This window comes from Lolium perenne, chromosome 6 (genome assembly GCF_019359855.2).
Source record: "Lolium perenne isolate Kyuss_39 chromosome 6, Kyuss_2.0, whole genome shotgun sequence".
NCBI lineage: Eukaryota > Viridiplantae > Streptophyta > Magnoliopsida > Poales > Poaceae > Lolium > Lolium perenne.
In genome coordinates, this window is record NC_067249.2 from 86151376 (window position 1) to 86223464 (window position 72089).

Here is a 72089-nt window from a genome sequence, read left to right on the forward strand (position 1 = left end):
AAACCTTCCAGAGCCGCCGCCATCGCGAAGCCAAGATCTGGGGGACAGGAGTCTCTGTTCCGGCAGGCTGCCGGAGCGGGGAAGTGCCCCCGGAAGGCTTCTCCATCGACACCGCTGCCATCTCCACCACCATCTTCATCACCGCTGCTGCTCCCATGAGGAGGGAGTAGTTCTCCATCGAGGCTCGGGGCTGTACTGGTAGCTATGTGGTTCATCTCTCTCCCATGTACCTCAATACAATGATCTCATGAGCTGCTTTACATGATTGAGATTCATATGAGTTTGTATCACAATTTATCTATGTGCTACTCTAGCAAAGTTATTAAAGTAGTTCTATTCCTCCTGCACGTGTGTAAAGGTGACAGTGTGTGCACCGTGTTAGTACTTGGTTTATGCTATGATCATGATCTCTTGTAGATTGCGAAGTTAACTATTGCTATGATAATATTGATGTGATCTATTCCTCCTACATATGCATGAAGGTGACAGTGTGCATGCTATGCTAGTACTTGGTTTAGTCTTTTGATCTATCTTACACTAAAGGTTACTAAAATATGAGCATTATTGTGGAGCTTGTTAACTCCGGCATTGAGGGTTCGTGTAATCCTACGCAATGTGTTCATCATCCAACAAAAGTGTAGAGTATGCATTTATCTATTCTGTTATGTGATCAAAGTTGAGAGTATCCACTAGTGAAAGTATGATCCCTAGGCCTTGTTCCTAAATACTGCTATCGCTGCTTGTTTACTGTTTTACTGCGTTACTACTGCTGCAATACTACCACCATCAACTACACGCCAGCAAGCTATTTTCTGGCACCGTTGCTACTGCTCATACTTATTCATACCACCTGTATTTCACTATCTCTTCGCCGAACTAGTGCACCTATTAGGTGTGTTGGGGACACAAGAGACTTCTTGCTTTGTGGTTGCAGGGTTGCATGAGAGGGATATCTTTGACCTCTTCCTCCCTGAGTTCGATAAACCTTGGGTGATCCACTTAAGGGAAAACTTGCTGCTGTTCTACAAACCTCTGCTCTTGGAGGCCCAACACTGTCTACAGGAAAGGAGGGGGAACGTAGACATCAGTATAAAAATTCAAAAAAAACAAAAAAGGTCTTCTTATGTTATATAGTAGGCATTCAATTAAGTTGATAAATAAGGTCTAGACATATTCAAACCAGAAAATCATGTATCTACCCCCTAACCCTAAACTTTGTCTTATGAAGTCAAGCATGAAGAGAAGTGGTTTTTGGTTTCAAGCATGGAAATTTCAAAAACCTCCCCAAACTTCATTTTAGAGTGACTAAGAAGGATACAAGCTTCCCTTTTCATTTTCATGTTTTAAACTTGTTTAAATTATCTTGGCCAAATCTAGGATTTGACAAGATTCAAATGGGCAAACATATGATAAGTGATGCAAATATCATTTCTAAGTGCGGGCAAACCAACCTTTAGCTTAACATATTACAAGGTTTCAGAAAATTGAGTGGGGGCGGCTGCCCCCCTTGGCTATAGTCTGGATCCGCCCATGCTATAGTTTGAGGCCATTTGGATGACGTCGAAAAAATTCTTTGATTAGAAATGGGGTTGTTCGAACCCCGTAGTTGAATTTTTTTGAACCTTGATCTGTAGTACTGGGCAAAACCCTAGTTTAACCTATTTAATTATAGATTCGTAGGTCGATTTTTCTACGTAAGTACCTTTTTATTATTACTCTACTATGCAGCACATATGTGTTTGCCCGTCGAGTGAAACTCGGAGGAAGAGGGATCACTCGGAAGGAGAGAAGGAGGAGGGAGAGCATTATGGTGTCTCCCCTTTTTCGGGTGATGATGTTGACTGTTGTGCAGGGTTTGTCAGTGAGCAGGAGGTGCGAGCGAGCGAGCGAGTCGAGCGAGGCCGAGAATGAGAGAGATTTGTTTTTTTATGAGAGGGACAACCGAAGGATCCTGAAGGACCCAGAGACTTCCAATACGCATCATGATGCGTCTTCTCTTGACAAAGAAAATGGCTGGGAGTTTGCGTACCTATTGCACGTGACTTGTGCTCACTGAAGTGTGGGACCTCACGCATGGGCACCACACGTAAGTGACAGACCTGTTGGTGTAAAAACTCGGTTGATTATTATAGTGCATTAGAACAAAGTTTCCAATGGATTCAAGGGTAGGAAATCCAAGTTAACTCATTTACATGACATTATTTTTTCCATGAAGCAAAGTTAACACATCTATCAATTGGTACATTTTGGAGTGACTAAGAAGGATCCATGCTTACCTTTTTCGTTTTCACGTGTTAAACTTGTTTAAATCTTGGTCCAACCTAGGATTTGACAGAGATTCAAATGGGCGGAAAATTCAAAAAAAAAACAGAAAATTGAAAAACCAAAGCACATACGTAGTTTTCTTATGTCATATAGTAAGCTTTCAAGTTGATAAACAAGGTCTATACATACTCAAACCATACAAATCATGTATCTACCCCTAACCCTAAACTATGTCTTATGAAGTCAAGCATGAAGAGAAGTGGTTTTGGGTTTCAAACATGGAAATTTCAAAAACCTCCCAAAAACTTCATTTAGAGTGACTAAGAAGGATAAATGCTTCCCTTTTCATTTTCATGTTTTAAACTTGTTTAAATCTTGGTCAAACCTAGGATCTGGCCAAGATTCAAATGGGCATCAAAAAAAAAATCAGAAAAATGAAAAACCAAAGCACATAGTCTTCTTATGTCATATAGTAAGCATTAAAGTTGATAAACAAGGTCTAGACGTATTCAAACCAGACAAATCATGGATCTACCCCTAACCCTAAACTCTGTCTTATGAAGTCAAGCATGAAGAGAAGTTGTTTTGGGTTTCAAACATGGAAATTTCAAAAACCCTCCCAAAGAGCTTCATTTTGGAGTGACTAAGAAGGATCCATAGGAAACTATGTACTAATACAGTATAATGATCACCCGAGTTATTAGAGCAACAAGTCTGTCACTTACGTGTGGTTCCCATGCGTGAGGTCCCACACTTCAGTGAGCACAAGTCACGTAGTCTTCTTATGTCATATAGTAAGCATTCAATTAAGTTGATAAACAAGGTCTAGACATATCAAACCAGAAAAATCATGTATCTACCCCCTATATATCCCTAAACCCTGACTTATGAAGTCAAGCATGAAGAGAAGAAGTGGTTTTTGGTTTCAAACATGGAAATTTCAAAAACCCTCCCAAGAGCTTCATTTTGGAGTGACTAATTAAGACGCATACATGCTTACTTTTTCATATTCATGTTTTAAACTTGTTCAAATCTTGGTCAACAAACCTAGGATTTGACGAAGATTCAAATGGGTATAAAAAAAAATTAAAACCAAGGTCTGCTCATGTCATATAGTAAGCATTCAATTAAATTGATAAACAAGGTCTAGACATATTCAAACTAGCAGGAAAATCATGTATCTACCCCCTAACCCTAAACTATGTCTTATGAAGTCAAGCATGCATGAAGAGAAGTGGTTTTTGGTTTTCAAGCATGGAAATTTCAAAAACCCTCCCAAGAGCTACATATTGGAGTGAGTAAGAAGGATAGATGCTTAATTTTTCATATTCATGTTTTAAACTTGATTAAATCATGGTAAACCTAGGATTTGACCAAGATTCAAATGGGCATAAAAATTCAAAAAAAGGAAAAAACCAATGCACATAGTCATCTTATGTCATCTAGTAAGCATTCAATTAAGTTGATAAACAATGTCTAGACATATTCAAACCAGAAAATTTATGTATCAAGCTACCCCTAACCCCAAACTCTGTCTTATGAAGTCTAGCATGAAGAGAAGTACGTGGTTTTTTGGTTTCAAACATGGAAATTTCAAAAACCCTCTCAAGATCGAGCTTCATTTTGGAGTGACTACGAAGGATACATGCTTAATTTTTCATATTCATGTTTTAAACTTGTTAAATCATGGTCAAACCTAGGATTTGACCAAGATTCAAATGGGCAAAATTTAAAAAAATGAAAAATCAAGGCACATAGTCTTCTTATGTCATATAGTAAGCATTCAATTAAGTTGATAAACAAGGTCTAGACATATTCAAACCAGAGAAATCATGTATCTACCCCCTAACCCTAAACTCTGTCTCATGAAGTCAAGCACATGAAGATATGTGGTTTTTGGTTTCAAACATGGAAATTTCAAAAACCCTCCCAAGATCTACATTTTGGAGTGACTAAGATTGATAGATGCTTAATTTTTCATATTCATGTTTTAAACTTGTTTAAATCATGGTCAAACCTAGGATTTGACCAAGATTCAAATGTGCATAAAAATTCAAAATAAATCAAAATACAGGAAAAAAAACCAAGGCACATAGTCTTCTTATGTCATATAGTAAGCATTCAATTAAGTTGATAAACAAGGTCTAGACATATTCAAACCAGAAAATCATGTATCTACCCCCTAACCCTAAACTCTGCCTTATGAAGTCAAGCATGAAGAGAAGTGGTTTTTGGTTTCAAACATGGAAATTTCAAAAACCCCTCTCAAGAGCTACATTTTGCAGTGACTAAGAAGGATAGATGCTTAATTTTTCATATTCATGTTTTAAACTTGTTTAAATCATGGTCAAACCTAGGATTTGACCAAGATTCAGATGGGCATAAAATTCAAAAAAAACAATAAAATGAAAAACCAATGCACATAGTCTTCTTATGTCATATAGTAAGCATTCAATTAAGTTGATAAACAAGGTCTAGACATATTCAAACCAGAAAAATCATGTATCTACCCCCTAACCCTAAACTCTGTCTTATGAAGTCAAGCATATGAAGAGAAGTGATTTTTGGTTTCAAACATGGAAATTTCAAAAACCCTCCCAAGAGCTTCATTTTGGTGCGACTAAAATGGTTAGAGGCTTAGTTTTTCATACTCATGTTTTTAACTTGTTTAAATCTTGGTTGAACCATAGGTTTGACCAAGATTCAAATTGGTATAAAAATTCAAAAAAATCAAAAAATGAAAAACCAAAGCACATAGTCTTCCTCTGTCATATAGTAAGCATTCAAGTTGATAAACAAGGTCTAGACATACTCAAACCAGAAAAATCATGTATCTACCCCATAACCCTAAACTCTGTCTTGTGAAGTCAAGCATGAAGAGAAGTGGTTTTTGGTTTCAAACATGGAAATTTCAAAAACCCTCTCAAGAGCTTCATTTAGGAGTGACTAAGAAGGATCCATAGGAAACTATGTACTAATACAGTATAATAATCACCCGAGTTATTAGAGCAACAAGTCTGTCACTTACGTGTGGTTCCCATGCGTGAGGTCCCACACTTCAGTGAGCACAAGTCACGTACGCTAGGTAGGCAAACTCCCAGCCATCTTCTTTGTCAAGAGAGAGGCATCAACTCTCTCTCTCTCTCTCTCCAGTTATCCACCTCCGTTGGCTGCCGGTTTTGGCAGGTCGTTTCTAGCTCAGCTCGTTGGCCATGGTGTGCAGGCTCTGTAGCCATGGCGATTTGGTCGCGCCAAGTGGTTCGTCCCCGGCTGCGACGAGGATCAATCCGGACGGTGGCTGTTAAGGACCCGATCGCATTTCTTGCTTTCAGCCTGGGGTCTACCATGTAAATCTTAGGGATTTAGACGTAATTTCCTCCATATTTTGTGTCCTGCTGTAAACTGCGCTCTGATGCGTATTGGAAATCTGGGTCCTTCAGGATCGTTCGGTTGTCCCTCTAAAAAAAACATCTCTCTCATTCTCGGCCTTTCTCGCTCGCTCGCACCCCCCTGCGCTGCGCACTGACAACCCTGCACAACAGTCAACATCACCAGAAAAAGGATAGACACCATAAATAAGTGGGGCCCCGTGACTGCTCTCCCTTCGTCTCCTCCCGTGTGATCCCTCTTCCTCCGACTCCCGACCTTGCGGAAAAGAAAAATGAAATGAAAGAGTTTCACTGGACGGGCAAACACATGTGCTGCCTAGTAATAATAATAATAACGTAAAAAAATCGACCTACGAATCTATTATTAAATAAGCTAAACTAGGGTTTTGCCCAGTACTACGGATCAATTTCTGAAAATCCAACTACGGGGTTCGATTTTGGCCTGCTAATATAAAATTATATAATCCGAACTAGTATTCCTCTAAAAAATCATTTTGGTATGCATCGTTTGGTACTTTTCATAGCTGGAGTGCTTGCTCCCTCTGTTAGCAAATAGTCTTCGTATGTCATATAGTAAGCATTCAAGTTGATAAACAAGGTTTAGACATATTCAACCAGAAAAATCATGTATCTACCCCCTATCCCTAAACTCTGACTTATGAAGTCAAGCATGAAGAGATGTGGTTTTTGGTTTCAAACATGGAAATTTCAAAAACCCTCCCAAGAGCTACATTTTGGAGTGACTAAGAAGGATAGATGCTTAATTTTTCATATTTATATTTTGAACTTGTTTAAATCATGGTCAAACCTAGGATTTGACCAAGATTCAAATGGGCATAAAAATTCAAAATAAATCAAAATAAATGAAAAACCAAGGCACATAGTCTTCTTATGTCATATAGTAAGCATTCGATTAAGTTGATAAATAAGGTCTAGACATATTCAAACGAGAAAAATCATGTATCAAGCTACCCATAACCCCAAACTCTGTCTTATGAAGTCAAGCATGAAGAGAAGTACGTGGTTTTTTGGTTTCAAACATGGAAATTTCAAAAACCCTCTCAAGAGCTTCATTTTGGAGTGACTACGAAGGATACATGCTTAATTTTCATATTCATGTTTTAAACTTGTTTAAATCATGGTCAAACGTAGGATTTGACCAAGATTCAAATGGGCATAATTTAAAAAAATGAAAAACCAAGGCACATAGTCTTCTTATGTCATATAGTAAGCATTCAATTAAGTTGATAAACAAGGTCTAGACATATTCAAACCAGAAAAATCATGTATCTAGCTACCCCTAACCCTAAACTCTGTCTTATGAAGTCAAGCATGCATGAAGAGAAGTGGTTTTTGGTTTCAAACATGGAAATTTCAAAAACCCTACCAAGATCTACATTTTGGAGTGACTAAGAAGGATATATGCTTAATTTTTCATATTCATGTTTTAAACTTGTTTAAATCATGGTCAAACCTAGGATTTGACCAAGATTAAAATGGGCATAAAAATTCAGAAAAAACAAAAAATGGAAAATCAAGGCACATAGTCTTCTTATGTCACATAGTAAGCATTCAATTAAGTTGATAAACAAGGTCTAGATATATTCAAACCAGAGAAATCATGTATCTACCCCCTAACCCTAAACTCTGTCTCATGAAGTCAAGCATGAAGATATGTGGTTTTTGGTTTCAAACATGGAAATTTCAAAAACCCTCCCAAGAGCTTCATTTTGGAGTGACTACGAAGGATATATGCTTAATTTTTCATATTCATGTTTTCAACTTGTTTAAATCATGGTCAAACCTAGGATTTGACCAAGATTCAAATGGGCATAAAATTAAAAAAAAACAATAAAATGAAAAACCAATGCACATAGTCTTCTTATGTCATATATATACTAAGCATTCAATTAAGTTGATAAACAAGGTCTAGACATATTCAAACGAGAAAAATCATGTATCAAGCTACCCATAACCCCAAACTCTGTCTTATGAAGTCAAGCATGAAGAGAAGTACGTGGTTTTTTGGTTTCAAACATGGAAATTTCAAAACCCCTCTCAAGAGCTTCATTTTGGAGTGACTACGAAGGATACATGCTTAATTTTCATATTCATGTTTTAAACTTGTTTAAATCATGGTCAAACGTAGGATTTGACCAAGATTCAAATGGGCATAATTTAAAAAAAATGAAAAATCAAGGCACATAGTCTTCTTATGTCATATAGTAAGCATTCAATTAAGTTGATAAACAAGCTCTAGACATATTCAAACCAGAAAGATCATGTATCTACCCCCTATATATCCCTAAACCATGACTTATGAAGTCAAGCATGAAGAGAAGTGGTTTTTGGTTTCAATCATGGAAATTTCAAAAACCCTCTCAAGAGCTTCATTTTGGAGTGACTAATTAAGAAGCATACATGCTTACCTTTTCATATTATTCATGTTTTAAACTTTTTCAAATCTTGGTCAACAAACCTAGGATTTGACGAAGATTCAAATGGGTATAAAAAAATTAAAACCAAGGTCTGCTCATGTCATATAGTGAGCATTCAATTAAATTGATAAACAAGGTCTAGACATATTCAAACTAGCAGGAAAATCATGTATCTACCCCCTAACCCTAAACTTTGTCTTATGAAGTCAAGCATGCATGAAGAGAAGTGGTTTTTGGTTTTCAAGCATGGAAATTTCAAAAACCCTCCCAAGAGCTACATATTGGAGTGACTAAGAAGGATAGATGCTTAATTGTTCATATTCATGTTTTAAACTTGATTAAATCATGGTCAAACCTAGGATTTGACCAAGATTCAAATGGGCATAAAAAATCAAAAAAACAATAAAATGAAAAACCAATGCACATAGTCATCTTATGTCATCTAGTAAGCATTCAATTAAGTTGATAAACAAAGTCTAGACATATTCAAACCAGAAAAATCATGTATCAACAAGCTACCCCTAACCCCAAACTCTGTCTTATGAAGACAAGCATGAAGTGAAGTACGTGGTTTTTTGGTTTCAAACATGAAAATTTGAAAAAACCTCTCAAGAGCTTCATTTTGGAGTGACTACGAAGGATACATGCTTAATTTTTCATATTCATGTTTTAAACTTGTTTAAATCATGGTCAAACCTAGGATTTGACCAAGATTCAAATGGGCATAATTAAAAAAAATGAAAAACCAAGGCACATAGTCTTCTTATGTCATATAGTAAGCATTCAATTAAGTTGATAAACAAGGTCTAAACATATTCAAACCAGATAAATCATGTATCTACCCCTAACCCTAAACTCTGTCTCATGAAGTCAAGCGCATGAAGATATGTAGTTTTTGGTTTCAAACATGGAAATTTCAAAAACCCTCCCAAAGAGCTTCATTTTGGAGTGACTAAGAAGGATATATGCTTAATTTTTCATATTCATGTTTTCAACTTGTTTAAATCAGGGTCAAACCTAGGATTTGACCAAGATTCAAATGGGCATAAAATTTAAAAAAACAATAAAATGAAAAACCAATGCATATAGTCTTCTTATGTCATATATATAGTAAGCATTCAATTAAGTTGATAAACAAGGTAGGGTCTAGACATATTCAAATGAGAAAAATCATGTATCAAGCTACCCCTAACCCCAAACTCTGTCTTATGAAGTTTAGCATGAAGAGAAGTACGCGGTTTTTTGGTTTCAAACATGGAAATTTCAAAAACCCTCTCAAGAGCTTCATTTTGGAGTGACTACGAAGGATACATGCTTAATTTGTTTAAATCATGGTCAAACCTAGGATTTGACCAAGATTCAAATGGGCAAAATTTAAAAAAATGAAAAATGAAGGCACATAGTCTTTTTATGTCATATAGTAAGCATTCAATTAAGTTGATAAACAAGGTCTAGACATATTCAAACCAGAGAAATCATGTATCTACCCCCTAACCCTAAACTCAGTCTCATGAAGTCAAGCGCATGAAGATATGTGGTTTTTGGTTTCAAACATGGAAATTTCAAAAACCCTCCCAAGAGCTTCATTTCGAAGTGATTAATTAAGAAGCATACATGCATGCTTACTTTTTCATATTCATGTTTTAAACTTATTCAAATCTTGGTGAAACCTAGGATTTGACCAAGATTCAAATGGGTATAAAAATTCAAAAAAACAAAAAAGGTCTTCTTATGTTATATAGTAGGCATTCAATTAAGTTGATAAATAAGGTCTAGACATATTCAAACCAGAAAAATCATGTATCTACCCCCTAACCCTAAACTTTGTCTTATGAAGTCAAGCATGAAGAGAAGTGGTTTTTGGTTTCAAGCATGGAAATTTCAAAAACCTCCCCAAACTTCATTTTAGAGTGACTAAGAAGGATACAAGCTTCCCTTTTCATTTTCATGTTTTAAACTTGTTTAAATTATCTTGGTCAAATCTAGGATTTGACAAGATTCAAATGGGCAAACATATGATAAGTGATGCAAATATCATTTCTAAATGCGGGCAAACCAGCCTTTAGCTTAACATATTACAAGGTTTCAGAAAATTGAGTGGGGGCGGCTGCCCCCTGATGCGTGTGGTTGGCACGTCCGTTGGGAACCCCAAGAGGAAGGTGTGATGCGCACAGCAGCAAGTTTCCCTCAGTAAGAAACCAAGGTTTAATCGGACCAGTAGGAGTCAAGAAGCACGTTGAAGGTTGATGGCGGCGAGATGTAGTGCGGCGCAACACCAGGGATTCCGGCGCCAACGTGGAACCTGCACAACACAACCAAAGTACTTTGCCCCAACGAAACAGTGAGGTTGTCAATCTCACCGGCTTGCTGTAACAAAGGATTAACCGTATTGTGTGGAAGATGATTGTTTGCAGAAAATAGTAGAACAAGTATTGCGATGAGGTTGTATTTCAGTAAAGAGAATTGGACCGGGGTCCACAGTTCACTAGAGGTGTCTCTCCCATAAGACGAACAGCATGTTGGGTGAACAAATTACAGTTGGGCAATTGACAAATAAAGAGAGCATGACCATGCACATACATATCATGATGAGTATAGTGAGATTTAATTGGGCATTACGACAAAGTACATAGACCGCCATCCAGCATGCATCTATGCCTAAAAAGTCCACCTTCAGGTTATCATCCGAACCCCCTCCAGTATTAAGTTGCTAACAACAGACAATTGCATTAAGTATTGCGCGTAATGTAACTAGTGACTACATCCTTGAACATAGCACTAATGTTTTATCCCTAGTGGCAACAGCACATCCATAACCTTAGAGGTTCTTGTCACCCCTCCAGATTCACGGAGACATGAACCCACTATCGAGCATAAATACTCCCTCTTGGAGTTACTAGCATCAACTTGGCCAGAGCATCTACTAATAACGGAAAGCATGCAAGATCATAAACAACACATAGATATAACTTTGATAATCAACATAACAAGTATTCTCTATTCATCGGATCCCAACAAACGCAACATATAGAATTACAGATAGATGATCTTGATCATGTTAGGCAGCTCACAAGATCCGACAATGATAGCACAATGGGGAGAAGACAACCATCTAGCTACTGCTATGGACCCATAGTCCAGGGGTAGACTACTCACACATCACACCGGAGGCGACCATGGCGGCGTAGAGTCCTCCGGGAGATGATTCCCCTCTCGGCAGGGTGCGGAGGCGATCTCTGGATCCCAGAGATGGGATCGGCGTTGGCGGCGTCTGCGGAAGGTTTTCCGTATCGTGGCTCTCGGTGCGGGGGTTTCGTCACGGAGGCTATTTGTAGGCGGAAGGGCAGGTCAAGAGGCGGCACGGGGCCCCACACCACGGGGCCGCGCGGCCAAGGGGGCCGCGCCGCCTAGGGTGTGGCCCCCTCGTGGCCCCTCTTCGTCTCTCCTTCGGACTTACGGAAGCTTCGTGGAAAAATAGGCCCCACAGGGCTTTGATATCGTCCATGTCCGAGAATATTTCCTTACTAGGATTTCTGAAACCAAAAACAGCGTAAAAACAAAGAATCGGCACTTCAAAGATCTTGTTAATAGGTTAGTTCGCGAAACTGCACGAATATGACATAAAGTGTGCATAAAACATGTAGATAACATCAATAAGGTGGCATGGAACCTAAGACATTATCGATCCGGCGGCGACGGCTCAGCATCCCCAAGCTTAGTTACGCTCGTCCCGAGCAGGTAAAACGATAACACGAGATAATTTACGGAGTGACATGCCATCATAATCTTGATCATACTATTTGTAAAGCATATGTAGTGAATGCAGCGATCAAAACAATGTATATGACATGAGTAAACAAGTGAACCATAAAGTAAAGACTTTTCATGAATAGCACTTCAAGACAAGCATTAATAAGTCTTGCATAAGAGTTAACTCATAAAGCAATAATTCAAAGTAAAGGTATTGAAGCAACACAAAAGAAGATTAAGTTTCAGCGGTTGCTTTCAACTTGTAACATGTATATCTCATGGATATTGTCAACATAGAGTAATATAATAAGTGCAATAAGCAAGTATGTAGGAATCAATGCACAGTTCACACAAGTGTTTGCTTCTTGAGGTGGAGAGAAATAGGTGAACTGACTCAACATTGAAAGTAAAAGAATGGTCCTCCATAGAGGAAAAGCATCGATTGCTATATTTGTGCTAGAGCTTTGATTTTGAAAACATGAAACAATTTTGTCAACGGTAGTAATAAAGCATATGCATCATGTAAATTATATCTTATAAGTTGCAAGCCTCATGCATAGTGTACTAATAGTGCCCGCACCTTGTCCTAATTAGCTTGGACTACCGGATCATCACAATGCATTGTTTTAACCAAGTGTCACAAAGGGGTACCTCTATGCCGCCTGTACAAAGGTCTAAGGAGAAAGCTCGCATTGGATTTCTCGCTATTGATTATTCTTCAACTTAGACATCCATACCGGGACAACATAGACAACAGATAATGGACTCCTCTTTTATGCATAAGCATATAACAACAATTAATAATTTTCTCATTTGAGATTTGAGGATTGTTGTCCAAAACTGAAACTTCCACCATGGATCATGGCTTTAGTTAGCGGCCCAATGTTCTTCTCTAACATATGCATGCTTAACCATAAGGTGGTAGATCTCTCTTACTTCAGACAAGACGGACATGCATAGCAACTCACATGAAATTCAACAATGAATAGTTGATGGCGTCCCCAGTGAACATGGTTATCGCACAACAAGCAACTTAATAAGAGATAAGGTGCATAATTACATATTCAATACCACAATAGTTTTTAAGCTATTTGTCCCATGAGCTATATATTGCAAAGGTGAATGATGGAATTTTAAAGGTAGCACTCAAGCAATTTACTTTGGAATGGCGGAAAATACCATGTAGTAGGTAGGTATGGTGGACACAAATGGCATAGTGGTTGGCTCAAGTATTTTGGATGCATGAGAAGTATTCCCTCTCGATACAAGGTTTAGGCTAGCAAGGCTTATTTGAAACAAACACAAGGATGAACCGGTGCAGCAAAACTCACATAAAAGACATATTGAAAACATTATAAGACTCTACACCATCTTCCTTGTTGTTCAAACTCAATACTAGAAATTATCTAGACCTTAGAGAAACCAAATATGCAAACCAAATTTTAGCATGCTCTATGTATTTCTTCATTAATGGGTGCAAAGCATATGATGCAAGAGCTTAATCATGAGCACAACAATTGCCAAGTATCACATTACCCAAGACATTTATAGCAATTACTACATGTATCATTTTCCAATTCCAACCATATAACAATTTAACGAAGGAAAAACTTCGCCATGAATACTATGAGTAGAAACCAAGGACATACTTGTCCATATGCTACAGCGGAGCGTGTCTCTCTCCCATAAAGTGAATGCTAGGATCCATTTTATTCAAACAAAACAAAAAACAAAAACAAACCGACGCTCCAAGAAAAAGCACATAAGATGTGATGGAATAAAAATATAGTTTCAGGGGAGGAACCTGATAATGTTGTCGATGAAGAAGGGGATGCCTTGGGCATCCCCAAGCTTAGACGCTTGAGTCTTCTTGATATATGCAGGGGTGAACCACTGGGGCATCCCCAAGCTTAGAGCTTTCACTCTCCTTGATCATGTTGCATCATACTCCTCTCTTGATCCTTGAAAACTTCCTCCACACCAAACTCGAAACAACTCATTAGAGGGTTAGTGCACAATATAAATTGACATATTCAGAGGTGACACAATCATTCTTAATACTTCTGGACATTGCATAATGCTACTGGACATTAGAGGATCAAAGAAATTCATCCAACATAGCAAAAGAGGCAATACGAAATAAAAGGCAGAATCTGTCAAAACAGAACAGTTCGTATTGACGAATTTTAAAATGGCACCAGACCTGCTCAAATGAAAATGCTCAAATTGAATGAAAGTTGCGTACATATCTGAGGATCATGCACGTAAATTGGCTTAATTTTCTGAGCTACCTACAGGGAGGTGGACCCAGATTCGTGACAGCAAAGAAATCTGGAACTGCGCAGTAATCCAAATCTAGTACTTACTTTTCTATCAACGGCTTTACTTGGCACAACAAAACACAAAACTAAGATAAGGAGAGGTTGCTACAGTAGTAAACAACTTCCAAGACACAAAATAAAAACAAAGTACTGTAGGTAAAAACATGGGTTGTCTCCCATAAGCGCTTTTCTTTAACGCCTTTCAGCTAGGCGCAGAAAGTGTGTATCAAGTATTATCGAAGGATGGTACTTCTACAGCGGGGTGTGGGCTTTTCTCAACCAGGCATAGTATATTAGATACATAAGTTTTAGCATCTCCCTTTTCATTAGTCTTAGGCGTGCTACTCTCATCAAACAAATTTTCAGGAACAAGCCAAGCATAGTTATTTTCTAGTGCATCATTCATAGCTAGGAGCTTACATGGTATTGGTGCTTTGATCTCCCCTCCATCATCAATATTATTAGTGTATCTTATTCTATCCATATCCATCTTTTCAAGGAGACTAACAAAATTAGTTGGAGAACCAAGCATATTAAATTTAGCAAACACCTTTCTAGCTTCTCTTGCTAGACCACCAAATTCTCTAAGAAGGGTTTCTAATACAAAATCTTTCTTTTCCCCTTCTTCCATATCACCTAGCGTGAGAAACATGTGTTGGATTATAGGATTGAGATTAACAAATTTAGTTTCCATCATGCGAACTAAAGCAGCAGCAGCAATTTCATAAGTAGGCGCAAGGTCTACCATGTGTCTATCCTCAAAATCGTCAATGGTACTAACATGGTTGAAGAATTCTTCTATATTATTTCTCCCAACTATAGACCCACGTCCTACCGGTATGTCTTTTGTGGTAAAATTAAAAGGAAACATGATGAAATAAGTAAAGTAAATGCAAGTAACTAATTTTTTTATGTTTTTGATATAGCAAACAAGATAGCAAATAAAGTAAAGCTAGCAACTAATTTTTTTTTGTATTTTGATTTAGTGCAGCAAACAAAGTAGTAAATAAAACTAAGCAAGACAAAAACAAAGTAAAGAGATTGAGAAGTGGAGACTCCCCTTGCAGCGTGTCTTGATCTCCCCGGCAACGGCGCCAGAAATTTGCTTGATGCGTGTGGTTGGCACGTCCGTTGGGAACCCCAAGAGGAAGGTGTGATGCGCACAGCGGCAAGTTTCCCTCAGTAAGAAACCAAGGTTTAATCGGACCAGTAGGAGTCAAGAAGCACGTTGAAGGTTGATGGCGGCGAGATGTAGTGCGGCGCAACACCAGGGATTCCGGCGCCAACGTGGAACCTGCACAACACAACCAAAGTACTTTGCCCCAACGAAACAGTGAGGTTGTCAATCTCACCGGCTTGCTGTAACAAAGGATTAACCGTATTGTGTGGAAGATGATTGTTTGCAGAAAACAGTAGAACAAGTATTGCAGTAGGTTGTATTTCAGTAAAGAGAATTGGACCGGGGTCCACAGTTCACTAGAGGTGTCTCTCCCATAAGACGAACAGCATGTTGGGTGAACAAATTACAGTTGGGCAATTGACAAATAAAGAGAGCATGACCATGCACATACATATCATGATGAGTATAGTGAGATTTAATTGGGCATTACGACAAAGTACATAGACCGCCATCCAGCATGCATCTATGCCTAAAAGTCCACCTTCGGGTTATCATCCGAACCCCTCCGGTATTAAGTTGCTAACAACGAGACAATTGCATTAAGTATTGCGCGTAATGTAACTAGTGACTACATCCTTGAACATAGCACTAATGTTTTATCCCTAGTGGCAACAGCACATCCATAACCTTAGAGGTTCTTGTCACCCCTCCAGATTCACGGAGACATGAACCCACTATCGAGCATAAATACTCCCTCTTGGAGTTACTAGCATCAACTTGGCCAGAGCATCTACTAATAACGGAAAGCATGCAAGATCATAAACAACACATAGATATAACTTTGATAATCAACATAACAAGTATTCTCTATTCATCGGATCCCAACAAACGCAACATATAGAATTACAGATAGATGATCTTGATCATGTTAGGCAGCTCACAAGATCCGACAATGATAGCACAATGGGGAGAAGACAACCATCTAGCTACTGCTATGGACCCATAGTCCAGGGGTAGACTACTCACACATCACACCGGAGGTGACCATGGCGGCGTAGAGTCCTCCGGGAGATGATTCCCCTCTCCGGCAGGGTGCCGGAGGCGATCTCCTGGATCCCCCGAGATGGGATCGGCGTTGGCGGCGTCTCTGGAAGGTTTTCCGTATCGTGGCTCTCGGTACTGGGGGTTTCGTCACGGAGGCTATTTGTAGGCGGAAGGGCAGGTCAAGAGGCGGCACGGGGGCCCCACACCACAGGGCCGCGCGGCCAAGGGGGGGCCGCGCCGCCCTAGGGTGTGGCCCCCTCGTGGCCCCTCTTCGTCTCTCCTTCGGACTTCTGGAAGCTTCGTGGAAAAATAGGCCCCTGGGCTTTGATATCGTCCAATTCCGAGAATATTTCCTTACTAGGATTTCTGAAACCAAAAACAGCAGAAAACAGCAACTGACACTTCGGCATCTTGTTAATAGGTTAGTTCCAGAAAATGCACGAATATGACATAAAGTGTGCATAAAACATGTAGATAACATCAATAATGTGGCATGGAACATAAGAAATTATCGATACGTCGGAGACGTATCACCCCCCTTGGCTATAGTCTGGATCCGCCCATGCTATAGTTTGAGGCCATTTGGATGACGTCGAAAAAATTCTTTGATTAGAAATGGGGTTGTTCGAACCCCGTAGTTGAATTTTTTTGAACCTTGATCTGTAGTACTGGGCAAAAACCTAGTTTAACCTATTTAATTATAGATTCGTAGGTCGATTTTTCTACGTAAGTACCTTTTTATTATTACTCTACTATGCAGCACATATGTGTTTGCCCGTCGAGTGAAACTCGGAGGAAGAGGGATCACTCGGAAGGAGAGAAGGAGGAGGGAGAGCATTATGGTGTCTCCCCTTTTTCGGGTGATGATGTTGGATCATTGTGCAGGGTTTGTCAGTGAGCAGGAGGTGCGAGCGAGCGAGCGAGTCGAGCGAGGCCGAGAATGAGAGAGATTTGTTTTTTTTGTGAGAGGGACAACCGAAGGATCCTGAAGGACCCAGAGACTTCCAATACGCATCCTGATGTGTCTTCTCTTGACAAAGAAAATGGCTGGGAGTTTGCGTACCTATTGCACGTGACTTGTGCTCACTGAAGTGTGGGACCTCACGCATGGGCACCACACGTAAGTGACAGACCTGTTGGTGTAAAAACTCGGTTGATTATTATAGTGCATTAGAACAAAGTTTCCTATGGATTCAAGGGTAGGAAATCCAAGTTAACTCATTTACATGACATTATTTTTTCCATGAAGCAAAGTTAACACATCTATCAATTGGTACATTTTGGAGTGACTAAGAAGGATCCATGCTTACCTTTTCATTTTCACGTGTTAAACTTGTTTAAATCTTGGTCCAACCTAGGATTTGACAGAGATTCAAATGGGCGGAAAATTCAAAAAAAATAGAAAAATGAAAAACCAAAGCACATACGTAGTTTTCTTATGTCATATAGTAAGCATTCAAGTTGATAAACAAGGTCTAAACATACTCAAACCATACAAATCATGTATCTACCCCTAACCCTAAACTATGTCTTATGATGTCAAGCATGAAGAGAAGTGGTTTTGGGTTTCAAACATGGAAATTTCAAAAACCTCCCAAAAACTTCATTTAGAGTGACTAAGAAGGATAAATGCTTCCCTTTTCATTTTCATGTTTTAAACTTGTTTAAATCTTGGTCAAACCTAGGATCTGGCCAAGATTCAAATGGGCATCAAAAATAAAAAAATCAGAAAAATGAAAAACCAAAGCACATAGTCTTCTTATGTCATATAGTAAGCATTAAAGTTGATAAACAAGGTCTAGACGTATTCAAACCAGACAAATCATGTATCTACCCCTAACCCTAAACTCGGTCTTATGAAGTCAAGCATGAAGAGAAGTTGTTTTGGGTTTCAAACATGGAAATTTCAAAAACCCTCCCAAGAGCTACATTTTGGAGTGACTAAGAAGGATAAATGCTTAATTTTTCATATTCATGATTTAAACTTGTTCAAATCTTGGTCAAACATAGGATTTGACCAAGATTCAAATGGGCATACAAATTAAAAAAATTGAAAAAATGAAAAACCAAGGTCTTCTTATGTCATATAGTAAGCATTCAATTAAGATGATATACAAGGTCTAGACATATTCAAACAAGAAAAATCATGTATCTACCCCCTAACCCTAAAATCTGTTTCATGAAGTCAAGCATGAAGATATGTGGTTTTTGGTTTCGAACATGGAAATTCAAAAACCCTCCCAAGAGCTTTATTATTTTGAAGTGACTAAGAAGCATACATGCTTACTTTTTCATATTCATGTTTTTAACTTATTCAAATCTTGGTCAAAACTAGGATTTGACCAAGATTCAAATGGGTATAAAAATTCAAAAAAAAGGTCTTCTTATGTTATATAGTAAGCATTCAATTAAGTTGATAAACAAGGTCTAGACATATTCAAACCAGGAAAATCATGTATCTACCCCCTAACCCTAAACTTTGTCTTATGAAGTCAAGCATGCATGAAGAGAAGTGGTTTTTGGTTTCAAGCATGGAAATTTCAAAAACCCTCCCAAGAGCTACATTTTGGAGTGACTAAGAAGGATATATGCTTAATTTTTCATATTCATGTTTTAAACTTGTTTAAATCATGGTAAAACCTAGGATTTGACCAAGATTCAAATGGGCATAAAAATTCAAAAAAAACAATAAAATGAAAAACCAATGCACATAGTCATCATATGTCATCTAGTAAGCATTCAATTAAGTTGATAAACAAGGTCTAGACATATTCAAACCCGAAAAATCATGTATCAACAAGCTACCCCTAACCCCAAACTCTATCTTATGAAGACAAGCATGACCTTTGTTAGAATAACCTTTAACGTGTTCTCTCACCTTTAGATTCAAATGGGCATAAACATTCAGAAAAAATCAAAAAAATGAAAAACCAAAGCACATAGTCTTCTTATGTCATATATTAAGAATTGAAGTTGATAAACAAGGTCTAGACATATTCAAACCAGAAAAGCTCCCAAAAGCTTCATTTTAGAGTGACCAAGAAGGATACAGGCTTACCTTTTCATTTTCATGTTTTAAACTTGTTTAAATCCTGGGCAAAACTAGGATTTGACCAAGATTCAAATGGGTATAAAAAAAATAAAAAACGCACATAGCATTTTTATATCATATTATAATGCATGAGCATTCAAGTTGATAAACATGGTCTAGACATATTCAATCTAGAAAAATCATGTATCTACCCCCTAACCCTAAACTTTGTCTTATGAAGTCAAGCATGCATGAAGAGAAGTGGTTTTTGGTTTCAAGCATGGAAATTTCAAAAACCCTCCCAAAAGCTACATTTTGGAGTGACTAAGAAGGATAGATGCTTAATTTTTCATATTCATGTTTTAAACTTGTTTAAATCATGGTCAAACGTAGGATTTGACCAAGATTCAAATGGGCATAATTTAAAAAAAATGAAAAATCAAGGCACATAGTCTTCTTATGTCATATAGTAAGCATTCAATTAAGTTGATAAACAAGCTCCCAAAAGCTTCATTTTAGAGTGACTAAAAAAGATCCATGCATGCTTGCCTTTTCATTTTCATGTTTTAAAGTTGTTTAAATCTTGGTCAAACCTAGCTAGTATTTGACCAAGATTCAAATGGGCATAAAATTCAAAAAAAAGAAAAATGAAAAACCAAAGCACATAGCTAGCCTTCTTATGTCATATATAGTAAGCATTCAAGTTGATCAACAAGGTCTAGACATATTCAAAATAGAAAAAAGCATGTATCTACCCCTAACCCTTAACTCTGTCTTATGAAGTCAAGCATGAAGAGAAGTGGTTTTGGGTTTCAAACATTGAGATTTGAAGAACCCCCCAAAAGCTTCATTTTAGAATGACTAAGAAGGATCCAGGCTTGCCTTTTCATTTCATGTGTTTAAACTAGCTTAAATCTTGGTCAAAACCTAGGACTTGACCAAGATTCAAATGGGCATAAACAACATTCAGAAAAAATAAAAAATAAAAAGCCAACGCACATATAGTCTTCTTATGTCATATAGTAAGCATTCAAGTTGATAAACAAGCATGTCTAGACATATTAAAACCCGACAAATCATGTATCTACCCCCTAAAACACCCTAAACTAGCTTTGTCTTATATATGAAGTCAAGCATGAAGAGAGAAATGGTTTTGGGTTTCAAACATGGAAATTTCAAGAACCCCCCAAAGCTTCATTTTAGAGTGACTAAGAAGGATCCAGGCTTACCTTTTCATTTTCATGTTTAAACTTGTTTAAATCTTGGTCAAACCTAGGATTTGACCAAGACTCAAATGGGCATAAAAATTCAAAAAAATCAAAAAAAAAATCAAAAACCAAAGCACATAGCCTTCTTATGTCATACTAGTATATAGTAAGCAACATTCAACTTGATGAACATGGCCAGTCTAGACATATAGTAAGTAATATGTATCTAAAAATTATTTTTGGGGATTTATAGGACGAAGTTATAACACACCTACATTTCAAATTGGAATTACTTTCAATAAATCAGCATAAAGTCATTTAAATGTGTTAAACTAGCTAGAAAGCACTAAAAACGTAAAGAGTTGGGAATTTTCACTAATATGTGGCTGATTTATCTTAAAAATGTAGAGGCGCCATTTTGAGTCGTATCTTATGTACCCCATTCACAAAATAAACCTATTTTGTCATCTAGAAAATGAAAAATGAGTTTTTATATACCGAAAAGTTGAAAAAGTCTAGTCAGCAACATTGTTGGGTGATGACGCGTAAAGCACACGCTCGTTGGGAACCCCAAGTGGAAGGTGTGATGCGTACAGCAGCAAGTTTCCCTCAGTAAGAAACCAAGGTTTATCGAACCAGTAGGAGTCAAGAAGCACGTTGAAGGTTGATGGCAGCGGGATGTAGTGCGGCGCAACACCAGGGATTCCGGCGCCAACGTGGAACCTGCACAACACAACCAAAGTACTTTGCCCCAACGAAACAGTGAGGTTGTCAATCTCACCGGCTTGCTGTAACAAAGGATTAACCGTATTGTGTGGAAGATGATTGTTTGCAGAAAACAGTAGAACAAGTATTGCAGTAGATTGTATTTCAGTAAAGAGAATTGGACCGGGGTCCACAGTTCACTAGAGGTGTCTCTCCCATAAGACAAACAGCATATTGGGTGAACAAATTACAGTTGGGCAATTGACAAATAAAGAGAGCATGACAATGCACATACATATCATGATGAGTATAGTGAGATTTAATTGGGCATTACGACAAAGTACATAGACCGCCATCCAGCATGCATCTATGCCTAAAAAGTCCACCTTCAGGTTATCATCCAAACCCCTTCCAGTATTAAGTTGCAAAGCAACAGATAATTGCATTAAGTATGGTGCGTAATGTAATCAACAACTACATCCTTAGACATAGCATCAATGTTTTATCCCTAGTGGCAACAAAGACAACACAACCTTAGAACTTTACATCCTTTGTCCCAGTGTCAATGCAGGCATGAACCCACTATCGAGCATAAGTACTCCCTCTTGGAGTTACAAGCATCTACTTGGCCAGAGCATCTACTAGTAACGGAGAGCATGCAAGATCATAAACAACACATAGATATAACTTTGATAATCAACATAACAAGTATTCTCTATTCATCGGATCCCAACAAACGCAACATATAGAATTACAGATAGATGATCTTGATCATGTTAGGCAGCTCACAAGATCCGACAATGATAGCACAATGGGGAGAAGACAACCATCTAGCTACTGCTATGGACCCATAGTCCAGGGGTAGACTACTCACACATCACACCGGATGCGACCATGGCGGCGTAGAGTCCTCCGGGAGATGATTCCCCTCTCCGGCAGGGTGCCGGAGGCGATCTCCTGGATCCCCCGAGATGGGATCGGCGTTGGCGGCGTCTCTGGAAGGTTTTCCGTATCGTGGCTCTCGGTGCGGGGGTTTCGTCACGGAGGCATTACGTCGGCGGAAGGGCAAGTCCGGAGGGGGCACAGGGGCCCCACACCATAGGCCGGCGCGGCCAGGGGGGGCCGCGCCGCCCTAGGGTTTGGGCACCCTGTGGCCCCACTTCGTTTCGTCTTCGGTCTTCTGGAAGCTTCGTGGAAAAATAGGCCCCTGGGCATTGATTTCGTCCAATTCCGAGAATATTTCCTTACTAGGATTTCTGAAACCAAAAACAGCAGAAAACAAAGAATCGGCACTTCGGCATCTTGTTAATAGGTTAGTTCCAGAAAATGCACGAATATGACATAAAGTGTGCATAAAACATGTAGATAACATCAATAATGTGGCATGGAACATAAGAAATTATCGATACGTCGGAGACGTATCAGCATCCCCAAGCTTAGTTCTGCTCGTCCCGAGCGAGGTAAAACGATAACACGAGATAATTTACGGAGTGACATGCCATCATAATCTTGATCATACTATTTGTAAAGCATATGTAGTGAATGCAGCGATCAAAACAATATATATGACATGAGTAAACAAGTGAATCATATAGCAAAGACTTTTCATGAATAGCACTTCAAGACAAGCATCAATAAGTCTTGCATAAGAGTTAACTCATAAAGCAATAATTCAAAGTAAAGGCATTGAAGCAACACAAAAGAAGATTAAGTTTCAGCGGTTGCTTTCAACTTGTAACATGTATATCTCATGGATATTGTCAACATAGAGTAATATAACAAGTGCAATAAGCAAATATGTAGGAATCAATGCACAGTTCACACAAGTGTTTGCTTCTTGAGGTGGAGAGAAATAGGTGAACTGACTCAACATTGAAAGTAAAAGAATGGTCCTCCATAGAGGAAAAGCATCGATTGCTATATTTGTGCTAGAGCTTTGATTTTGAAAACATGAAACAATTTTGTCAACGGTAGTAATAAAGCATATGTATCATGTAAATTATATCTTACAAGTTGCAAGCCTCATGCATAGTGTACTAATAGTGCCCGCACCTTGTCCTAATTAGCTTGGACTACCGGATCATCACAATGCACATGTTTTGACCAAGTGTCACAAAGGGGTACCTCTATGCCGCCTGTACAAAGGTCTAAGGAGAAAGCTCGCATTGGATTTCTCGCTATTGATTATTCTTCAACTTAGACATCCATACCGGGACAACATAGACAACAGATAATGGACTCCTCTTTTATGCATAAGCATGTAACAACAATTAATAATTTTCTCATTTGAGATTGAGGATATATGTCCAAAACTGAAACTTCCACCATGGATCATGGCTTTAGTTAGCGGCCCAATGTTCTTCTCTAACAATATGCATGCTTAACCATAAGGTGGTAGATCGCTCTTACTTCAGACAAGACGGACATGCATAGCAACTCACATGAAATTCAACAATGAATAGTTGATGGCGTCCCCAGTGAACATGGTTATCGCACAACAAGCAACTTAATAAGAGATAAAGTGCATAATTACATATTCAATACCACAATAGTTTTTAAGCTATTTGTCCCATGAGCTATATATTGTAAGGTGAATGATGGAATTTTAAAGGTAGCACTCAAGCAATTTACTTTGGAATGGCGGAAAATACCATGTAGTAGGTAGGTATGGTGGACACAAATGGCATAGTGGTTGGCTCAAGGATTTTGGATGCATGAGAAGTATTCCCTCTCGATACAAGGTTTAGGCTAGCAAGGCTTATTTGAAACAAACACAAGGATGAACGGTGTAGCAAAACTCACATAAAAGACATATTGTAAACATTATAAGACTCTACACCGTCTTCCTTGTTGTTCAAACTCAATACTAGAAATTATCTAGACCTTAGAGAAACCAAATATGCAAACCAAATTTTAGCATGCTCTATGTATTTCTTCATTAATGGGTGCAAAGCATATGATGCAAGAGCTTAATCATGAGCACAACAATTGCCCAGTATCACATTACCCAAGACATTTATAGCAATTACTACATGTATCATTTTCCAATTCCAACCATATAACAATTTAACGAAGAAGAAACTTCGCCATGAATACTATGAGTAGAAACCAAGGACATACTTGTCCATATGCTACAGCGGAGCGTGTCTCTCTCCCATAAAGTGAATGCTAGGATCCATTTTATTCAAACAAAACAAAAAACAAAAACAAACTGACGCTCCAAGAAAAAGCACATAAGATGTGATGGAATAAAAATATAGTTTCAGGGGAGGAACCTGATAATGTTGTCGATGAAGAAGGGGATGCCTTGGGCATCCCCAAGCTTAGACGCTTGAGTCTTCTTAATATATGCAGGGGTGAACCACCGGGGCATCCCCAAGCTTAGAGCTTTCACTCTCCTTGATCATGTTGCATCATACTCCTCTCTTGATCCTTGAAAACTTCCTCCACACCAAACTCGAAACAACTCATTAGAGGGTTAGTGCACAATAAAAATTAACATATTCAGAGGTGACACAATCATTCTTAACACTTCTGGACATTGCATAATGCTACTAGACATTAGTGGAGCAAAGAAATTCATCCAACATAGCAAAAGAGGCAATGCGAAATAAAAGGCAGAATCTGTCAAAACAGAACAGTTCGTATTGACGAATTTTAAAATGGCACCAGACTTGCTCAAATGAAAATGCTCAAATTGAATGAAAGTTGCGTACATATCTGAGGATCATGCACGTAAATTGGCTTAATTTTCTGAGTTACCTACAGGGAGGTGGACCCAGATTCGTGACAGCAAAGAAATCTGTTTCTGCGCAGTAATCCAAATCTAGTACTTACTTTTCTATCAACGGCTTAACTTGGCACAACAAAACACAAAACTAAGATAAGGAGAGGTTGCTACAGTAGTAAACAACTTCCAAGACACAAAATAAAAACAAAGTACTGTAGGTAAAAACATGGGTTGTCTCCCATAAGCGCTTTTCTTTAACGCCTTTCAGCTAGGCGCAGAAAGTGTGTATCAAGTATTATCAAGAGATGAAGTGTCAACATCATAATTTGTTCTCATAATAGAATCAAAAGGTACCTTCATTCTCTTTCTAGGGAAGTGTTCCATACCTTTCTTGAGAGGAAATTGATATTTTATATTACCTTCCTTCATATCAATAGTAGCACCAACAGTTCGAAGAAAAGGTCTTCCCAATATAATGGGACAAGATGCATTGCATTCAATATCCAAGACAACAAAATCAACGGGAACAAGGTTATTGTTAACGGTAATGCGAACATTATCAACTTTACCCAAAGGTTTCTTTGTAGAATGATCAGCAAGATTAACATCCAAATAACAATTTTTCAGCGGTGGCAAGTCAAGCATATTATAAATTTTCTTAGGCATAACAGAAATACTTGCACCAAGATCACATAAAGCATTACAATCAAAATCTTTAACCTTCATCTTAATGATAGGCTCCCAACCATCCTCTAGCTTTTTAGGAATAGAGGCTTCGCGCTCTAGTTTCTCTTCTCTAGCTTTTATGAGAGCATTTGTAATATGATGCGTGAAAGCCAAATTTATAGCACTAGCATTAGGACTTTTAGCAAGTTTTTGCAAGAACTTTATAACTTCAGAGATGTGGCAATCATCAAAATTCAAACCATTATAATCTAAAGAAATGGGATCATCATCCCCAATGTTGGAAAAAATTTCAGCAGCTTTATCACAGGTAGTTTCAGCAGTTTTAGCGATTTCGAGCAGTTTCTCGCTTTGCATTAGAAGTGGAAACATTGCTAACACCAATTCTTTTATTAGTATTAGTAGGAGGTGCAGCAACATGTGTAGCATTAGCATTACAAGTGGTGGTAATAGTCCAAACTTTAGCTACATTCTTCTCTTTAGCTAGTTTTTCATTTTCTTCTCTATCCCACCTAGCACGCAGTTCAGCCATTAATCTTATATTCTCATTAATTCTAACTTGGATGGCATTTGCTGTAGTAACAATCTTATTATGATGATTCTCATTAGGCATAACTTTTGATTTCAAAAGATCAACATCAGCAGCAAGACTATCGACTTTAGAAGCAAGTATATCAATTTTCCCAAGCTTTTCTTCAACAGATTTGTTAAAAGCAGTTTGTGTACTAATAAATTCTTTAAGCATGGCTTCAAGTCCAGGGGGTGTGTTCCTATTATTGTTGTAAGAATTCCCATAAGAATTACCATAGCCGTTGCCATTATTATAAGGATATGGCCTATAGTTGTTACTAGAATTGTTCCGGTAAGCATTGTTGTTGAAATTATTATTTTTAATGAAGTTCACATCAACATGTTCTTCTTGTGCAACCAATGAAGCTAATGGAACATTATTAGGATCAATATGAGTCCTATCATTCACAAGCATAGACATAATAGCATCAATCTTATCACTCAAGGAAGAGGTTTCTTCGACAGAATTTTTTTTTTTTTTTAGATAAAAGGCAACAGCGTGCCCGACTTTAAATTAATAAAGCCCTGAGGTTTAACAAGGTTTACAGTGCTGCGGCATACAGCTTAGCCAAAAGTAACAACAGACTAGGGGAATAACAACGGTGATAAGACGAAACACAGGAAAAGCAGGGGCAAGCTCCATGGACAAGATATGCTAAGTCTTCACTGGCTTGGTTGTCCTGGTCTCACGGCGGCGTATAGCTCCCTCAGCTTGTTCTCCACCCACCGGAGGCCCTCCCTGTCGCTTGACTTTGCCTTGACGCTCCATAGCTGTATAAAGAGAGCAGTTTTGAAAATCACGTTAGCGGGATGGTTAATCACTTTCTTTTCAATAGTGAGTTTATTACGAATGTTCCACAGGGCCCAAGATTGGGCGAGAAAGAGAAACCACAAAAGCCTACGGGCCCTTCCCGCAAGGCTGGAAAGAATAGCATGGAACTGTGGGAAATTTCCAGGGGTTCGATTCTGATCGAGGATCTCACGGATTGCACTCCAGGCGAATTTTGCAATAGAGCAAGCGAAGAAAATATGGCCCGCATCTTCCATTTGGCCACAGAGGGCGCAGTTACCCGAGGCGGGGCCGTGGCGCGTCGCGATTTGCTTGCTGGAGGGAAGTCTGTCGAGGATGAGCTGCCAAGCGAAAATCTTAATCTTCAGAGGGACTTTGGCTGACCAGACGTCCTTGTGGAAAGCAACCGAAGCCCCTTGCGATAGTTTGGCATACAAAGATTGAACGGAGAACTTGCCCGAAGGTTCTAAAAGCCAAGATACTTTGTCTTTGTCACTCGAAAGGGAGAAGGGTTCAATGAGCCTCCCCAGATCGCTCCATTGCCGCCGTCCATCCAGATTGAGAGAGCGGCGGAAGGTGATATTGCTGTCCCCGGCATCTAGGGCCGCAGCCACCGTGAGGTTTGGGTTAGAGCAGATGTTGAAGAGGTCTGGGAACAGCTCTTTGATGGGTTGGTTACCGCACCACCGGTCAGACCAAAACAAAGTGCGACGTCCATCCCCAATGACGTGTTTCGCACCCAGCTTGAAGAAGTGTTTAATTTTGTGAAGGCTTTTCCAAAATTGCGAGCCCCCGTGTCCGGTGCCCTCGAACAGGTTATCGGCGTCGCGGTATTTGGCCCTGATAATCGTCGCCCAAATAGAAGCCTCATCTTGATACAGCTTCCAAATCCACTTGGACAGCAGCGCAATGTTCATCTTTTTTGAGTTAAGCAAGCCTAATCCTCCCACGGATTTCGGCCGGCAAACCGAGGGCCAGTTGACCATATGGTATTTACGTTTGTTGCCCGCTCCTTCCCAGAAGAATTTGGAGCGGTGTGAGTCAAATCTAGCATGAATCCCATCATGTAGAAGGAAGAGGCCCATGGCAAAAATGGGAATACTATCAAGGCACGCGTTGGACAGGATCAGGCGTCCCCCGGAGGTGAGAAGTTTACTGAGCCACGGTTCAATCCTGCCGGCCAGCTTGCGGACCAAGAACAACCATTGTTCCAGACGGAGCTTCCTGTCCGAGATAGGGAGCCCAAGATACATGAAAGGGAAGGCGCCGCATTTACAGTTAAGCTTATTTGCGACTCTTTGCTGTTCCTCCAAAGGCTGGCCCATAACAATGACTTCACTCTTATGATAGTTGATTTTCAAGCCGGACATGTCTTCGAAGCACATTAGCAAGAATTTGAGGTTGGCTATGTTGTCTTCCGTGTTTTGGATAAGGATGAGCGTATCATCCGCATACTGGAGGTGTGAGACCCCGCCAGGGATCAGGTGGGGTACCACACCCTGAAGGTGGCCTGCTGCCCCCGCGGCAGAGAGGATACCCGACAGAGCCTCGCCGATGAAGTTAAACAGGAGAGGAGATAACGGGTCCCCTTGGCGCACCCCTCGTTTGTTCCTGAAGTACGGGCCAATCGCACCGTTGATTGAAATGGCCGTCTGCCCGCCGGAAACGAGCTGCAGCACTCTGTGGATATAGGCTTCTTCAAAGCCTTTGCACCGAAGCACTTCGGCCAGGAACTCCCAGTTAACCCGGTCGTAGGCCTTCTCGAAATCGATCTTAAGGAGAACCCCTCCTAATTTCTTAGAGCGCAACTCATGCACAATCTCAAGGAGTGCGAGAGAGCCTTCCAACAGGTTCCTTCCTTTGATGAAGGCCGTACGATTCAAGCGATGGTTTTTTGCGCAATGGGGTCTAGACGAAACGCAAACGCCTTAGACACGATTTTGAAGATCACGTTAATGAGGGCAATTGGGCGAAACTGGGCGACATTGTCCGCCCCTGGGACTTTGGGGATCAAAGTGAGGATGGCGAAGTTAAGGCGAGAGATGTCTATGCGTCCCAGCATAAAATCATTGAGAATGTGGAGAACCCCCCGTTTAACATTGGGCCAGAAACGTTTGAAAAACAGAACAGGGAAACCGTCGGGGCCCGGAGCCGTGTCAGATTTCATCTCCCGGACGATGAGATCAAGCTCCTCCTCAGAGAAAGTCAGCATCAGCTGGTTGTTGTCCTCGATCGAAACTTGGGCGTTTGGCGCCCAAGTCCTAGGAGATAGGGTACAGGATCGGCTCCCCTCCGATCCGAGCAGGGCACGGTAAAAGTCATAAATGGCAGCTTGAATCTTCCTGGGGTCATTCGTGATTTCGTTCCCAATATTAAGCGAGGAGATCGAGCATTTTCGTCTCCGGCCATTGGCCACCGCATGAAAGTAGGCCGTGTTGGCATCCCCCTGGAGGGCCCATTTGATCCTTCCTCTTTGGCGCCAATATTCTTCCTCCGCACTCACGATTTGGAGGAGTTGATCTTCAAGATAGTATCTAAGCGCCCAATCATCCTCATCCAGCCCACTGGAATCGGCTTGCACATCCAGCTGCATGATTTGGGCCATCAGGTTTTCTTTCTCCTTTTTGCTAGCCATGCCCACGTTGCGAGCCCAACCTCGAAGATGTTGGCGAAGGCTACCAGACATGAACTGCCACCAGTCAATGATATCCCGGCCTCCCACTTTGGCCGAGAGATTGTTCCAGACGTTGTGGAGCATGGGCATGAAGTCCTGGCGTTCGAACCATCCCGATTCGAAGAAGAAGCGATTACTTCGCTCCGGCCGCCCTTCGCCGGAGTCAAAGATGAGTGGAGTATGATCAGATCCCAGGCTTGTTTCCGCAGAGAGAGAGCACAGAGGGAAAAAACCTTCCAGAGATGGAGAGATGAAAACACGGTCGAGGACCGAACGAACTGGGTTGAGCTGGCGATTCGTCCAGGTAAACCGCGCCCCGGAGCGCGGAATTTCCCGAAGAGCCCAGGCCGCAATGTGCTCGTTAAAAAGATCAATGATTCTCCAGTTCAGACGATCGTTGTTCTTGTCGCAAGCTGCCCTGATAAGGTTAAAGTCTCCGCCCATGAGGAGGGGAGTGTTGGTTCTGGCCACCTTGGCCGAAACTTCCTCAAGGAAAGCCCCGGATCGCCCATGATCCGCAGGTCCGTAAATCCCAATGATCGTCACGATGCGCTTGTTCGCCCGATTGAGGATGGAGGTGCTAAGGTAGAATTGACCCATATCCACCACTCCAACCTCAAAGCTACTGTCGCGGACTCCCATGAGCATGCCCCCGGAATGCCCATTAGCCGGGAGCCAGCACCAGAAGAACTTGTCTCCCACTTCCAGGCTGCGGAGTTCCAAGTCTGTGAAGTCTTGCTTGATTGTTTCCTGGAGAATCACTATGTCAATCTTGTGCTCACGGAGGTAATCCTTCAGGAGAGTCCGTCGCCCCCTACGACCGAACCCCCGGATATTCCAGAATAGGCATCTCATTTGGAAACCCTCCCTAGAGCCCGTGCTTGGCGGGTTAGCGGTCTTGGTCCCACAGGGTATTGTTTCTTCAACACCTTCCTTTTCTTAGCTGGTTTGTCCTTAGGATCAGCGAAGGAGTTATCCTCCCCAATTTGTGCCACAGACCCTTCTTGTGGCACCTGGGGGTCCTGTTCTGTCGTGGCCGCCGCCTGGGCCTTTGCCGCCTCAATCTCTGCGTTGTGTCTTGCCGCTGCCAGATCAGCTTGAGCAAGCTCCCTAGCTTGTATCAAGGAGATAATTTTCTCGGGAGGGCCCAGAGAGGAGGAAGGGAAGATAACACAGCTATCGTGCGCCACCGAGAGCAATTTATCAATAGGAACGGATTGGAAAGCAGTAAAGTTGGATGCGTCGACGTTACCTGGCTTGGCAGAGGGAGAAGCGTTTTTGACAGCGGCGTGGCGGATGGCTCTGGCCAGCACCGGCTCGTCCGCCACCCCCGCGCTCCTTGCGCTCTTCCTTAGTGCTTCAGCGGTGGAAATCTTGGTACGGGGCGCACGGGCCACCGACGCCCCCAGCGCCGGAATGGGAGATTCTTCCAGAAGAGCTTGCGGGGTTGCTGAGACGTCCTTGATGGCAGGAGCCTGGTGCAGCGAAGTCTTTGTCACGTCCATCCCAGGGACGTCGTTTTCCTCCGCGAAGAGTTGAGACCCAGCGGCTTCCAGCATGAGCTTCCTAGATGGGCGGTCATTGTTGCTTTTGCTGCGTCTTTCGCTGGCCCGAAGAGCGGAGGCCGTGGATTCCCCCGAAGCCGGGCTGTGCCAACCTATCTCATGTTTCTCCTCGGCCCCCAAGGCCAGTGCCTTCCCCGGCGTGAGATAGGATTGTCCCTCCTCAGTTTCTTCAGACAGAGAGGTAGAAAGCTGTATTTGTTCCAGGTCTGAATGTCGAGGGGACGAGGCAGGCGGGGAAACGAGCACTTGCTTGATTATGTTGGCCACAGTGGGAAATATGTCACCATTCTCCGTGAGATTCGAACCATACTGAGTGAAAGCAGTTGCCGGGAGCGTGATCATCTTGGCCTGAGAGTCCTTGGAGCGACAGGCAGAGGGTGAGCAGGGGGAGGAGTACCCTTCTGTGGTCATTTGCGGAACAGATTTCCTCGCAAAGCCCTCCTTTCCCCCTGCCGGAGCGGAAGCAGGGGTGTTCTTGCCCTTGTCGGAGTGTTTCTTGCGTCTCTGGTCCCACCTGTCTTCGTCAGTCTCTTCCTGGTCTTCCTCTTTGTCATCTTCTCTGTTTCTGGCCGGTGGAGAGGGTGGGTCGTTGTTTGTTTCCGCCGCCAAGTCCTTGGAGATGGGGACGATACGGATCCGGAAGCCTTGCATATTCACAAACAGCGTGATGTGCTCTTGCAACTGAACAGGGACTTGGCATCCAAAAGCCATCTTGATGGGGCCATTGGGATGGTCAAGTGACTCCACGTCCACCGCGATGGGCCTGCCCACTTCGCGGGTGCTAAGGAGGAGGCGATCTGCGCGGCGAAGGGGGGGCGGAACTCCAATGAGGTGAACCCACACCTCTTCCAGCTTCTCCACCACCAGCGGGTCGTCCGTGGGAACAGTAACGATGGCCTTGGTCTTGCTCATGGGCAGGGTGATGCCGCCGCCTCGGATCGCCATCCGCAGACTTTCTTTGGACGGGAAGACAACGGAATAATCGGAGCCGTTCAGCTTGCGCACCTGCCAAGTCCAGTTCTCATCAACCAAATCTTTGAGTTCATCCTCCAGCTGTTCTTCATTGAGGCCCTCTTTCTCAAGGATGATAAGGGCGGCGTTGGTTGCGGGTTGGTACATCTCCTCATCGGGAACCTCACAGCAGACGAAACCACGGCGGTTTCCTCCGAATCCCGCCCAGTAGGGATCCAGGCTCTTGGAAAAGGAGGCGCACATAGCTGTTGGATGACCGTGCTTCTTGCACTTCACACAGAAAGCTTCCGCGGTACATTCTGCCTGGACATGTCCTTGATTTCCGCAGTTGTAGCAAGTAATGTGGGTTGCGTCCTGGCCGGCGTTGTTGGACCCTCCAGCAGCCAGACCGGGAGCCGCCTGGGCAGTGCCAGCCCCCTGAGGAAGTCTAGGCGCGCGATGCTGTCTCTTCTGTCCGACAGAATTTACCTTCTTACCTTGTGGAGCTCTTTCCGTGTGCCATTCAGAGTAATTGATCATCATATTATCAAGAAGCTTTGTTGCTTCACCAAGAGTGATGGACATAAAGGTACCTCCAGCAGCTGAATCCAATAAATTCCGCGAAGAAAAATTTAGTCCTGCATAGAAGGTTTGGATGATCATCCAAGTAGTCAGTCCATGGGTTGGGCAATTTTTAACCAAAGATTTCATTCTTTCCCAAGCTTGAGCAACATGTTCAGTATTTAATTGTTTAAAATTCATTATGCTACTCCTCAAAGATATAATTTTAGCAGGGGGATAATATCTACCAATAAAAGCATCCTTGCATTTAGTCCATGAATCAATACTATTCTTAGGCAGAGATAGCAACCAATCTTTAGCTCTTCCTCTTAATGAGAAAGGGAACAATTTTAATTTTATAATGTCACCATCTACATCCTTATACTTTTGCATTTCACACAATTCAACAAAATTATTGAGATGGGCAGCAGCATTATCAGAACTAACACCAGAAAATTGCTCTCGCATAACAAGATTCAGTAAAGCAGGTTTAATTTCAAAGAATTCTGCTGTAGTAGCAGGTGGAGCAATAGGTGTGCATAAGAAATCATTATTATTTGTGGTTGTGAAGTCACACAACTTAGTATTTTCAGGGTTGGCCATTTTAGCAACAGTAAATAAATCAAACTAGATAAAGTAAATGCAAGTAACTAATTTTTTTGTGTTTTTGATATAGCAAACAAGATAGCAAATAAAGTAAAACTAGCAACTAATTTTTTTGTATTTTGATTTAGTGCAGCAAACAAAGTAGTAAATAAAACTAAGCAAGACAAAACAAAGTAAAGAGATTGAGAAGTGGAGACTCCCCTTGCAGCGTGTCTTGATCTCCCCGGCAACGGCGCCAGAAATTTAGCTTGATGACGCGTAAAGCACACGCTCGTTGGGAACCCCAAGTGGAAGGTGTGATGCGTACAGCAGCAAGTTTCCCTCAGTAAGAAACCAAGGTTTATCGAACCAGTAGGAGTCAAGAAGCACGTTGAAGGTTGATGGCGGCGGGATGTAGTGCGGCGCAACACCAGGGATTCCGGGGCCAACGTGGAACCTGCACAACACAACCAAAGTACTTTGCCCCAACGAAACAGTGAGGTTGTCAATCTCACCGGCTTGCTGTAACAAAGGATTAACCGTATTGTGTGGAAGATGATTGTTTGCAGAAAACAGTAGAACAAGTATTGCAGTAGATTGTATTTCAGTAAAGAGAATTGGACCGGGGTCCACAGTTCACTAGAGGTGTCTCTCCCATAAGACAAACAGCATGTTGGGTGAACAAATTACAGTTGGGCAATTGACAAATAAAGAGAGCATGACAATGCACATACATATCATGATGAGTATAGTGAGATTTAATTGGGCATTACGACAAAGTACATAGACCGCCATCCAGCATGCATCTATGCCTAAAAAGTCCACCTTCAGGTTATCATCCGAACCCCTTCCAGTATTAAGTTGCAAAGCAACAGACAATTGCATTAAGTATGGTGTGTAATGTAATCAACAACTACATCCTTAGACATAGCATCAATGTTTTATCCCTAGTGGCAACAGCACAACACAACCTTAGAACTTTCATCCTTTGTCCCGGTGTCAATGCGGGCATGAACCCACTATCGAGCATAAGTACTCCCTCTTGGAGTTACAAGCATCTACTTGGCCAGAGCATCTACTAGTAACGGAGAGCATGCAAGATCATAAACAACACATAGATATAACTTTGATAATCAACATAACAAGTATTCTCTATTCATCGGATCCCAACAAACGCAACATATAGAATTACAGATAGATGATCTTGATCATGTTAGGCAGCTCACAAGATCCGACAATGATAGCACAATGGGGAGAAGACAACCATCTAGCTACTGCTATGGACCCATAGTCCAGGGGTAGACTACTCACACATCACACCGGAGGCGACCATGGCGGCGTAGATTCCTCCGGGAGATGATTCCCCTCTCCGGCAGGGTGCCGGAGGCGATCTCCTGGATCCCCCGAGATGGGATCGGCGTTGGCGGCGTCTCTGGAAGGTTTTCCGTATCGTGGCTCTCGGTACTGGGGGTTTCGTCACGGAGGCTTTAAGTAGGCGGAAGGGCAAGTCAGGAGGGGGCACAGGGGCCCCACACCATAGGCCGGCGCGGCCAGGGGGGGGCGCGCCGCCCTAGGGTTTGGGCACCCTGTGGCCCCACTTCGTTTCGTCTTCGGTCTTCTGGAAGCTTCATGGAAAAATAGGCCCCTGGGCATTGATTTCGTCCAATTCCGAGAATATTTCCTTACTAGGATTTCTGAAACCAAAAACAGCAGAAAATAGCAACTGGCACTTCGGCATCTTGTTAATAGGTTAGTTCCAGAAAATGCACGAATATGACATAAAGTGTGCATAAAACATGTAGATAACATCAATAATGTGGCATGGAACATAAGAAATTATCGATACGTCGGAGACGTATCATTGGGAATGGCAAGATGCACCACCATGCCCAATTTGGGCACATTATAACAAACTATGCCACAAATATGGCCATAACTATGCCATTTGTTGGCTTGAAACCCATGAATCTTCATACACGATAGTCCGTTTTGTGAAGACATTTTGTTTTTTACTACCCTATCACAGGTTTCTTATTTTCCCTGTCAACTAGTACACCTATAAGCACTCAATGCAGAAGGGTTTCATTTTTGAGGTTTTCTTCATTTTCATTTTATTTATTTCAAAACCAGGTAAAAATGGTCGACATGATTATCCATGCAAAGGGGTCGAATATTTGTAGGCAGCACATGTGTTTGCCCGTCTAGTGAAACTCGGAGGAAGAGGGATCACACGGAAGGAGACAAAGGGAGAGAAGTGAGTGGGCCCCTCTTATTTATGGTGTCTGACCTTTTTCAGGGTTTATCAGTGCGCAGGAGGTGCGAGCGAGCGAGCCCGATAATGAGAGAGATGTTTCTTTCCTTTTTTGAGAGAGAGAGGGGCCAAGAGATTCAAATGGGCATAAAAATTAAAAAAATTAAAAACCAAAGCGCATGGTCTTCTTATGTCATATAGTAAGGCATTCAAGTTGATAAACAAGGTCTAGACATATTTAAACCAGACAAATTGTGTATCTACCCCCTAACCATAAACAAGCATGAGAGAAGTGGTTTTGGGTTTCAAACATTGAAATTTCAAAAACCTCCCAAAAGCTTCATTTTAGAGTGACTATGAAGGATCCAAGCTTACCCTTTTCATTTTCATGTTTTAAACTTGTTCAAACTTGGTCAAACTTAGGATTTGACCAAGATTCAAATGGGCGCAAAAATACTTAGAAAAATCATGTACGTATCTACCCCTAACCCTAAACTCTATCTTACGAAGCCAAGCATAAATATATTATTTTAATCCTTGTAGCCAGCTGACTAGGACTTATTGTACTTGCTCTTACACTCTCTCTCCGCTTCTCTCTCCTCCAACTAGACACCAATATATTATTTTAATCCTTGTAGCCAGCTTTTTTTTTGCGGGAAACCACTGATGATATTAAAGGACAAAAATTACAGAAAGGCACCTGATGTCTACGGGTGCTTCTATTCTTGTAGACAGTGTTGGGCCTCCAAGAGCAGAGGTTTGTAGAACAGCAGCAAGTTTCCCTTAAGTGGATCACCCAAGGTTTATCGAACTCAGGGAGGAAGAGGTCAAAGATATCACTCTCAAGCAACCCTGCAATCACGATACAAGAAGTTTCTTGTGTCCCCAACACACCTAATACACTTGTCAGATGTATAGGTGCACTAGTTCGGCGAAGAGATAGTGAAATACAAGTGGTATGAATGAATATGAGCAGTAGTAACGGCGCCAGAAAAGTGCTTGCTGGCGTGCAGTTGATGGTAGTAATATTGCAGGAAGTAAAGATGCAGTAAAACAGTAAACAAGCGATGATTGCAGTATTTGGAAACAAGGCCTAGGGATCATACTTTCACTAGTGGACACTCTCAACATTAATCACATAATAAATAAGTTCTCTTCCTTTGTGCTACATATACTCTTGTTTGATAATGAACACCATTCGTTGTGTAGGGCTACAAGAGCACCTCAATGCCGGAGTTAGCAAGCTCCACAACATTCAGCATTCATATTTAAGTAACCTTTAGAGCATAATAGATCTTTGCAATTTAAACCAAGTACTAACATAGCATACACACTGTCACCTTTACACTATGAAGGGGGAATAAATCACATCAATACTATCATAGTAATAATTAACTCCATAACCTACAAGAGATTATGATCATAACCTACGCCAAGTACTACACGATGCACACACTGTCACCATTACACCGTGAAGGAGGAATAGACTACTTTAATAACATCACAAGAGTAGCACATAGACTAATAGTGATACAATGCTCATCATATGGATCTCAATTATGCAAGGCAATTCATGAGATCATTGTATTGGGGTACATGAGAGAGAGATTAACCACATAGCTACCGGTACAGCCCTTAGCCTCGATGGAGAACTACTCCCTCCTCATGGGAGACAGCAGCGGTGATGAAGATGGCGGTGGTGTCGATGGAGAAGCCTTCCGGGGGCACTTCCCCGTCCTGGCGGCTTCGCGATGGCGGCGGCTCTGGAAGGTTTCTCGTACCGTGGCTTTTTTCGTATCGAGGTTTTAGGTCGAGGAGGCTTAAATAGGCGAAGAGGCGGAGTCGGAGGGCTGACGAGGCGACGACACAGTAGGGGGGCGCGGCCCACCCCCTGGCCGCGCCAGCCTATCATCTGGGGCCCACAGGGCCCTCCTCTGGCGGCTCTCGGGTGTTCTAGAAGCTTCGTGTGATTCTAAGATGTTGGGCGTTGATTTTGTCCAATTCCGAGAATATTTCCTTACTAGGATTTCTGAAACCAAAAACAGCAGAAAACAGCAACTGGCCCTTCGGCATATCGTCAATAGGTTAGTTCCGGAAAACGCATAAAAACGATATAAAGTCTGAACAAAACATGTAGGTATTGTCATAAAACAAGCATGGAACATCAGAAATTATAGATACGTCGGAGACGTATCAGCATCCCCAAGCTTAGTTCCTACTCGTCCTCGAGTAGGTAAACGATAAAAGATAATTTCTGCAGTGACATGCTACCAACATGATCTTAATGATACTATTGTAAAGCATATGAGATGAGTGCATCGATTCAAAGCAATGGTAAAGACAATGATTAAACAATTGAATCATATAGCAAAGACTTTTCATGAATAGTACTTTCGAGACAAGCATCAATAAATCTTGCATAAGAGTTAACTCATAAAGCAATAGATTCAAAGTAAAGGCATTGAAGCAACACAAAGGAAGATTAAGTTTCAGCGGTTGCTTTCAACTTGTAACATGTATATCTCATGGATAGTTGTCAATGCAAAGCAATATAACAAGTGCAATAAGCAAGCATGTAAGAATCAATGCACAGTTAACACAAGTGTTTGCTTCTAAGATAGAGAGAAATGGGTAAACTGACTCAACATAAAAGTAGAAGAATGGCCCTTCGCAGAGGGAAGCATTGATTGCTATATTTGTGCTAGAGCTTTGGTTTTGAAAACAAGAAACAATTTTGTCAACGGTAGTAATAAAGCATATGCATTATGTAAATTATATCCTACAAGTTGCAAGCCTCATGCATAGTATACTAATAGTGCCCGCACCTTGTCCTAATTAGCTCGGATTACCTATATTATCATCGCAATACATATGTTTTAACCAAGTGTCACAAAGGGATACCTCTATGCCACCTGTACAAAGGTCTAAGGAGAAAGCTCGCATTGGATTTCTCGCTTTTGATTATTCTCAACTTAGACATCCATACCGGGACAACATAGACAACAGATAATGGACTCCTCTTTAATGCATAAGCAATTAGCAACAATTAATGTTCTCATATGAGATTGAGGATATTTGTCCAAAACTGAAACTTCCACCATGATTCATGGCTTTAGTTAGCGGCCCAATGTTCTTCTCTAACAGTATGCATGCTCTAACCATTCAACTAGTGGTAAATCTCCCTTACTTCAGACAAGACGGACATGCATAGCAACTCACATGATATTCAACAAAGTGTTGATGGCGTCCCCAGAAACATGGTTATCGCACAACAAGCAACTTAATAAGAGATAAAGTGCATAAGTACATATTCAATACCACAATAGTTTTTAGGCAATTTGTCCCATGAGCTATATATTGCGAAGATAAAGAATAGAAATTTAAAGGTAGCACTCAAGCAATTTACTTTGGAATGGCGGAGAAATACCATGTAGTAGGTAGGTATGGTGGACACAAATGGCATAGTGTTTGGCTCAAAGATTTGGATGCACGAGGAGTATTCCCTCTCAATACAAGGCTTAGGCTAGCAAGATTATTTGAAACAAACACAAGCATGAACTGGTACAGAAAAACTCACATAAGAACATATTGCAAGCATTATAAGACTATACATTGCCTTCCTTGTTGTTCAAACACCTTTACCAGAAAATATCTAGACTCTAGAGAGACCACTCATGCAAACCAAATTTTAACAAGCTCTATGTATTTCTTCACTAATAGGTGCAAAGTATATGATGCAAGAGCTTAATCATGAGCACAACAATTGCCAAGTATCAAGTTATTCAAGACATCATACCAATTACTACATGTAGCATTTCCCGTTTCCAACCATATAACAATTAACGAAGCAGTTTCAACCTTCGCCATGAAAATTAAAAGCTAAGAACACATGTGTTCATATGAACCAGCAGAGCGTGTCTCTCTCCCACACAAGCATTTATTCAAACAAAAACAGAAACAAAAACAAACAGACGCTCCAAGTAAAGTACATAAGATGTGACCGAATAAAAATATAGTTTCAAGAGAAGGAACCTGATAATTTTGTCGATGAAGAAGGGGATGCCTTGGGCATCCCCAAGCTTAGACGCTTGAGTCTTCTTGAAATATGCAGGGATTAACCACGGGGGCATCCCCAAGCTTAGACTCTTCACTCTTCTTGATCATAGTATATCATCCTCCTCTCTTGACCCTTGAAAACTTCCTCCACACCAAACTCGAAACAAACTCATTAGAGGGTTAGTGCATAATCAAAATTTCACATATTCAAAGGTGACACAATCATTCTTAACACTTCTGGACATTTTACAAAGCTACTGGAAGTCAATGGAACAAAGAAATCCATCCAACACAGCAAAAGAGGCAATACGAAATAAAAGGTAGAATCTGTCAAAACAGAACAGTCCGTAAAGACGAATTTTCCAGGGGCACTTAACTTGCTCAGATGAAAATGCTCAAATTGAATGAAAGTTGCGTACATATCTGAGGATCACGCACGTAAATTGGCAGATTTTTCTGAGTTTCCTACAGAGAACCCTGCCCAAATTCGTGACAGACAGAAATCTGTTTCTGCGCAGTAATCCAAATCTAGTATCAACCCTACTATCAAAGACTTTACTTGGCACAACAATGCAATAAAATAAGATAAGGAGAGGTTGCTACAGTAGTAACAACTTCCAAGACACAACTAAACAGTAGCAAAATAAAGACATGGGTTATCTCCCAAGAAGTTCTTTCTTTATAGCCATTAAGATGGGCTCAGTAATTTCAATGATGCACTCGCAAGAAATAAGAGTTAAAGCAAAAGAAAGCATCAAGAAGCAAATTCAAAACACATTTAAGTCTAACATGCTTCCTATGCATAGGAATCTTGTAAATAAACAAGTTCATGAAGAGCAAAGTAACAAGCATAGGAAGATAAAACAAGTGTAACTTCAAAAATTTCAGCATATAGAGAGGTGTTTTAGTAACATGAAAATTTCTACAACCATATTTTCCTCTCTCATAATAACTTTCAGAGGCATCATGAACAAACTCAACAATATAAGTATCACATAAAGCATTCTTATTCACATGCATAAAAGTATCATTACTCTCCACATAAGCATAATCAATTTTATTAGTTGTAGTGGGAGCAAATTCAACAAAGTAGCTATCATTATTATTCTCATCAAGTGTAGGAGGCATAGTATAATCATAATAAAATTTACTCTCCATAGTAGGCGGCACCAAAAGACCACTATCATTATAATCATCATATATGGGAGGCATATCATAATCAACATAAACTTTCTCCTCAATACCCGGAGGGCTAAAGAGATCATTTTCATCAAAACCGACCTCCCCAAGCTTAAATTCTTCCATAGCATTAGCAACAATGGTGTTCAAAGCATTCATACTAATAACATTCCCATTAGCATGCATAAGTTCCATGGGTTTTTTAATTTTCTCTTCAAACACATCATGTCCTAATTCAAGATAAAGTTCATAAAGATCTCTCATTTTGTTGTTGTCTTCCATTAAGCCTTACTAGTGAAAATAAAAACAAGAGACAAAAAGATGCAATTGCAGGATCTAAAGGAAATAGCTTCGAGCACACACACAACGGCAACAGAAAAGTACTTAGTTACCTGGGACCGGAGTGTGAGTGCCTTTTACCTTTCCTCCCCGGCAACGGCGCCAGAAAAGTGTTTGATGTCTACGGGTGCTTCTATTCTTGTAGACAGTGTTGGGCCTCCAAGAGCAGAGGTTTGTAGAACAGCAGCAAGTTTCCCTTAAGTGGATCACCCAAGGTTTATCGAAATCAGGGAGGAAGAGCTCAAAGATATCCCTCTCAAGCAACCCTGCAATCACGATACAAGAAGTCTCTTGTGTCCCCAACACACCTAATACACTTGTCAGATGTATAGGTGCACTAGTTCGGCGAAGAGATAGTGAAATACAAGTGGTATGAATGAATATGAGCAGTAGTAACGGCGCCAGAAAAGTGCTTGCTGGCGTGCAGTTGATGGTAGTAATAATGCAGGAAGTAAAGATGCAGTAAAACAGTAAACAAGCGATGATTGCAGTATTTGGAAACAAGGCCTAGGGATCATACTTTCACTAGTGGACACTCTCAACATTGATCACATAATAAATAAGTTCTTTTCCTTTGTGCTACATATACTCTTGTTTGATAATGAACACCATTCGTTGTGTAGGGCTACAAGAGCACCTCAATGCCGGAGTTAACAAGCTCCACAACATTCAGCATTCATATTTAAGTAACCTTTAGAGCATAATAGATCTTTGCAATTTAAACCGAGTACTAACATAGCATACACACTGTCACCTTTACACTATGAAGGGGGAATAAATCACATCAATACTATCATAGTAATAATTAACTCCATAACCTACAAGAGATTATGATCATAACCTACGCCAAGTACTACACGATGCACACACTGTCACCATTACACCGTGAAGGAGGAATAGACTACTTTAATAACATCACAAGAGTAGCACATAGACTAATAGTGATACAATGCTCATCATATGGATCTCAATTATGCAAGGCAATTCATGAGATCATTGTATTGGGGTACATGACAGAGAGATTAACCACATAGCTACCGGTACAGCCCTTAGCCTCGATGGAGAACTACTCCCTCCTCATGGGAGACAACAGCGGTGATGAACATGGCGGTGGTGTCGATGGAGAAGCCTTCCGGGGGCACTTCCCCGTCTCGGCGGCGTGCCGGAACAGAGACTCCTGTCCCCCAGATCTTGGCTTCGCGATGGCGGCGGCTCTGGAAGGTTTCTCGTATCGTGGCTTTTTTCGTATCGAGGTTTTAGGTCGAGGAGGCTTAAATAGGCGAAGAGGCGGAGTCGGAGGGCTGACGAGGCGACGACACAGTAGGGGGGCGCGGCCCACCCCCTGGCCGCGCCAGCCTATCATCTGGGGCCCACAGGGCCCTCCTCTGGCGGCTCTCGGGTGTTCTGGAAGCTTCGTGTGATTCTAAGATGCTGGGCGTTGATTTCGTCCAATTCCGAGAATATTTCCTTACTAGGATTTCTGAAACCAAAAACAGCAGAAAACAGCAACTAGCCCTTCGGCATCTCGTCAATAGGTTAGTTCCGGAAAATGCATAAAAACGATATAAAGTGTGAACAAAACATGTAGGTATTGTCATAAAACAAGCATGGAACATCAGAAATTATAGATACGTCGGAGACGTATCAGCACCCAAACAAGATTGAAATTACAGCGAAGACCCTCTGCAACTCGATGTCACCGGCGTTGTAGCCAGCTGACTAGGACTTATTGTACTTGCTCTCATACTTCTACTTAGCATTCTCGGCGGCTGCAGCATGCACGGCAGCAACCACCTGCGCGCCCTCGCCATGGTCGAGCTCCGCCTGCTCTGCCTGGACGACGAGCACGGCCCCCTCGCCTTCACGCATGACGCCCTGAGCCTCTTCTTTTTCTTCGCTGTTGACGGCAGGCACAACCTCATCGACGACGGCCACGACCGTGTCCATCGCGGGCGGCGCCACCATCTCCATCGCAGGCGGCACAACCAACTGATCCACCATGACATGGCCGCCGTCGCCGAAGGATTGGATCCAGGTCTGCATGTCTGCGTCGAGAGCTTCCACCCATGCCCACGACGGAACTTTCTCATGGACATGGAACTCTAAATCGCCATCTCTCTCTCCCTCCATTGCTTGTGAGTGTTATTTCCGGCGATGGCCCGACGGAACTCCATGTGCTGCAGCTTTTTATCTCCATTTTCCAACGGTCCTTGGGAAGAAGACGAGAAGAGAAATCAATCCGTGCAGTTAGCAACGAGGGGAGAAGACGATGGGATAGAGAGGAAAGAGGAGTTATAGCTGGGTACTCCCTCCGTCCCGGTTTACAAGGCCTACGCATACCCCAATATCGTTAATTTAACTAATATAATATAATATTTATGCTATAAAAATTATACCATTAAATAGTATAACATCTGAGTTTTTCTAATGATATATATTTTGTTGTATATATTTTGTGTTACAATAGTTAAATTTGCGATCTAGAGATACACGTATGTCATATAGTAAGCATTAAAGTTGATAAACAATGTTTGGACATATTCAAACCAGACAAATCATTCATCTACCCCGTAACCCTAATCTCGGTCGATTTTATGAAAGTCAAGCATGAAGAGAAGTGGTTTTTGGTTTCAAACATGAAAATTTCAAAAACCCTCCCAAGAGTTACATTTTAAAGTGACTTAAGAAGGATAGATGCTTAATTTTTCATATTCGTGTTTTAAACTTGTTTAAATCATGGTCAAACAACCTAGGATTTGACCAAGATTCAAATGGGCAGATTTTTTTAAAAAAAGATCAGAAAAATGAAACCTAGGATTTATGCTTGTTTAAATCTTGGTCAAACCTAGGATTTGACCAAAAGATTCAAATGGGCATAGAAATTCAGAAAAAATCAAAAGAATGAAAAAACAAAGGACATAGCATTCTTATGTCATATATATAGTAAGCATTCAAGTTGATAAACAAGGTCTAAACATATTCAAACCATAAAATCATGTATATATCTACCCCTAACCCTAAACTCTGTCTTATGAAGGCAAGCATGCATGAATGAGAGAGAAGTGGTTTTTGGTTTCAAAAAGATCCATGCATGCTTGCCTTTTCATTTTCAGGATCCTTCGGTTGTCCCTCTCACAAAAAAAACAAATCTCTCTCATTCTCGGCCTCGCTCGACTCGCTCGCTCGCTCGCTCGCACCTCACCTTGTGACAAACCCTGCTGTGATCCAACATGATCACCCGAAAAAGGGGAGACACCATAATGCTCTCCCTTCTTCTCTCCTTCCGAGCGATCCCTCTTGCTCTGAGTTTCACTCGACGGGCAAACACACATGTGCTGCATAGTAATAATAAAAAGGTACTGTACAAAAATTGATATACGAATCTATAATTAAATAGGTTAAACTAGGGTTTTGCCCAGTTCTACAGATCAAGGTTTAAAAAATCCAACTACGGGGTTCGAACAACACGATTCTAATCCAAGAATTTTTTTGACCTCATCCAAATGGCCTCAAACTATAGGGTTAGCATCTAGTGCAGTATGTGTGAAAATGTATGCACTATGTGTGCTATAACTTGTATGTCTTTCAAATTTGAACCAAATTTGAATAAGTTTGAAATATTTGAAAAGGGGCTTTTGGCCTAAACGTTTGAAACCAAAAACCAATACTCTTCATGCATGCTTGACTTCATAAGACGACGTTTAGCTAGGGTTAGGGGCTAGATACATGATTTTCCTGGTTTGGATATGTCTAGACCTTGTTTATCAACTTAATTGAATGCTTACTATATGACATAAGAAGACTACGTGCCTTGGTTTTTCATATTTTGATTTTTAAAAAAATTATGCCCATTTGAATCTTGATCAAATCCTAGGTTTGACCATGGTTTAAACAAGTTTAAATCATGAATATGAAAATTAAGAATCTATCCTTCTTAGTCACTCCAAAATGTACGTAGCTCTTGGGAGGGTTTTTGAAATTTCCATGTTTGAAACCAAAAACCACTTCTCTTCATGCATCCTGTGGTTTTGGGTTTCAAACATGGAAATTTCAAGAACCTCCCAACAACTTCATTTTAGAGTGACTAAGAAGGATTCAAGCTTCCCTTTTCATTTTCATGTTCTAAATTTGTTTAAATCCTGGTCAAACCTAGCTACGATTTCACAAAGATTCAAATATATGGGTATAAAATTCAAACAAAATAGAAAAATAAAAAACCAAAGCACATATCATTCTTATGTCATATAGTAAGCATTAAAGTTGATAAACAAGGTCTAGACATATTCAAACCAGAAAAAATCATGTATATATCTACCCCTAACCCTAAACTCTGTCTTATGAAGTCAAGCATGCATTAAGAGAATTGGTTTTTGGTTTCAAACATGGATATTTAAAAAACCCTCCCAAGAGCTAAATTTTGGAGTGACTAAGAAGGATAGATGCTTAATTTTTCATATTCATGATTTGAACTTGTTCAAATCTTGGTCAAACCTAGGATTTGACAAAGATTCAAATGGGCCTAAAAATTCAAAAAAATCAAAAAAAATGAAAAACCAAGGTCTTCTTATGTCATATAGTAAGCATTCAATTAAGATGATAAATAAGGTCTAGACATATTCAAACAAGAAAAATCATGTATCTACCACCTAACCCTAAACTTTGTTTCATGAAGTCAAGCATGAAGATATGTGGTTTTTGGTTTCGAACATGGAAATTTCAAAAACCCTCCCAAGAGCTTCATTTTAAAGTGACTAAGAAGCATACATGCTTACTTTTTCATATTCATGTTTTAAACTTATTCAAATCTTGGTGAAACCAAGGATTTGACCAAGATTCAAATGGGTATAAAAATTCAAAAAAAACAAGGTCTTCTTATGTTATATAGTAAGCATTCAATTAAGTTGATAAACAAGGTCTAGACATATTCAAACCAGGAAAATCATGTATCTACCCCTAACCCTAAACTCTGTCTTATGAAGTCAAGCATGCATGAAGAGAAGTGGTTTTTGGTTTCAAACATGGAAATTTCAAAAACCCACCCAAGAGCTACATTTTGGAGTGACTAAGAAGGATATATGCTTAATTTTTCATATAGTAAGCATTCAATTAAGTTGATAAAAAAGGTCTAGATATATTCAAACCAGAGAAATAATGTATCTACCCCCTAACCCTAAACTCTGTCTCATGAAGTCAAGCATGAAGATATGTGGTTTTTGGTTTCAAACATGGAAATTTCAAAAACCCTCCCAAGAGCTTCATTTTGAAGTGATTAATTAAGAAGCATACATGCATACTTACTTTTTCATATTCATGTTTTAAACATATTCAAATCTTGGTGAAACCTAAGATTTGACCAAGATTCAAATGGTATAAAAATTCAAAAAAAAACAAAAAATGTCTTCTTATGTTATATAGTAAGCATTTAATTAAGTTGATAAATAAGGTCTAGACATATTCAAACCAGAAAAATCATGTATCTACCCCTAACCCTAAACTCTGTCTCATGAAGTCAAGCATATGAAGATATGTGGTTTTTGATTTCAAAGATGGAAATTTCAAAAACCCTCCCAAAAGCTTCATTTTGAAGGGACTAAGAAGGATAGATGCTTAATTTTTCATATTCATGTTTTAAACTTGTTTAAATCATGGTCAAACCTAGGATTTGACCAAGATTCAAATGGGCATAATTTTTAAAAAAATATGAAAAACCAAGGAACATAGTCTTCTTATGTCATATAGTAAGCATTCAATTAAGTTGATATACAAGGTCTAGACATATTCAAACCAGAGAAATCTTGTATCTACCCCCTAACCCTAAACTCTGTCTCATGAAGTCAAGCATGATGATATGTGGTTTTTGGTTTCAAACATGGAAATTTCAAAAACCCTCCCAAGAGCTTCATTTTGAAGTGATTAATTAAGAAGCATACATGCATGCTTAATTTTTCATATTCATGTTTTAAACTTATTCAAATCTTGGTGAAACCTAGGATTTGACCAAGATTCAAATCCGTATAAAAATTAAAAATAAAAATAAAAACAAGGTATTCTTATGTTATATAGTAAGCATTCAATTAAGTTGATAAATAAGGTCTAGACATATTCAAACCAGAAAAATCATGTATCTACCCCTAACCCTAAGCATGTATCTCGTTGTTTGCGCTATGATACAATATCTACCTATGTTACACTAATCTCCTCTCTCCTACTTAATTAGCTGCCACATCAGCAGTTTTGTGGGACCAATGTGTATGATACTAGCACTATCATGTGGGTACCTAAATCTCGAGTCAAAGTTTGACACGAAACCGATGTGGACTTTATTAATGGTCGAAGGGAGTAACAATCAAAAGCACATTATTATTATTGATTGAACAACATTTTATTTGATGTGCCATAAGAAGTTTAGAAACTCCTAGCCCCTGGAGGTGGCGTTTTGGCACACGCGTGCATATGCACCCATTATTGAAAATAATAAAAAAACAATTATATAAATGTTTAAAAAATCTGACATAATTTTTTTGGTATACATTGTGACATCCTATGTTCGTTCATAAGTTTTCGTGGAAAAACAACATTTTGTGTGGTGTGTACAAAAAAGGCAAAAACTGTACTGTACGTAGTCGTGTTACAGCATCAAAATTTGTCTTTTTTACACGAGCCACATATTTTTTTTTAAAAAAAACTTATGTACCAACATAAAATGTCTAGATATACATGTAAAATTTTAGTTTAGAATTTTTGGACACTTTGAAATGTGGATTCACATAATGGATTCCTCTACCTCGACCCCCTTGGATTCCTGAACAGACTTACAGTACTACTAGTAGGGCCTACTATTTTTTATTATTATTAGCTACTGCAGGCAAAATTTAATCTCATCGAGCGGTAAAATTCCCCGCCAACGCCCAAATATCTCGCGCCGCAAAGTTTCAGATCTGCGAATATTTTTTTCCCTCAAAAGAAGGACTGCAAAATTCCCTTTTTCTCCTCTATCGCCCAGCTTCGCCCTAGTTTCGCCCGCAAGCCCTCAGAGAAACCGCCCCTCTTACCTACCTCCCACCTTCACGGCCGCCGCACCGGAAAATCACCGCCGCACTTCGCCGTTCAAGCTACCACGGCTTCAAACCTCGAGGCTGCCCTATCCGCTTGATCCGCACCTACTCCGGCGTCCACCGCACCGTATCTCATTCGCCGACTCTATCGACCACCGCACCTGACTAGATTCGCCGACACCGACGTCCCCGTGCACTGCACATCATCTGCTTCACCGACCTTCTACTTCGGCCGGCGCGCTGAACACTTCATTGACCGCCCAGCATGTCCTTCTCTGACCCCCCAAGATCTGCTTCCCCGGCACCCACTGCAACAGCAGTCCCCTCGCCGACCTCCACGTCACCCGTAAGAACGCGGAACACGTCTAAACGCCACCCAGAAATAGGTAACCAGACATCCCTGCGCGTTTTGTTCTGTTAGGAGTATTGCAGCTGACTGTATTTCTGAATTCGTGCTAGTATATTTTTAACTTACAAGTGCTTTCGTTGGTAACCACCTCATCATTTAGATTTAAACACGACGCATAAGTATTTTTTTTCCGTGACCTAACCCACCCATTTGCTGAAACTCTACATGGTATCAGAGCCTAGGTTTCGTTCCTGCTAGTGCTAGCCGCCCCAAACAGTACCATACAAGTTCTTCCTTTGACCACAAAAACCACCGTTGAGATGTAGAAATCCAGGCGGCGGGAGGCCGCATCAGGTGCTCTGCGTGGGTTGCGGCTATCACACACAGCGATGTGAGTTGTGTGAGATCGGCGGCTGCTCACGCGGGGACAAAGAAGAGGATCAAGATCGTTTTGGTTTAGAAAGGAGAGAAGAGGAAGTGAATCCGTGGCAGAGAGATTTGGATCCGTGCGAGGGGGAGATGTTGGAGGCGTGCAGAGTGGGCCGAGCCTTTGAGCGCAGGGCGGAGCCGGAGGTTGGTGCTGGACGTTGACCAGCGCGAGCCGGTCGATGTGGCCAGGTGCGGTCTGCCAGTTTGGCCAGGGCGCGCAGACGAGGCGCCATCCGAGTGGAAGTGAGGAGAAAATGGAGATGTGAGGCTGTGAGGATATGTTGTGATGGAGTTGATGAGGCTGCGGTTGAGTCGTGATGGAGTTGATGAGGCTGCGGTTTAGTGGTGATGGTGATGGTTGTGGATATGTCCAGGGGAAAGGCATGCATGCCTGAGGTGAGACTGGTTGAGGCCTGACCGGGGGATAGGCATGGGTGCTTGAGGAGTGGATGGTTGAGGCAGGAGTTGGCTGGGGGTTTGTGGGAGAGACGGAAGAGGTCAGTGGCCGGGCAGAGTGGAGAAGAGAGGCTGAGGACATTGAGGCGAGTGTGGATGGTTCTGCGGAACTTGTGTGGTGAGGCAGCCGGGGTTGTTGAGGACGTGTATGGTTAGGAGTTGTGCGTATCCCAGATGGTTGAAGCTGGATGTCTTCGCTGCTGATGAAGAGATGAATCGAGATGACAAGATGATGGAAAGTGCAATGCTGTCATGTATCCTAGGAGTTATGCTGAAAGTTCATTACTCGTAGTTGTCATATGTGTCATGTTGTTGCAAGATGGCCATGGTTGTTTACCCATGATCATCTTGAGGGGGTGTGTTGGACCATGAGTGAGTTTAGTAGTAGCGCTGTAGTAATATTGTATCCAGTGTGAGGCCCATAGAGGCCCATGTCCAGTGGTATTGTAACCCTAACTCAGATGATATAAATACAGAGTGTGGTGGTCTGAGTGACCTAACCCACCCATTCGCTGAAACTCTACAAAATATGAGCCACCAATCATGAGCCGTTGAATGCTCTACATGTCCACGATTGACAACAACAACAACAACAACAACAACAACAACAAAGCCTTTATTCCCAAACAAGTTGGGGTAGGCTATACAAGTCCACCATTGACACGATTACAATTTCTCACTATTTGGCCGTAGGCTACTGCTCTAGTTACATCATGTTTGATATCTTTCTGCGATCATGTATTACATGTTTATGCACGTCATAATGCTTCTACTACTGTTTGGTGTCAATTTAATTATAGCAAATCCTTGAGTCATAACTGTTTGTTGTTATTACACGTGCAACAGGCACATCTTACACTCAGAAACGTAGAGTAAAGCTCGCCTATAATCATGTAAGTACCTGCTGTTTTTTGTATATTGCTTAATGCAAACTTCTATATCTTGGATCCTGTTTCTGTTTACAATTGGCCTCTCCTTCATGCAGAGGAGAAACAGTGTGGCACCAGGTTCTTCTGCCCAAGTACCTGATGAGGTCCGTGTGACTCAAAAAAAAGCTCACGTAAGTTCCCTGTTTTTTTTTGGAATGTTAATTTACCTCCTGTGCGTAGTTCAATTGCATCATTTTCTGTATGTTGCACTACCTAAGTTGCCTAATGGAATCTAATAAAATATAAACAATGACCATATGGAACATTGCACACTGCCTTTGATCCATCTGGCATCCGGCATGCCTGGGTATAAGTTACATGATTTGGCTATGTTAAACAAGTCCTAAAATTCTATTATGTTAATTTTTTGCCTGTTGCTTCATTGAGTTTGCCTGTTGTTCCATGCCTAGTGCATGAAGTTTGATAGAAATGATCCTAGCTGAAATGATGCACTTTGTGTTTTTTTATTGCTTTACTCCTAACCTAGCTCCCTATTCTACTTGAAACATGATTGCTTTATTCCTAACCTAGCTTCCTATTCTACTTGAAACATGATTGCTTTATTCCTAACCTAGCTTCCTATTCTACTTGAAACATTGTGAAAAAAATAGTTATATTACTTGTTTAAATGTCTAGCTTTGTTTTTCTGAGTCCCATTGACATGATGTGGTATATCCATATTCAAATGATCTGGCTGTTTATATAATACGCTCCATGTTCAATTGCTTCATTCATTTTCTAGTAATCTACTAGTAAGTAGCACGTGCTTTGCACGTCACGACATATATAATTTTAAAATATATTTCCATATTTTATTTGATGTTGATAATTATTATTTTTTGCTAAAATTAGTCACAAAGCCTAAAGTTTGGCTTTTGAAAAACTAATACACCCTAAAAGAAGTAATGGAAGGAGTAATATGTGAGTTCATTACAATTAAGTTTTTTAGTCAGTATGAAATAGAAGTATACCCTAATACGAAAGTGACAAAACTTTTTCATGGACACCCCATTAGGATTATGTATATTTTTGTGATTAGAGTCGAGAATTTTTAAGGATCTATCTTACCTTTTGCGGCATGCATATTGCACGGCAAGACTATCTAATTTATATATTTCTACCATATTTTTTGAAATTTAAAATACATTATCCAATATCTATGTATAAATTTACTACCTCAATACTTTTTATGTGACCCACACATGGCCACCGTTAGATTTTATATCAAAACTGGTTTGTCATGGGAAAAAAGTTAGACCTTAATATGAGTAAATACGAAATATTAGTACTAAATTAATATATAATATTTTATCAGCCTTTGTTGGTGGACCAATGAACTTCGTATCTTCGAGCTTGAAGATGGTTCTTGTAAGATAGTAATTGCTATTTGTTTTCCTAGCACAGAATTATATATCAATATCTTCACATAACCATGTACGATGAAGATGATATTTTTCATAACACAGTGCCAATGTAGACGATGGCTTGTGCTTCTATAAACTCCCAAAACAAAAATGTTTTCTTGAGTAAAACAAAAGAACGGCTGAGATTAAATGATACATGTTTGGTATTAGGGGTGAGATGGCTGAGATTAAATGATACCATGATACCCTTTCGGGGGATTACACTATTTTAAATTTTGAGGGTATATGAAAGCTAAAGCCTTAGATTTTGTTGGCAAGTGAATGTTGTCATTGGCCCTGTTATGGATTTTGCATTTCTATTGCCACTACTTGTACTGACATCTCGCTTCATTCCTGTCTAATTCGGTCCCGTTGGTACTCGAACCCGGGTGGGCTGGCTGTGCACTCGCAAGCCTTGCCACTGAGCTAGCACTCAGTTCTTAGATTAAGCAATGCCTCGTTATGCTTAATTTAAATGTTATGGCACTTCATACAAGCCATACAATTAATTGTTGCATTGACCTTCTACGTTGTCGAAGGCACTATCTGAGTCATGCTTAAATCAATCATACATTATTTTCCTAATTGTATCCAATCCAACATGCACATGTTTTGACTGTATTTGGCTATTTGCTAGATTTCTTACGTGCGGTGACCTGGCTTCGTTATTGGGCACATGATGTCTAGTTGCTTGGTTCATTGTATACATCATCGCCATGATCTAGTTTGGTTTGTTCTAAGAGGCATGTGGCTTAACTGGTTTCTTTGTTATATCTGCCCATGGTTCTTTCAAAATTATGTCAACAGTGCTGTTTGTTTGCCGTGTATTGTATTGCATTTTAACTTGTTTTGTCTTAGTTTCAGCCTGCAAACAAAGCTGTAATGTCAGTAGCGACAACCCATTTATCAAGTGTTGCGGTCATTTCACAGAGCAACAGTGACAGTGGCACGTGCTCTCATTGGTCCACTGAGTCCAGTACACCAACCATTCCAGAAGAAATAGATGTACGAGGCTCTATTTTGGATTGCTTGCTATGTTATATCAGCTCAATGATGCTCTTGAAATTGGAGGTCTTTTATTGCATCATATGATGTTGTAACTTGTTTTATCTAAATTTCAGGCTTCAAATAAACCTACAAAGCCAGAAGCAAGGGCCAATGCCTCAAGTATTGATGTTTCACAAAGCAGCAGTGAGAGTGCATATTGCTCGCATAGGCCCATGGTATCTATTGCTCAACTTAATCCGGCACAAAAAGATTTGGGGGATGCACTCCAAGAGGCAGTTGATATATTTGGGCGGGAAAACAAAGATGCTGATGAAATAATTGCCAACACATGCCAAGAGATACATGAATTGAAAAATAGGCAAACTTTGACAGAAAATGTTCTAAAGAATCTCCTATGCACTTGTCATGGTAAGCCAGTTGTGATGTGTCTGGGAATTGAAGGTGTCTAAATAAACTTTGATTCTGTTGTTCAGTCAAGTGGACTGCTGATGCCAATGCTGTAATTAATTACTGCTCAAAATTTCGTTCAAAATTTCATGGTCTGTAATAATTGCAAATTTTGTTGTTGTACTAAAATTAGATATGTTCAATGTGGCTGCTGTATTTTGTGTGAAATAATATTCTGATGTGTACTTCAATTAAACCATAAATCGGCTGCATGCTGAAAATTTGAATCTGAGCACACGTGTGAACTGTTTTCTGCTCGTAATGCAATAAAGGCTGTTTCTTCGAAGACTACGAACATGGTAGCCCATTAATAATACCTTAATAATTATGCCTGCTAGCAAGATAGATGGTCCTTATTATAGTCAGGCATGTCAACTTGTATGATTAAAAGTAGTTCGTACACATTAAATCTACCATCTGCATTTTTCTCTGTAATAACTTTTCTTTTTACACAACTCAAAACTTGTCATGCTAATATGAAATTCGAGATGGCAAAACATGGGAAAGATAAAGATATCTCTTTCCTGCAAAATGCTGGGTTTTGAAGCCCAAGTCCAAGTCTTTCTCTGCTCAAGTTTTGGAGGAACAACTCCAAGTAGAACGAGTTGCAACAGCTATGCTAAGAACAAAAGTTGACATGTTGAGATCGAGATTAGAAGCATGTGATGCCCTACTGCACGAGGCCAATCAAGTTCGTTATAATCTCCCAAAGACTTAGAAAATGCCATAGATAATTGGAGATGAACACTACATAGTGAGTACATTGGTCTTGTGAAATGTTTCCTTAGAATAAGGCACCGTTCCTACTTTTGTTGGTGGATGCATTTATCTGCGGTTGGGATCAACTTGGTAGTTGTTCCTGTGGATGTTATATAAATTAATTGCATAGCCTTTTTCAATCAGTTCGAACTTAAATGGTATCATAGCCTTGGTCTCAAGTTTGAATTGTCGAACGCGTGGTTTAATTTAATCTCAGTCGGGCGGCAAAATCTCCCACCAATCCTGAAATATTTCAAACGCATTTTTGAATGGGATTAAGAAGATAGGGACATAGATCCAGTGCCCCCACGTTCATAGGACACAACAAACTTGAGATTAAATTATGCGTTCTAGTTCTATACAAAACCCAGTAGGAGGTTGAGCGACAGCGGCTAGGGTTTAGTGTGGGAGGAGATGATATGCGTATGCTCCTGTTTATATAGGTCGGAGGCACGCGATGGCCAATGCACGCGTGGCATCGCCATTCGCAGAGGTAGGTGACGACGAGTGCCACCCGAGGCATCGCCATTTTACGCGACCGCAGACTGCCGAAGCGGCGCCGCTGAGAAGACGCATCGACGCTGGGTCACTGCCAAGCGGGCCCGACGAAACGTTCGCCAGACGCGAGCGGACACTTTACGCGTCCACGCAGCGTCCGCGCGACGGATCCGAGACGCATATTTGGGCATGTTTGCGTCGCTGCGAACGGCCCAGTCACTATGCGTCGTCCCGCTGGAGTTTGTACCAGACACATTTTTGGCCCGGACAGATGCGCTCGGAACTGAAATCATCTTCTGTTCCCTTCTCTATTTCTTCAGGTTCGAGAGAACACAGCAGCTCTTCAGCTCAGCAGAAATTAATCGGGTCACGCTGTTGCTTTCCTTGCCGTTGGATTGAAACGAATGGTGGATGGGAAGCCTCAGGTCACGTTGTGCCCTGTGAACGTGGGGGCACTGGATCTCTGTCCAGAAGATAGATCATGATCATGGTAGTGACCTATATTCAACGTGATGATGATTTGATTTTGCACTCGGCCTTGAACAGAGGTACTAGTACGGTGTCACAATTTTTTATCATTATACTTGACCGTAGCCAAATTCAAAATCTCATAGCGGCAAAACTTCCCGCCCATAAAATACAAAAATTTCACACGCTTCCAAATTCCCATTCTACCCCTGTGGAGATGGCAGCAAAGTCGGTTGGTTGGGGGGTATGCCCGTCATTTTTTGGATCACCACCTCCCTAGCCCGGAAACCCTCCCCAAAAAAATTCATTTCCCTCAGTCTCTCCTCTGAGACCACACCCACTGGAACTTCCCAAGTCGCTCTCTCTCCCACCTCCACGACCACCGCACCGGAACATCCCCGCCGGTCTTCCCTGGTCTACCCGAGGCCTCGCGATCCTCGTCATCCGGCTGCCTGCCGGAGCCGCTTCATCGACGTCGTCATCAACCGGACCGGATCATTCCCGCCGAACCTCGAAACCATATGCTCATCCAGCAGTCTACCGCAGTCGCTTCAGCTGCGGTATCGTCCACCCCACCGGAGCCGCTTCGCCGGATCCGTCTTCCACCGCATCGAATCTTGCTCACCGACACCGCTGTGCATGAACCGGATCTGCTTCACCGGCGCCGTGCATGATCTAAACTCTTCTACTGTCGCTTTTCTATTGCTTGCCTGCAAGTTCTTGTTTAATCTTGGGGGAACCTGTTTGTGCTAACGACGCGTCGTTACGTTTTTGCAGATGAGATGAGTAACCATGAAGTGTAATGGCCGTCTCTCCAACCCCAAGTAGCACATGTAGCGTACTTCATCACCGGATCTTTCAACCCCAGGAAGATCTACTGTGACTCCCATAGAGTGCTTCTCCTAATGTAAGTCCCTTGTTTTAGCGCCATGTTCTGGGTTCAGATGCTTGTTTGTCTGAAGCTCTTTTAGTTCATTCCTAGCTATGACCGTAACACCTTGCTATTTTCTAGTTCATTGCTAACTTTAAGCGATTGAACATTTTGGTTTGCATTCCCTGCTCTGTAGATGTAGCCATCATAACTTCTATCTTGCTCAGTCATTGTTACAAAAATTATAGGTATTATAGTAACATCCTGCTATTATTTAGTTCATGGCCAATTTTAAGTAATTGCACATGTTGGTTCGCATTCCCTGCTCTATAGCTTTTGGCATCGTAACTTCTATATTTGGTTTACATTCCCTGCTCTGTAGATCTAGCCATCATAACTTTATCTTGCTCAGTCGTTGTTACAAAAATTATGGCCTGCTACTATGTTGTTTGTGCCAATTTTTTACTCCATGAACATGTTGGCTTGCATTCCCTGTACTACAGGTGATGCCATTGTTTTGTATCTAGTTCATTGTAAGCTAACAAAGTAAGGACTTAGTTTGGCATGCTATCACTCTGCTATCTAGCCTGTAGTACAAATAAACTTGTCATACTACTAGATAATAATTTTGCGTGCCATCTTGTTCTTCATTGACTTGTTTCTTTGACTTGGCATGACGCTCACATATGGAATGCTGAACATATTGGTTTGCATTCCCTCTTATACAAGTTCACAGGTGATCCCACTATATTCTGTATCTGGTCCATCCTAAGCTCCAGCATTAACTATCCTCTATGTGTTGCTCATTACAAGTTTATATCCCGAAACATCTTGATTTGCATCCCCTTCACTATAAGTTCAGGAGTATTATTTAGTTCACGGCCAAAATGAAGTAATTGCACTTGGCACATGTTGGTTCACATTCCCTCCTCTTTAGCTTTTGCCATCATAACTTCTATTTTTGGTTTACATTCCCTGCTCTGTAGATGTGGCCATCATAACTTCATCTTGCTCAGTCGTTGTTACAAAATTTATAGCCTGCTACTATGTTGTTCATGCCAATTTTGTACTCCCTGAACATGTTGGTTTGCATGGGACTCGACAGTAGTAAGCCTGCTGTTTCATTCTAACATGCTCTGTTATATTGGCTGTTGGTATGCGGCATGCACTCTTTGTTTGCTTATTGTGCGCATTACAATGATCTTGTTATAACGACGAAATGATGAGTTCCAAATTCTTTGGCAAACAATATTGTAGTGTCTTTGCCTTTCCATTGTTGCTGTCTTAACTTGTAATGTCTTTGTTTCAGATATAGGTGCTGCATGGACAACTTAAAAGATTGCCGGATCGCTTCATTGTATTGCTAGGTTTAATTACCATTCAATTTCTCTGGGTTCTGTAATATTTTTTCAAAGCCTTGCAGCTGATGTAATATTTAGTTAGTTTTTATAGTTCTTTCGCGCATTTTTTCTTTGGTGCTTGTGGTAAGTGAGGCTATCCGACAGAAATCAATGCTGCGTAAATATTCTCAGTATCTAAATCACGAATTCCCATCCCTTAAACGGCCCAATTAAGAGAAATCACATATGTGCCGGCCCGCAAAATCCTAAAGCGCCTATTATGCTGGCATATAAACAGCAACTAAACGGGCTGGCTCACTTACTTATCGGGCCAGCCATCTTGATTTACGGTGGACCCCACACTCTAATTGGGCTGGCCCACTTGCTTTAAGGTGGACCCCACCCACTACTGGGCCGGCCCACTAACTAGTTGGGCCAGCCCAATTGCTTTTGTGGTGGACCCCACATACTAAATGGGCCGACCCTTTAAGAGGAAAGTGGGACCCACCTATGTTTTTGGCCCGGCCCACTATCTTGTTGGGCCGGCCCACTTGCTATATGGTGGACCCCACATACTAAATGGGCCGGCCCTTTAACAGGAAAGTGGGACCCACCTGTGCTTTTGGCCCAGCCCACTATCTTGTTGGGCCGGCCCACTTGCTATATGGTGGACCCCACATACTAAATGGGCCGGCCAGTTAAGAGGAAAGTGGGACCCGCCTGTGTTTTTGGCCCGGCCCACTTGCTATATGGTGGACCCCACATACTAAATGGGCCGGCCCTTTAACAGGAAAGTGGGACCCACCTTTGCTTTTGGCCCCGCCCACTATCTTGGTGTGCCGGCCCACTTGCTATATGGTGGACCCCACATACTAAATGGGCCGGCCCTTTAACAGGAAAGTGGGACCCACCTGTGCTTTTGGCCCGGCCCACTATCTTGTTGGGCCGGCCCACTTGCTACATGGTGGACCCCACATACTAAATGGGCTGGCCCATTAAGAGGAAAGTGGGACCCACCTGTGCTTTTGGCCCGGCCCACGGGCTTGTTGGGCCGGCCCACTTGATCTAATGTGGACCCCACGTACTAAATGGGCCGAACCCAATAGCAGGAACGTGGGACCCACATGCTAATTGGGCCGGCCCAATAACTTCTTGGGCCGGCCCACTTGCTTTAAGGTGGACCCCACTAGTTAAATGGGCCGGCCCGATAACAGGAAAGTGGGTCACACATGTCTTGTGGGCCGGCCCTTTTGCCTGTTGACCGGTCAAACGAGTGCATTCGGCCCGGCCCACATGCTTAGTGGGCCGGCCCATTAATGTTTTGACCAGTCAACCTTAGAGGTTAGGCCCGGCCCACGTAACTAATGGACCAGCCCAGCTATATAGTTGACCGGTCAAACTAAGTCAGCTGGCCCGGCCCGCAAACTTAATGGGCCGGCCCGCTTAAGACGTGGCAGGCCTCGTGTGGGCCTACCATCTACCACGGGGTTTCAGCCGGTTAACGCCGTTAATCGCGCGATTAACGGCGTCTGCCACGTGTCAGTTTGCATGACGTCAGTAGTCAACGGGCTCCCGGAAACACTTGTGCAACGGTCCGATTTTCCGTGGCGGAAGGGCGCCCAAGCGCGACGGACCGAAAAAAACGTCGTAGGACTTTGCCTGACGCAGTTTCCACAACAGAACCCATATCGTCGGGTTAGGCCCATAGGCGACGAAAAATACCCCTTAGCGGACGATTTTGAGACATTGTCTATCAGAACTTTTCTTGTAGTGCCTAGTCTACTACTCGTAGGCATTGACAAGTTGATACCTTGTCACCAGTCAAAGATATTCCATCTCACGGAGGAAGCTGACGAGCGCGCTTTCCTACGCTTGGTTCAGGCCGGCACCGATACGAACGGTGCGGTCTGGGTAAGCCGGATCCAGCGCAATGTCATTTGTTTCATTTGTCGGCTTGAATGCCGGTGCGCCCAAGTTTCCACTCATTGCCGCTAAGCTCAACTGCGAGGACTGAGCCAGCGCAACTGCGGTTTGCATCCTTCTTTTTTCCTCTGCGATCACCAGCGATTCCGCTAGGTTTGATCCAGCAGATGCTGTTTCCAGTGAGACTTTGTAGTTTCCTACCACAGTCAAGGGTCCACGAGGTGCCGGCATCTTCATCTTGAGGTAAGTCGTATGAGTTGAGGCCATGAAAGCCGCCAATGCCGGTCTTCCCAGCAGTGCATGGTAGGGACTGTCTAAGTCCACCACCTCAAACAGAATGTTTTCCACCCGGCAGTTGTCACGTCCTCCAAAAGACACATCCACCCGGACTTTTCCAACCGGTGCACAGGACAGTCCCGGAACGATTCCATGGAACGTTGTGTGAGTTGGCTGGAGCATGTTTTCTGTTATCCCCAGCGTGTGCATCGTATGCTTGTACATGATGTTTATGCTGCTTCCATTGTCTATCAGCACTTTGCTGAACTTGACTCAAGTTTCTGGCCCTCGCATGATTGGGTCCACAACAAGAGCATAACCACCTGGATTCGGCATGATCTTGGGGTGATCCTTGAATGACCAGGTGATTTCCTGATCTGACCACATCATGTACTTGGGAATTGCCGGCATCACGGCATTTACTTCCATGGAACGGCGATGCACACTTTGCCTGTCGGTTGGCTCAGTGACAAAGACAACACATCGTAAATGTGGATCCTCGTAAACATTCCGGCCTAAAGGTGCCGGCGGAGGTGGTTGATCATGATTTTCCTCCACCCGGTTAACTTGCTGGTATTGTTGTACCGGTATGGTATTGGCTCCGGTAAGCGGTGGTGGTGGTGGTAATGGGTGCTGGTGCAGCATGTCGTGCGAGGGCAGCAGTACTGTGGAACAGCCATCTGCTTGCGCATCTGCTTGCGCATCTTTTGCCGCTCCTCTCAGCATCAAGTGCTTGATCCAGGAACAATCTTTTGTCAAATGGTTCGCCGGCTTCGATGGGTGTGGAGTGTGAAGCTTGCACGGCATGTCCATTGCCGCTTCCATGGTGTATCTCATATGCTCTTGCCAATCTTTTTTCTGTCCCCATTTTTCCTTTTCAACCCATTTTTTCTTAGGACCCGCCCATGGCTGCGATCCGGTTTTTTGCCTCTGGTTTCCGCTGGGGCCAGAATTTTCCTGCACCGCGGCTACTTGCTGCGGTCCATACCTTCGGTCCGGAAAGTCTTCCCTTCTTTTGTTGTGTCGGTTATCCCGGTGTTGTTCTTGCCGGGGTTGGCTTGTTTGCGCCGGTTCAGCGTGTACCGCCGGTTGCATTGGATCTCCCAACGCATAGTTTTCCGCCACCCGCATCATTTCAGCCAATGTGCTTGGCATGTTTCTTTGTAGCCTTTGCCACAGCGGTGATCCTCTACGGCATCCCTGACTGAACCAAGCAATCGCTTGTGCTTCTATCACTCCTTCACACGTGTTTCTCGTTGAGTTCCACCGGGTAAGGTAGTCCCGGTCTGTTTCATTCGAATGTTGCTGACATAAAGCGAGCTGCTGAGGCCTGTTTGGCCTCTTGTAAGTACTGCTGAAGTTGCTCACAAAGGCTTCCTCAAAGTCCAACCATCCATTTATGCTTCCTGCCGGCAAGTTGTTAAGCCAAATTCGTGCAGGCCCTACTAGGTAGGACGGTATGATTCTTACAGCCCAACGCCGGTTTACTCCGCCACCGGCCACATAAAAAGCTGTGACATAGTCTGCCAGCCAATCTTCCGGCTTGGTCGTGCCATCATATGTTTTTGTGTCCCGGGGCAACTGGAAATTGCGTACCGGTGGCTCTTCTCCCATGATTCGCGGGCCAAAGCACTTTGGGCCAGGTGGACCCTCGGATTCGATTATCTTGGAAAGATGCACTCTGTCCAGCCTGTGCCTCGCATCCTGGCCTGGCAAGCATCTTTCCCCCACACGTTCCCCCAAAGGGTTCCGGTAGGCTCTGACTCGTTCCACCTCGGAATCTGCTTCTTCATATCTCTCTGGTTCCGCGGCTCTTGCCTGCCGGTACCTTGGTGGTCGCATTTCTTCTTCAGCATATGCCGCCCTTGCAGCTCGATAATTTTGCCCGGTTTCGTGTCTACCGACATGATTGTTTCCGGCATAATCATTTCGCGCATAGCCATTTCCGGCATAGCCGCGACCTGCTCCATAGCTTTTTTCTCCGGCATGGTGTGGCCCGGCTTATTGTTTTCCGGCAAGAACCGGATCATACACGGTCATCTGCCGCGCATTCATTTCTTTTTCCCTTCTTTTATCCGGATGGGGGGACGATGCCTGCCCCTGGGACTTGCTGCCGGCAACTTTCGCCGACCGGATCGATTTTGACTGGAGCGCTGCTTTGTTCATTCTAGCAAGCTCATCATTTTGTGCCTGTATCTCATCAAGCAATTCTCTAACACGATCTTGCTGTTTAGCTAGAGCATCGCCGGATAACGAATCACACATTTCCATAGCGGCCTTAGCAGCTTTTATAGTTTTATCCGGACTACTGTACTTAGGTTTCTCTACGATGCTCACAGATGCAGAAGTACTTTTGCCGGCAAGAATTTCTCTACGCAGATCCTGATCTAGATTGCGAGCCTTAAGACGGTTTTCCGGCATCCTAGCGGCATGAGCGCTAACTGAAGCAAAGCCATGGGCAGCGTTATACTCACGTAGGGTTAGGTTCAGCTCGCGCTGCGCCTGGATGATGTTCGCGCCGCCGGTAAGCAGCGCCTTGCGCGTGGCCTCCAGCTCCGCCTGAGCCTTTGCCGGGTCGATGTTCTACGCGATGGGTGTCGCCAGCACGTTCATCGCCGCTTGGAGTGGCGTTTCCGGTGGTGCTGAAGATGCTCCCGCGGCGCCTGCGTCGCGCTCCAGCAGTGGCTTGGCCGGACGGGTCGAAGCCGCACGGCCAGCACCTTCTTCCACAGCGTCCTTGCCGGTACCAGCCACGCCAGCCATCATGACCTCCACGCTGCCGGCGGCGCGGCCAGCACATAGCCACCTTGGCGGATCCGGTGCCACCAGCACCGCCGAGAGGCACTAGCGCACAGGGACGGTGCCGAAGTAGATGCAGTGGCTGCCGAACTCGATGATGCTGCCGTTCTTGGGGAACTTACCGCCGTTGGCGAAGCAGCCCGCGTTGTCGTTGATGAAGTTCATGGCGTAGATGCGCTGCACGAGCGCGGACACCGTACGCTCGCCTGCAACATCGAGGAGGCCCGCCCGAATGTGAATTCCAGCAAGCGCCTCTCTCTGCCCCACGGTGGGCGCCAACTGTCATCGTGGTGAACAGACAGATGCCATGGGATGGCTTAAGTTGGGACCGAGTTGGACGCTAGAGGATTCGGGGGAGGGTTTTTGGATTAGATTGGATGAACTTCCGGGTGCTTTCCTCCAGAACTTGGCCTAAGTCAGAGGTAGAAGAAGAGAGACACAAGGAAGAACTCTGCTCTAGATCTTTCTCTTCATTGATTTCGACAGGATACAGGTTTGTGCTTACAAGATAGCCACTGAACTCTACGTACGTACCCGCGATGGGGGTGTGCCCCCTCTCCTTATATAGGGGAGAGGGTGGCTTACAGGGGAAGAAACCCTAATGGCATCTTTGAATAGACAAACTACTTTACAAAGCTACTTTACAATGCTACTTTAATCATAGGTGACGCCGGTATCTTCTTTAACCAGGGAGGCTGATGTCCTCCGGTTGCTTTAGGCGTCACCCTCGTCTTTTACGTCATGGCTTCGTTTAAAGCTACTTTGCTTAGGTCATCCTTGTCCTCTAGCTCCTGAGGGAATCTTTGACCAGTCCTGCCGACGTGCTACAATGCACTTCTTACCGGCAGTCCGGTGTCTTCTTAGCCCATACCGGTATACCTCTCTTTGGGGATACCGGTACAGATTTACTTATCCAAACGCTTAACTTTGTTCTCCGGAATGAATATCAAGCCGGTATCTTGATGGCTCAAACCATCCGGTTTGGCATGCTTTTGGCATACCGGGGGTCATCCCCCCAACATTCATGGTGGAAATTTACATCGAACCATAGTGAGCATTCTATGAAGCATTTTCAATAAAAAGCTACCCATAGTAAATAAAAAGATTGTTGAGATGCTTATTGTATGTTTGTCTTGTCATTTTGGCATGAGATTGCTCCTACGAGAGTACTTCCATATCATGGGGCAGGAGGTACCCCGTTAGCGGTTCTCGATGATACATATATACTTACAATGACAAGAACTTATTTGGGACCTAAGTTGAGTAGCATGAGGTTTACATACTTGTATTCAAGGGGCATGGGATTTTCAACTTGTGATTTGTCAAGCATATAGCTCATATTTTCCATCACATTAACTTTAACAATTCAAGATGCTTATGATAGGAGCAATGAGAGCTCAAAACTAATGAGTATCATACTTTTTGGAAGGTTTGTAAAACTTGTTAATATTGCTTCCTCTACAAAGAACCTTTCCCTTTTACTTTATGTTGAGTCTTTACCTTTTTATTTATGCACCAATTAAGAGAACATAGTTGTCATTCTTAGTATAATGTGCATGGTCCCAAAATTATTATTGATTGATTCATGATTATGACATTGCTTGTTCTCAAATTACTTGTATCTAGTCACCCTTTGAACTTTAAAGGTGTTCTAGCATTTATGTTTTGCTACTTCATAAAGGACATGTTGAGTGCCACTTTGCTATGTTTTATCTATGCTCGTAAATAAACAGTTGCTTTCAATGCACATTTATTCATGATCCTTTGTTTGAGTTACTTCTCATGATAACATAGTTGCTAAGTTCTATTGTTAGAATTATATCTATCATGCCTATGTTTAGAGTACTTTGGTCCCAGCTTACAATGCTTTACAATAACTTGATCAAGATTGTGTTGGCTTCATGTCAACTCAAAACTTATTTTGTTATCACTTACCTACTCGAGGATGAGCAGGAGTCAAGCTTGGGGATGCTGATACGTTGCAAACATATCTATAATTTTTTATGCTCCATGCTTGTTTTACACCAATTTATATATGATTTGCTTACACTTCATTGCACTTTTATACATTTTCCGGCACTAACCTATTAACAAGATGCCATAGTGCCAGCTCCCTGTTTTATGTTGTTTCGTATTTCAAAAAAGGTGTACATGAAATATTCTCGGAATTGGACGAAACCAAAGCCGAAGTCAATATTTTACCGTAATGAAGGCAGAGTCCAGAGGGGGGACAAAGAAGAGGCGCAGGACGGCCAGACCATGCCTTGGCGCGGCCTAGCCTGGGCCCGCGCAAAGGGGTGGTGTGGGCCACCCTGGCCTCCACCGACCTCGCCCTTCCGCCTATTTATTCACGAGCTCGGGAAAAAAACTAAACACTCGAGCCTCCATCCACGAAAAAATCCGTCGCGGCCGCCATCGCGGACCCTAGCTCGGGAGGGTTCTGAAGCTCTTCCCGGCATCCTGCCGTAGGGGGAGATCATCACCAGAGGCCTCTACATCGTCGTGCCCGCCTCCGAAGTGATGCGTGAGTAGTTCATCCCTGGAGTATGGGTCCATAACAATAGCTAGATGGTTGTCTTCTTCGATTTGTGCCTCGTTTTAGATCTTGTGAGCTCCTAACATGATTAGGATCATCCTTATGTAATGCTACATATTGTGTTTGTTGGGATCCGATGAATATCGAATACTATGTTGAGATCGATTATATATTCATGTCATCTGTTATTTGTGATCTTGCATGCACTATGTTGCTAGTAGTTGCTCTAGCCAAGTGAATGCTTGTGACTCCAAGAGGGAGTATTTATGCTCGATAGTAGGTTCATGCCTCTAGTTTTCTAGAAGAGTGACAATAACTTCTAAGATTGTAGATGTGTTGTTGCTACTAGGGAGAAAACAACAATGTTTTATCCAAGGGTAATTCTATTGTTTACTTTACACACATTGCTTAATGCGATAATTTGTTGCTTGCAACTTAATACTGGAAGGGGTTCGAATAATAATCGGAAGGTGGATTATTAGTCACAGACGCAGTTGGATTACGGTCTATGTATTATGTTGTAATGTCCAAACGAATCTCATACTAATCATCTTTTCATGTATGGTCGGTATTCTGTCAATTGCCCAGTTGTAATTTGTTCACCCAGCATGTTATTTATCTTTATGGAGAGACGCCTCTAGTGAACTGTGGACCCCAGTCCTTTCCTTTACACTGATAAATTCTTCCACTGCAATCCTGCTATGTTTACTTACTGCAAGCATTATTCTCTTTAATTACTGCAAACATCTCTTTCCACTCGATACGGTTAATCCTTTGTGTTCAGCAAAACCGGTGAGATTGAAAACCTCACTGTAAATTGGGGCAAAGTATTTTGGTTGTGTTGTGTGCAGGTTCCACGTTGTTGCTGACGCCGGTAGTGCGTCCTGCCACTGGTCAGCAAGCAACACCTTCAGAAGTCACGCATTTCTCCTACTGGTCAATTAAACCTTGGTTTCTGACTGAGGAAAAACTTGCTGCTGTGCTCATCATACCTTTCTCTTGGGGTTCCGCAACATCGTGAAGTCTGCGTTACGACGAGCACCATCACACCTCGCCTAGATCCAGGGGTTCATACCCTCCTGTAGCAGAGATGTAAATCACAAAGGCTACTTGCCTGCCCATGGGGGAGAACTACCTAGTATCAATTCACAAAGCAACACATTTATTATTTGACATCTTTCTTTCTCGTTTTCATGGGAAAGGATAAAAAAGAACGAATTTCCTTCTACCTCCATGGTTGCCCATATAATAGGGTCACTTGGTAGTGATAGTGAATCCTAGAAGCAATCTTAAACCCTCCCCATTGTCATCTTGATTTTTGAGTTTATAGTTCATAATTGTATAATAACTATGCACATATCCAATGACACCACATTTTGGTAGCTCACAATTAAGAAAGCAAAGTTGCGTGTCACTAAATTATGCAATTGCTCGCATTTTTTTTGCATGTGTTCTAATTGTCATTGTAAGTGTTAGATATGCATGTATGTTTATAAAAACACTTAAGTGGTGACACTTTGGAGTTATAGAGGGTGTATGAATGTACACACGAGAGTTGATTAATGTTGTTGACATTTACTAACAGCTAGTTCTACAAATGTAGTTCTACGCACGCTTCTATTCCTGTAGACAGTGTTGGGCCTCCAAGAGCAGAGGTTTGTAGAACAGCAGCAAGTTTCCCTTAAGTGAATCACCCAAGGTTTATCGAACTCAGGGAGGTAGAGGTCAGATATATCCCTCTCAAGCAACCCTGCAATTAAGATACAAGAAGTCTCTTGTGTCCCCAACACACCTAATACACTTGTCAGATGTATAGGTGCACTAGTTCGGCGAAGAGATAGTGAAATACAAGTAATATGGATGATTATAAGTAGCAATTGCAATCTGAAATAAAAATGGAAGCAAGCGAACATGTAGCAGAACTTGTTGGAAACGGTGTTTCAATGCTTAGAAACAAGGCCTAGGGATCATACTTTCACTAGTGGACACTCTCAACAATGATCACATAATTGAATAAATAAATGGTACTCTCAAACACTCTCTTGTTGGATAACAAACACCATTCATTGTGTAGGGCTGCAAAAGCACACCTCAAGCCGGAGTAAACAAGCTCCACAACGTCATAAAGGAATCACACACGATGCGCACACTGTCACCATCACACCGTGGAGAGTAACTCCGGAGTTCATATTAAAGTAACCTCTAGAGTGCATAATAGACAAGAGTAACATCTACATATTCAACTAGATTACAAAGCTCATGAACACATAAAGATCACACCATGGGAGAGAGAGATGAACCACATAGCTACCGGTAGAGCCCTCTGCCTCGGGGGAGAACTACTCCCTCCTCATCATGGGAGACAACAACAGCGATGAAGATGGCGATGGAGTCGATGGAGATGGATTCCGGGGGCACTTCCCCGTCCCGGCGACGTGCCGGAACAGAGACTTCTGTCCCCCAAACTTGTCTTCACGATGGCGGCGGCTACGGAACTCTTCGTGGAATATGACTGATGCCCTTAGGGTTTTCGCATCTGGGAGAATATATAGGCGGAAGGGCGGCCTCGGAGGGGCTCCAGGGTGCCCTCCCCACCTGGTGGCGCGGCCAGGGTTGGGCCCGCGCCCCCCTATGGTGTGGGGGCCCCTTGGCCCCCCTCTGGCCCTTCTCTGGCTCTCTGTTCCGCCTCGGCAAAATATTGACTTCTGTCTTCGTGGGGTCCAATTCCGAGAATATTTCCTGTGTACAATTTCTGAAACCAAAAACAGCAGAAAACAGGAACTGGCGCTTCGGCATCTTGTTAATAGGTTAGTCCCGGAAAATGCATAAAAATGATATAAAGTGTGAGTAAAACATGTAGGTATTGTCATAAAACTAGCATAGAACATAAGAAATTATAGATACGTTGGAGACGTATCAAGCATCCTCAAGCTTAGTTCCTACTCGCTGATGTCTACGCCCCCTCCTTTTCCTGTAGACAGTGTTGGGCCTCCAAGAGCAGAGGTTTGTAGAACAGCAGCAAGTTTTCCCTTAAGTGGATCACCCAAGGTTTATCGAACTCAGGGAGGAAGAGGTCAAAGATATCCCTCTCATGCAACCCTGCAACCACAAAGCAAGAAGTCTCTTGTGTCCCCAACACACCTAATAGGTGCACTAGTTCGGCGAAGAGATAGTGAAATACAGGTGGTATGAATAAGCAGTAGCAACGGCACCAGAAAAGTGCTTTGCCCAGACGATAAACAAGCGGTAGTAACGCAGCGTAGTAACGCAAGAAACAGTAAACAAGCAGTGATAGCAGTATTTAGGGACAAGGCCTAGGGATCATACTTTCACTAGTGGACACTCTCAACATTGATCACATAACAGAATAGATAAATGCATACTCTACACTCTCTTGTTGGATGATGAACACCATTGCGTAGGATTACACGAACCCTCAATGCCGGAGTTAACAAGCTCCACAATTCAATGTTCATATTTAAATAACCTTAGAGTGCATGAAAGATCAATACGACTAAACCAAGTACTAACATAGCATGCACACTGTCACCTTCACACTATGTAGGAGGAATAGATCACATCAATACCATCATAGCAATAGTTAACTTCATAATCTACAAGAGATCATAATCATAGCCTACGCCAAGTACTAACACGGATGCACACACTGTCACCATTACACCGTGCAGGAGGAATAAAACTACTTTAATAACATCACTAGAGTAGCACATAGATAAATTGTGATATAAAACACATTGCAATCATAAAGAGATATAAATAAGCACTTCACTATGCCATTCATAACAGTTAAGTATTCTGTGAAATATAGCCTAAGAGACCCACACGGTGCACACACTGTCACCTTTACACACGTGGGACAAGGAGTCTCCGGAGATCACATAAGTAAAATTCACTTGACTAGCATAACGACATCTAGATTACAAGCATCATCATATGAATCTCAATCATGTAAGGCAGCTCATGAGATTATTGTATTGAAGTACATAGGAGAGAGAGATGAACCACATAGCTACCGGTACATCCCCGAGCCTCGATGGAGAACTACTCCCTCCTCATGGGAGACAGCAGCGTTGATGGAGATGGCGGTGGTGTCGATGGAGGAGCCTTCCGGGGGCACTTCCCCGTCCCGGCGGCGTGCCGGAACAGAGACTCCTGTCCCCCAGATCTTGGCTTCGCGATGGCGGCGGCTCTGGAAGGTTTCTCGTACCGTGGCTTTTTCGTGTCGAGGTTTTAGGTCGAGGGGCTTTATATAGGCGAAGAGGCGGCGTCAGAAGGTCAACGGGGCGCCGACACTATAGGGGTGCGCGGGCCCCCCCTTGGCCGCGCCGGCCTAGGGTTTGGTGGGCCTGTGCCCCCTCTCTGGCGGTTCTCGTGTGTTCTGGATGCTTCCGGGCAAAATAGGAACCTGGGCGTTGATTTCGTCCAATTCCGAGAATATTTCGTTACTAGGATTTCTGAAACCAAAAACAATGAAAACAGAATCGGCACTTCGGCATCTTGTTAATAGGTTAGTTCCAGAAAATGCACGAATATGACATAAAGTGTGCATAAAACATGTAGATATCATCAATAATGTGGCATGGAACATAAGAAATTATCGATACGTCGGAGACGTATCAGCATCCCCAAGCTTAGTTCCTGCTCGTCCCGAGCAGGTAAACGATAAACAAAGATAATTTCTGGAGTGACATGCCATCATAACCTTGATCATACTATTTGTAAGCATATGTAGTGAATGCAGCGATCAAAACAATGTATATGACATGAGTAAACAAATGAATCATAAAGCAAAGACTTTTCATGAATAGTACTTCAAGACAAGCATCAATAAGTCTTGCATAAGAGTTAACTCATAAAGCAATAATTCAAAGTAAAAGGTATTGAAGCAACATAAAGGAAGATTAAGTTTCAGCGGTTGCTTTCAACTTATAACATGTATATCTCGTGGATAGTGTCAATGTAAAGTAATATAACAAGTGCAATATGCAAGTATGTAGGAATCAATTCACAGTTCACACAAGTGTTTGCTTCTTGAGGTGGAGAGAAATAGGTGAACTGACTCAACATAAAAGTAAAAGAAAGGTCCTTCAAAGAGGAAAGCATTGATTGCTATATTTGTGCCAGAGCTTTGGTTTTGGAAACATAAAGAGAGCATAAAAGTAAAATTTTGAGAGGTGTTTCTTGTTGTCAACGAATGGTAGTGGGCACTCTAACCCCCTTGCCAGACAGACTTTCAAAGAGCGGCTCCCATGAAATTTTATTTTTGGGTGGCACTCCTTCCTACCTTGCTTTCACAAACCATGGCTAACCGAATCCTCGGGTGCCTGCCAACAATCTCATACCATGAAGGAGTGCCTTTTTATTTTAGTTTTATTTAGATGACACTCCTCCCCACCTTTGCTTTCTCAAGCCATGGCTAACCGAATCCTTCGGGTGCCGTCCAACAATCACATACCATGGAGGAGTGTCTATTTTTGTTAATTAATTTGGGACTGGGAATCCCATTGCCAGCTCTTTTTGCAAAATTATTGGATAAGCGGATGAAGCCACTAGTCCATTGGTGAAAGTTGCCCAACAAGATTGAAAGATAAACACCACATACTTCCTCATGAGCTATAAAACATTGACACAAATAAGAAGTAATAACTTTTGAATTGTTTAAAGATAGCACTCAAGCAATTTACTTTGGAATGGCGGAGAAATACCATGTAGTAGGTAGATATGGTGGACACAAATGGCATAGTGGTTGGCTCAAGGATTTTGGATGCATGAGAAGTATTCCCTCTCGATACAAGGTTTAGGCTAGCAAAGTTATTTGAAACAAACACAAGGATGAACCGGTGCAGCAAAACTTACATAAAAGACATATTGTAAACATTATAAGACTCTACACCGTCTTCCTTGTTGTTCAAAACTCAATACTAGAAATTATCTAGACCTTAGAGAGACCAATTATGCAAACCAAATTTTAGCAAGCTCTATGTATTTCTTCATTAATGGGTGCAAAGTATATGATGCAAGAGCTTAAACATGAGCACAACAATTGCCAAGTATCACATTATCCAAGACATTTTACCAATTACTACATGTAGCATTTTCCGTTTCCAACCATATAACAATTAACGAAGCAGTTTTCAACCTTCGCCATGAACATTAAAAGCTAAGAACACATGTGTTCATACGAACCAGCGGAGCGTGTCTCTCTCCCACACAAGGATGAACTTATTCAAACATAAACAAAAACAAACAGACGCTCCAAGTAAAGTACATAAGATGTGACCGAATAAAAATATAGTTTCAAGAGAAGAAACCTGATAAGTTGTCGATGAAGAAGGGGATGCCTTGGGCATCCCCAAGCTTAGATGCTTGAGTCTTCTTGAAATATGCAGGGATGAACCACCGGGGCATCCCCAAGTTTAGGCTTTTCACTCTTCTTGATCTTATATCACCCTCTTCTCTTGACCCTTGAAAACTTCCTCCACACCAAACTTTAAGCAAACTCATTAGAGGGTTAGTGCACAATCAAAAATTCACATGTTCAGAGGTGACACAATCATTCTTAACACTTCTGGACATTGCACAAAACTTCTGAAAGTTAATGGAACAAAGAAACTCATTCAACTTAACAAAAGCGGCAATGCGAAATAAAAGGCAGAATCTGTCAAAAACATAACAGTCCGTAAAGACGAACCTGGAAGGGGCACTTAACTTGCTCAAACGGAAAAACTCAAAACTAATGAAAGTTGCGTACATATCTGAGGATCACACTCGTAAATTTGCAGATTTTTTTGATTTTTTTACAGAGACTTCTGCGCGAATTCGTGACAGAAAGCAATGTTGTTTCTGCGCAGCAATCCAAATCTAGCATCAACTTTACCATAGAGACTTTACTTGGCACAAAAACATGATAAGGAGAGGTTGCTACAGTAGTAAACAACTTCCAAGACTCAACAAAACAAAAATTGCTGTAGCAAAATAAACACATGGGTTATCTCCCAAGAAGTTCTTTCTTTATAGCCATTAAGATGGGCTCGGCAGTTTTAATGATGTACTCGCAAGAAATAAGAGTTGAAGCAAAAGAGAGCATCAAAAAGCAAATTCAAAACACATTTAAGTCTAACATGCTTCCTATGCATAGGAATCTTGTAAATAAACAAGTTCATGAAGAGCAAAGTAACAAGCATAGGAAGATAAAACCAGTGTAACTTCAAAAATTTCAGCATATAGAGAGGTGTTTTAGTAACATGAAAATTTCTACAACCATATTTTCCTCTCTCATAATAATTTTCAGAGGCATCATGAACAAACTCAACAAT

At 41.9% G+C, this 72089-nt stretch overlaps 1 protein-coding gene across 1 annotated transcript; it reads right to left on the reverse strand.

Moving 5' to 3' along the window:
• Positions 1-26734: 26734 nt before the first annotated feature.
• LOC127320771 (uncharacterized) lies at positions 26735-32778 on the reverse strand. Its single transcript, XM_051349843.2, has 2 exons — positions 30972-32778; positions 26735-27026 (listed from the first exon to the last, which is right to left on the reverse strand). Exons 1-2 carry the CDS (start codon positions 32776-32778, stop codon positions 26911-26913), a joined length of 1923 nt encoding a protein of 640 aa, XP_051205803.2. The 3' UTR covers positions 26735-26910.
• Between the last annotated feature and the right edge of the window lie 39311 nt (positions 32779-72089).

Bases quoted from the DNA above. Each gene is read 5' to 3' on its own strand.
- LOC127320771 (XM_051349843.2), bottom strand. From the start codon at position 32,778: ATGATGATCAATTACTCTGAATGGCACACGGAAAGAGCTCCACAAGGT. The intron at 27,027-30,971 runs GTAACGTCGACG...CTCTTTATACAG, and splicing joins TTCTCCCTCTGCCAAGCCAG to CTATGGAGCGTCAAGGCAAA.